General features: G+C 40.5%; 6 protein-coding genes across 6 annotated transcripts; 2 read left to right on the plus strand and 4 right to left on the minus strand.

The window, feature by feature from the left end:
- Positions 1-11559: 11559 nt before the first annotated feature.
- LOC113242681 (olfactory receptor 7D4-like) lies at positions 11560-12498 on the plus strand. Its single transcript, XM_026480809.2, has one exon. It carries the CDS (start codon positions 11560-11562, stop codon positions 12496-12498), a length of 939 nt encoding a protein of 312 aa, XP_026336594.1.
- Positions 12499-23321: 10823 nt separating this feature from the next.
- On the plus strand, positions 23322-24254 carry LOC113242952 (olfactory receptor 7D4-like). The gene has a single exon (XM_026481332.1). It carries the CDS (start codon positions 23322-23324, stop codon positions 24252-24254), a length of 933 nt encoding a protein of 310 aa, XP_026337117.1.
- Positions 24255-27537: 3283 nt separating this feature from the next.
- LOC113242953 (olfactory receptor 18-like) lies at positions 27538-28524 on the minus strand. Its single transcript, XM_026481333.2, has one exon. It carries the CDS (start codon positions 28465-28467, stop codon positions 27538-27540), a length of 930 nt encoding a protein of 309 aa, XP_026337118.1. The 5' UTR covers positions 28468-28524.
- A 12709-nt stretch (positions 28525-41233) lies between these two features.
- LOC113242956 (olfactory receptor 18-like) lies at positions 41234-42160 on the minus strand. The gene has a single exon (XM_026481334.2). It carries the CDS (start codon positions 42062-42064, stop codon positions 41234-41236), a length of 831 nt encoding a protein of 276 aa, XP_026337119.1. The 5' UTR covers positions 42065-42160.
- An 11976-nt stretch (positions 42161-54136) lies between these two features.
- On the minus strand, positions 54137-55163 carry LOC113242950 (putative gustatory receptor clone PTE01). The gene has a single exon (XM_026481330.2). The coding sequence runs from the start codon at positions 55127-55129 to the stop codon at positions 54137-54139; it is 993 nt and encodes a 330-aa protein (XP_026337115.1). The 5' UTR covers positions 55130-55163.
- Positions 55164-61946: 6783 nt separating this feature from the next.
- LOC113242949 (putative gustatory receptor clone PTE01) lies at positions 61947-63550 on the minus strand. The gene has a single exon (XM_026481329.4). The coding sequence runs from the start codon at positions 63376-63378 to the stop codon at positions 62386-62388; it is 993 nt and encodes a 330-aa protein (XP_026337114.2). The 5' UTR covers positions 63379-63550; the 3' UTR covers positions 61947-62385.
- Between the last annotated feature and the right edge of the window lie 8539 nt (positions 63551-72089).

Below are 72089 nucleotides of genomic sequence, written 5' to 3' on the forward strand. Positions count from 1 at the left end.
TGCCGTTCGTGTTCTCTCTTGCTCTCTCTCTCTCTATCAAATAAATAAATAAATAAGATACATATTAAAATACAGTCAGTGTTTTAGTAGTTGTTATATGGTAAGCCTATTCTAACTGCTCTCTACTATTCTATGTAATCTTCCTCAACGGGAATGATTACTGTCTCCATTTTAGAGGTAAGGAAACTGAGAATCTAAGAGCTTAAAAATCTTTCCCAAAGTTACAGAGGAACCAAGTGGCAAAAGCAGGATTCAAATGCAGAACTCTGACCCTGAGCCCATATTCTTAAAACAGGCTGCCCAGCTTTTCACATGGATTTCAATGGGGACATTTGAATGGTGGATTTTACTGCTTGGTTGACAACAGTTCTGGTTATCCTCTCCTTTTGGATACCCAAAAGAATGGCATTTTCTTTCTCCCTTGAAGTTAAAGGTGGTTAACAATATGTTTTGATGTGTCCAATAAAATATGAGTGGAAGTGATGGGTCCCTTCTAGACTAAAACTGTTGAAAAGCTGATACATTGTTTACGTTCAATCTTCCCTTGATACAGCTATTGTGGAATGAAGGCATCACAAGATCCAAAGAGTCTAGAAAGCTGGCCAATATGTGGACTCCCCTGGATGGTTGCCCAAGTTGGTAGATACTGTTCAAGAGAAAGAAATAAGATTTTGTTTCATTAAATCAGTAACATTTTAGTTCTATTACACACACTGTTGCTGTTTTCAACAACATAGCCTAACCTACTCTGACTGTTACATATCTCAAGGCTGGAAATCCAAATTTGAGACTTTGTCTACTCTGATGATTTTTACTGTCAGGCTAAGAGTAAATCTGAGATCTCCTTTTTCATTCCTTTGAAGGATCCTTCCACTCTCTTTTGAGAACTTTAACTCAATTTCACACTAATACTTATACACACACATATATACACATGTACATACATGTGTTAATCTATACATGGCCTACATCCTTGAAAGAGGAGAATTAATTTATTATGTACCAGAAATGCTCTCGCTATCTCTTTTTTTAAAGAGAGTAGGGGGAGGGGCAGAGTGAGAGGGAAAGAGACAACCTCAAGCATGTTTCCATGCCCAATGCATGAGCCCAATGCGGGGCTCAATCTCACAACCCCAAGATCATGACCTGACCTGAAATCAAGAGTCAGACACTTAACCAACTAAGCCACCCAGATGCCCCCAGATATGCTCTTTCAATGGCAGGTAAGTTCTTCTGAAGTAGTAATCCTTTCTACGGTAGCCTTGGAGTCCTGTATAACTTAAAATAAGACTGGCACTAACCATTTAAAGGACTGTAGGAGATATCACGTTGTCTAACTGGACCCCTGAAGAATATTAGTCTAGTTCCCAAAATGGTAACTTGAATAGGGTTTTTAACATATAAAATCCCATTCCTTTAGCGTCATAATTCACCATCTCCTTCCAGTATAACATGTGATATCTCTGATATGACATGATATGCCTTGTGATTTTGCATAATATTGTTAATATCTTTGTCTATGTATTGTAACAAACTTTTCAACAGTTTTTTCCTATAGTTCAAATTTACGTATTCATTTTTAAAATTTACTCTACCTCTGATGTATTTCTGTTCAGTGGGATGTAGAGATCTAGTCTTTCCAAATGAAAAACAAATTTGTTCTCACACTTTATACTAGTCCTTCCTTTCCCATTGACTTATAAAGGCACCTTTTAATTTTCAAATTCGCAAACCACATTTTCTACCTATTCTGAGGTCAGGCAGCTGGTCCAATTCCAGCTCTGCCATTTGCAAGTCAGTCAGCTTCTCTCTACTTCTGTTACTCATCTCTAAAGTAAAAATGATAACACATGCCAGGGGGTGCTATTCATATTATATGAACTAATAATGATAAAGACTATGGTGTTTACTATTGGTTTTGTTAGTAGTTTTTTTTGGCACTGTTATTGTTTTTATATTCATATCTGATAGGGCAAGTCTTTGACTTAGGGTACCATCAGACACTTAGCAGTTCCTTTACAATTGCTATTTAAGTATTTTGATTGGCAAAGAGCATGTAGCTCAGACTCCAATGGATATTTGTTAGAGGGAATCCTGAACTATGAGATCATACCTAAGGAGAGAAGAGCTCCCACTGTGAAGAAAAACACGATCACCATCAAATTCCCCACATTGGAATAGAATTGTCAAGCACAGTTTCCATTTTATCATGGTTCTCTCTCTCCCAACTAGCTAAACTGCTTAGAAATAAAAAACAAAAACAAAAACAAAAAACAAAAAAAACCAAAACAAAAAACCAAAACAAACAAACAACAACAACAAACAGGGGGCACCTGGCTGGCTCAGTGGGTGGAGCATGAGACTCTTGATCTCTGGGTTATAAGCTCAAGCCCCATGTTGGGTGTAGAGATTGCTTAAAAATAAAATCTTTTTTTTTATCCCCCCCCCTTAAAAATAAAATCTTATTCCGTGGGTTGCCTCTTTGTTTTGTCGACTGTCTCCTTTGCTGTGCAGAAGCTTTTTATCTTGATGAAGTCCCAAAAGTTTCCTTTCGCTTTTGTTTCCCTTGCCTTTGGAGACGTGTCTTGAAAGAAGTTGCTGTGTCAAAGAGGTTGGCCGATGTCAAAGAGGTTACTGCCTATGTTCTCCTCTATGATTTGGATGGATTCCTGTCTCACATGGAGGTCTTTCATCCATTTAGAGTTTATCTTTGTGTATGGTATAAGAGAATGGTCGAGTTTCATCCTTCTGTATACAGGTGTCCAATTTTCCCAACACGTTTTATTGAAGAGACTGTCTTTTTTCTATTGGATATTTTTTCCTGCTTTGTCAAAGATAAAGTTGAGGGTCCACAGCTGGGCTCTCTATTCTGTTCCATTGGTCTATGTGTCTGTTTTTGTACCAATACCATGCTGTCTTTGTGATCACAGCTTTGTAATATGGCTTGAAATCAGGCAATGTGATGCCCCCAGCTTTGTTTTTCTTTTTCAACATTTCCTTGATGATTTGGGTCTTTTCTGGTTCCATACAAATTTTAGGATTGTTTATTCCAGCTCTTTGAAAAATGCCATTGGTATTTTGATCAGGAAGGCATTGAAAGTATAGATTGCTCTGGGCAGCATCGGCATTTTAACAATGTTTATTCTTCTAACCCATGAGCATGGAATATTTTTCCATCTTTTTGTGTCTTCTTCAACTTCTTTCATAAATGTTCTGTAGTTTCTAGGGTATAGATCCTTTACCTCTTTGGTTAGGTTTATTCCAAGGTATCTTATGGTTTTTGGTGCTATTGTAAATTGAATCGAGACCCTAATTTCTCTTTCTACAGTTACATTGTTACTGTATAGGAAAGCAACCGATTTCTGTGCACTGAGTTTGTATCCCGCCACACTACTGAATTGCTGTATGAGTTCTAGTAATTTGGGGGTGGAGTCTTTTGGGTTTTCCACATAAAGTATCATGTCATCTGCAAAGAGAGAGAGTTTGACTTCTTAAAAAAAATGAAAGAAAGTAAGTAACAAACGAATGCTTATTTAATTAGGATCTTTGAGATTTCAATCTTGGATGTCCCTGAAAGGATAAATGCTTCTTGTCTACCCCTTTGCTCCCAGCTCACTGACCAGGACAATAAGGATAATATTGTTGTCCTGATGACCCCAGGGCTGCTTGGATCCCACACAAACACTATTTCTGGGGTGTACCATCCATCAGTACAACCACATTCTTCTTCCCCCACTATAATCTGGGTGATCCAAAGGAAGGGGGAATGTCTAACGAGTGCATGTGAGGTTTTGCTAGCAGTAACTCCAGGGACATAGTGGCTAAGAGAGTCTAGTTAAAAATCCCTAGAGATTCTAGATTTGTGACCTTGAAGGGGACTTCAGACTCTAGAGTGAATTAAACAACGATGATGATGAGATGATGATGATAGTAGACGTGCTTATCTTATTTATAAATTTGATGGTTGATGTATCCCATCAACTCCACCCCCTCAGATTATTAACCAGAATCTGAGTTTCATTTCCAAATTCTCAGGGGAGAAACTGGCTAGGTTGGACCAGACACTGCTCTCTGATCCAAGTAGCTGTTGTCAGGGTTAGGACCACAGAGCAAAGTAGGGCCTGAGCACCACCAACATGCACGGATCTACTACAATATGAAAGAAATCTGCGGAAAAAGCAGATTACCCAAGAGACAGATTTCAGCCCAAAAGAAAGAAAAATGTTCAAACCATTGATGTGCTGTACCTAAAATGGACTGCTTCTGAGCTGGACATCCAGAGGTTGATGGTCCATTGGGATAGATCTGAAAGCAATGGCTAGTTTGTGATAAAGATCAGAAGGAGGGAATAGACTATCCCCATAATGATACCTATACAAGATAATATTTTGTTGATGTTATTTTATTTTATTTTAAATATTTTATTTATTTATTTGACAGAGAGAGAGACAGCCAACGAGAGAGGGAACACAAGCAGGGGGAGTGGGAGAGGAAGAAGCAGGCTACCAGCAAAGGAGCCTGATGCGGGGCTCGATCCCAGAACACCGGGATCACGTCCTGAGCTGAAGGCAGACGCTTAATGACTGAGCCACCCAGGTGCTCCGTGTTGTTGTTATTTTAAAGTAGGTTCCATGTCCAACATGGGGCTTGAATTCATGACCCAGAGATAAGAGTTGCATGTTCTACCAACTGAGCCAGCCAGGCGCCCTTCTGGTTTGTTTATTTTAATCAATCAATTGATTGATTAATTTTAATTAATGCTAGTTTTTAATTATCATTGCTTTGCCTGTTTCCTGGCAGAATTATCATCTAAGTGGGTGCAGGAAACCAAACAGGTGTCTCAGAATTCTCTTCTTGGGACTCTCCTCTTCAGACTATTCTTGTCCATGTACCTGGTCACGACGCTTGAAAACCTACTTATTGTTCTGGCCATCAGCTCTGACTATGACCTCCACACACCCATGTACTTCATCCTCTTCCACCTGTCTTTTTCTGATATTTGTTTCAATTCCACCATGGTTCCAAAAATCCTGGTGAACATCCACACAGAGAACAAAGCCATTACCTATGCAGGCCACATCATCCAGGTGCATTTTTTCATAGTGTTTGGGTATTTGGACATTTTCCTCCAGACCATAATGGTCTATGACCAGTTTGTGGCTATCTGCCACGTCCTACACAACAGTCATTGTATGATCTGTATTTAGCCAACTTTGGTCGGACTATACACAGTGAGTCTCTACCACATGGTAGGCACTCAAATATTTGTCAAATGAATGAAACCAACTTTGAACCAACTTTTTGAAATAAATGTGGACTAAGAGGTTTTAACCATAGACTCACAGAGGTGGAAAAGAACTTTGTGTCATTCATTTCACTTCATAAGTGTTTTAAATGAGAGGATGGATTTCCTTGAGCAAGACTGAATTCCCGATAATGGATCCATTGATGCCAAGGACTATTTTGGGGAAGACAGATGAATCATTCTGCAAGTACATTATAGAACTTAAACTATACTATAATTCTTTCTGGGGACAAATGTGCCACTGATCTTTTTTTTTTTTTCATTTAAAAAATTTTTAGTTTTTTAAAAATTCCAGCATAATTAACACACAGTATTATATTAATCTCAGGTGTATAATAGAATGATTCAACAATTCTATACATTATTCAATGTCATCATGATGAGTGTACTCTTAATCCCCTCACCTATTTCACCACTCCCCCACCTATTTCAACCATCCCCTCATCTCCCCTCTGGCAGCCACCAGTTTGTTATCTATATTTAAGAGTCTTATTTTTTTAATATTTTATTTATTTATTGATTGATTGATTGATTGATTTAGTTAGTTAGTTAGTTAGTTTATTATGTTATGTTAGTCACTATACAGTACTTCATTAGTTTTTGGGGTAGTGTTCTATGAGTCATTGTTTGCTTATAACACCCAGTGCTCCATGCAATACGTGCCCTCCTTAATACCCATCACCAGGCTACCCCATCCTGCACCTCCCTCCCCTCTGAAACCCTCAGTTTGTTTCCCAGAGTCCATAGTCTCTCATGGTTCATCTCCCCCTCTGATTTGCCCCCCTTCATTTTTCCCTTCCTTCTCCTAATGTCCTCCATGCTATTCCTATGTTCCACATATAAGTAAAACCATATGATAATTGTCTTTCTCTGCTTGACTTATTTCACTTAGCATAGTCCCCTCCAGTTCCATCCATGTCAATGCAAATGGTGGGTATTCATCCTTTCTGATGGCTGAGTAATATTCCATTGTATATATGAACACGTCTTCTTTATCCAGTCATCTGTTGAAGGGCATTTCAGCTCCTTTCACAGTTTGGCTATTGTGGACAATGCTGCTATGAACATTGGAGTGCATGTGCCCCTTCTTTTCACTCCATCTGTATCTTTGGGGTAAATACCCAATAGTGCAATTGCTGGGTCATAGGGTAGCTCTATTTTTAACTTTTTGAGGAACCCCCATACTGTTTTCCAATGTGGCTGTACCAACTTGCATTCCCACCAACAGTGTAAGAGTCTGGTTTTTTGTCTCTTTTAAAATTCTTTAGGTTTAGGTTCAGGGTTCAAATTCAAAAGTTTTGAAAGTTTATTTTTAAAAAGTTTTGAAAAGACAGACCATGGGAAACATTTATTTCATCCCTATTTTTTTATTTTTTTTTTAATATTTTATTTATTTGAGAGAGAGAGAGAGCTTGAGTGGGGAGGGAGGGGGCAGAGGGAGAGAGAGAAGCAGGCTCCCCGGGATCATGACCAGAGCTGAAGACAGATGCTTAACCAACTGAGCCACCCAAGCGCCCCCTATCTCATCCCTATTAAAGAGAGGGAAGGAAAAAATTGAGTTTGCTGTTGGGAAGATTCAGTTTGATGTGCCGTGAAACACCCCACAAATAATTTCCACTTGGCTGTGGCACGGGTTGATCTCATGTTCCACCTTAATGGCCTTAGTGGGTTACAGAGGAGCAGGTCAGAAAGACAACATTATGCTTGGCTCAGCCTTACTCAAGATCCTCAGTTTCTCAGTGTGGCTCCCACTTCCTAAAGTCAGTTCTTCCTGATTCCTGATGCTCATGTGTCACAAATAAACTCTCAAGGACACTGTACACATTGTTGCAGGTCACTATCCAAATGGTGATGGGGTGGACAGTAAACCTGTGTGGGGTTGCCCACTTCTCCCTTCAGAATTATGGGCTTATCCTCCAGGTTCAGGGAGTGCAGCCATCTGACAGCCCTCAGCCGTTAGCCCTCTTAGAGAATTGCTCTCAGTTGAAGGAAGCTGACTCACTTACCTAAGGTCACACCACTCAAATCTCTTGCTGTGGAAGCATAACTACTGACAGCCATCTGTACCCACCACTCTTTTTTGCTCTGAGGATGCTGCTGGCTGCTCCCATCCACGGACTGATCACAGGTGGATACCAGTGCATGCCCACTGCCATGCTCACACAATGACATTCAGGACCAGGGTCAATTAACTCTGCCAAAATGGTGTCTCCTCTTTCTGGCATGAAGGACCTCAAGTGCCAGGCAACTGCATAGCTTGAAGTTCAATGGGACTTCTTCCATGTCTCTGAAAGTGCTACCATTTTAGGTGTCAAGACCTCTAAACTTGCTGAGGTCAGAGTTGAGGAGACCTGAAGCAAATACTGCCCAGTTGGCTCATTGGGCATGACATTAGACAGGGCTGCTTCTACTAACAAGCCTTGATTTCTGAACCCACGTGTCCTACACATTGGAGATACAACACATTATGATTGTCATTGACTTAGAGTGTACATGCATCATGTGAATTGTGTAGTCAGAATGTGCTGTGTATTTAAATGCCTGCAGTAAATATGATCATACTCTTTGATATCAAACATGTTCCCTTATTTTTCATTAAGCAAAAATTTTGTTAACTAACCATACTCTGTGATTTCTTTATGTAATATTTTACCTCTATCCTCACCTTCCCTGACAAATTTTATAGGTGATTTATATTGGCACCTCTATTTCCTCCATACTCATTCATCAACCCATTCTACCTGGATTTTTTATGCCTAACCCCTCACTTTAGAGGTAAAAAATGGAGCCTTCCCTAATATCCACAAAGGCCTCCATGTCACCAGCAAATGTCAAGGGATATATTCAGTCATCATTTGGTTAGTCCTTTCAACAGAACCAAAACTATTAACCACTCTGCTTTTCTTCAGAAAGAACCTCTTTGCCCCCATGACACTGTGGACACCAAGTAGTCTTTGAAATCTCCAAAGACCCTTCAAGGGATGAACATCACAGAATGTTCACTCCTAGTTTTCATTCTTGTAGGAGTTAAACGTTCCTTAGGGGATACCTTGTCATTTAAGTCAAACCAAAGAGAGAAGAATCTTTCCTTGAAGAAAATACCTTCCTCTTGGCCTACTGCTGTCTACACAGACACAGCATTGTCTGAAATTTTTCCATTCTTTCATCTTTCTGTCCCAAGGGAGCTGAATTGTTCAGAGAGAGGAACATCAGTAGAACAATTTATTTAATGAGAAGCTCTAAGAACTCAACCTTTGAGATGATAATAGCCGATCCCTTCTGCCCCTTTCCTATAATTCTCTGTTGCCAGGATAGGGGAAAACCCAAATGGGCTTCTCCAGGACAGACTGCAGAGAAGAGAAGGCTTCAATGATAACCCTCAAAGAGGGTAGGATCATTGCTTCCCAGGCAGGGCTGGAGGAGTACAAGGGAAAGGGGTGAGAAAGTGGGCACTGGGTTCTATCTGTAAAATAATGAAAGTCCCATATTTAGTTAGTTAACAAAGCTGAAGTCTCTGTAGTTTGAAGGTGCTTTACATGTTACTTAAGTCAGTTTTTTCCAGCTCTTGCTAAGTTTCCTTCTCTCTCTTTCAGAATCTAGAGCTTCTCTCCAGTAAGACTTATTTTCCAGTGAGTCTCCTCTTCTTCTCTATTCTTTCCCATAAATTGTAGGCTCCTGTTCAATTGCCTGTCCCATCATTTATTCATTAACTACTCACTGAAGATCTATTAAGCACAAGGTATTGACTATTTTCTTCCTCATGTGATTGGAATTTTCTATTCTATTCCCTCTTTTTGCTGGCAGATTTGACTTACTGATAGCACTTAATAGTTCTGTATTATTTTGTTTCCCTTTAGTGTCCACAATATATCTACAAATAATGTCATTATTTCTGGCATTTGGCACTCACGCTAATTTCCTTTTCTCATCAATCTCTTCAAGTGTTCATGAACATGTTGAATGATTGAAATTGGAATGGACTGCCTTGGCCTTTTCGTGAACTTAACACAAATATTTTAGTGTTTTAATGTAGAGTATCCTGTTGGCTGCAGTTTTCAACAGCTATTCTTTATTGGGTTAGGAAATTCTTAGTTTCCTCCTTAATGAGAGGCTCTATCCTGGCAACTAATCACAGGTATGGCTGCTACATTTTCTCAAATCCATTTTCTGTTGTGATTATGATCATGATTCCCCCTCATTTCCCTGTATTTATGATGAACTGTGTTTTCAAACATCCTAGCATTAAACCATCTTTCCATTCCCAGAATAGGTATGACTTGTTCATGATATTACTCTTTTAAATAGGTATGAATGCATTGCATTTAACCTGACTATTCTATTTTGTGTTCACATTCAGGTATATGATGAGCTTGAAGATTCCTTTTTTGCATTACAGTTGACACTTTTGGTCTCAATCTTTATTATACATCTAGCATTTGCATGTGTTGAACAACTACTATGTGCAGACACTATGTAAGTCCCTGGGAAGACAATGGTGAGCAAAAACAATCTCCATTTCAACCCACAAAAATGATATACATAATTACTAACATGATAGGCACATTAAGGAGTAGTACAGGATGCTTCACAAGTTCACCTCACATACTCTGTCCCTTCTGACCCTCACTGCTCTCCATCTCACTGGCCTCTCAAATCCCTTCCATCACCAAGCTCACCGAACCATGGGGGAACTGCAAATTCTGTTCTTTCTGCACAAAATGTGTGCTCTTTACTTATTTCCCTTAATTAACAATTACCCATCTTTCCTCTCACAGCTCAGATATTCATATTTCAGAGAAGTCTTTTCTACCCACCTCCCTAGGCTAAATTGGTCTTCAATGATTCTGTTTTCCTTTTAGTTAATTAGCATTCTATAGACCTTAATGATACTGAAGCTTTTTCTATCACAGAAGATGTACACATTTATTTTCGCATCTTAAATTTGCCTTTCAATTTTTAGGATGATTTGATTTATAGAAGCTTTAAATTTTTTTTAACAAATCAATAGATCTCTTTTTTTTTTGCAGTTAACTCCTCTGATTTTTAATATAACACATTCCCACTTGTCACTATGAACACACAAGCATATACTCTCACATATGCTTTGTATTTTATTTTAACGATTTGTGATTTTCCCCCTTCTTATTTATGTAGTCCATATGCTTTTTCCTCTTTCTTGGAAGAATCCACCTGGTAGGCTGTATCTGAAAGAAGGAGGCATAGGGTCTTCATTAACTAGAAGCACTACATGGTAGTCAAAAGAGGTAACAGACCTGTTGTGTTTATAATGATCAGAATTCCATCTTTGATGGCTGCCCCAGTTTAAGTAGAATATTGATAAATGATAGCCATGCAAGACAAAATTTTTGTGATGGTAAGAACAGAAACTCACATTTGTCAAGTGTCCTCTGTATGTCACAAGAACCACAGTAGAAACACTACATACATCATCTCATTTAATTCACTCACCAGGCTTGCAATGTAGGGAATATTTACTACTCCCATTGTAGAGGTGAGGTATCTGCAGCTACGAGAGATTAATTAACTTTGTCAGGGTCACACAGAGAGTAAGTTGGTAGACCAAATTTTTATTCCAGAAAGTCTGACTCAAGATCCCTGTTTCTAAATCACAGTTACATAATACTGTATTTTGGGACAGTTAAATATTAAAAAAATTGTCATAAAAGGAATACATTAATAAGAATAGTTATTATTTATTGACATCCTACTGCGTACAAAAGCATTTTGAATCATTATAAATAAGTTAATAGCAGTAACCACATTTTTAGGGGAAAAAAGACACTTTGAGAGTTAACTGTGACATCAGTAGGACACATCAGGTCACAAAGTGAAGATTGTTGAGTTGAAAACCCCATCTTAATCACTATGATAGGGTTATTAGAATAAAGGAAGTTATCAAAGAAAAGACCGTAAATGTCTTCATTATTTTGGAAGATCATACCAAAGAATAAATCGGTTTATATCCACAGATTTGAATAGAAGAATTAGAACTAGTGAGTAGCAGATAAAAAGAGAAAGATTTCTGCTAAGTTAAAGATAGTCTGAATGATTATGCACATTTAAAATGGAAATGGGCTATCACTTCAATGAGTGGATCACCCGGCATTGGAAGTCCTAATGAAGGGTAAAAGATATGCATGCAAAATGGGATCAAAAGTGAATACTGGAAGGCGCCAGCTGGCTGTTCATTGAAGGCTGCTTTTGCCTCCTTCTCCAGCAAACGCACCAGCTACATGGGAGCCCGAAACCAGACAGAAGTATCAGTATTCCTCCTTCTGGGCCTCTCAGAAGATCCAGAACTGCAACCTCTCCTCTTTGGCTTGTTCCTCTCCATGTATCTGGTCACTGTGCTGGGAAACCTGCTCATTATCCTGGCTATCCTCTCTGACTCCCACCTCCACACCCCCATGTACTTCTTCCTCTCCAACCTGTCCCTCGTTGACATCTGTTTCACCTCCACCACCGTCCCCAAGATGCTGCTGAACATCCAGGCACATAGCAAAGACATTTCCTATATAGGCTGCATCACTCAGGTGTATTTTTTTATGGTTTTTGCTGGAATGGATGATTTCCTCTTGACAGTGATGGCCTATGACAGGTATGTGGCCATCTGCCACCCCCTGCACTACACTGTCATCATGAACCCACGACTGTGTGTCCTCCTGGTTCTGATTTGTTGGCTCACCATTTTCTGGGTCTCCCTGATTCATATTCTACTGGTGGGGCAGCTGACCTTCTGTCCAGGCACGGAACTTCCACATTTCTTCTGTGAACTGGCTCAGATTCTCAAGGTGGCCTGCTCTGACACCCTCATCAATAACATCTGCTTGTATGTTGCCACTGCCCTGCTGTGCATGTTTCCTCTTACTGGGATCCTCTTCTCTTACTCTCAGATTGTCTCCTCCTTAATGAGGATGTCCTCCACTGAGGGCAAGTATAAAGCATTTTCCACTTGTGGGTCTCACCTCTCTGTGGTCTCTTTGTTCTATGGAACAAGCCTGGGGGTCTACCTCACATCTGCTGTGAACCATTCTTCCCAGAGAAGCTCAGTTGCCTCAGTGATGTACACTGTGGTCACCCCCATGCTGAACCCCTTCATCTACAGCCTGAGGAACAAGGATGTAAAGGGGGCCCTGCGAAGGCTCTTCAGTAGAGCAGCCTCGTGTTCATGATGGGCCATTGACCTCAGAACCAAGTGGATATTGTGGGCTGCAATTCAAATGTGAACTTAAGTTTGTCTTTTTCTCTTCTAATAGACATGTTTGATTTATCTGATTCCCAAAGTGCCCGTGACTTCCCTTTTATTTGTTTTTGTATTAGTCTCTCCTCAACAGCTCCCTCCATAGTCTTTTTTTACTTTTCTTCTCTATATACTGTCCATAAAGTTCCATGTTTGGCCAGCTTTCTTACAGCCATTCTCAAGATTTCTAACTTTAGGCTTAAAGTACTTATCATATCAAGTGCTTCTGTGGTTGCCCCCAAAATTATCCTCTAAAACATTGATGTGCTTCACCCTCATTTGTTGGTGTCCTTGTTTTCCCCACAAGAAATGGAATGAGATCATACATGGTCATACCAAAGTGTGTACCATATCAGAACTGTGCCTGTTCGTTCCTTCACATGTTTGACTTTGCATCATCTTGAAAAAATGTCCTGGAGACATTTCCTCTCATTCACCCCACTTCTCAAAAGAAGAGAGTGAGATTGAGTTGGCCTATAACATGTTAGCTGTCATGGAGTTTCTTTTTTTTTCATAATAATATTTTTATTATATTATGTTATTCACCATAAAGTACATCCCTGGTTTTTGATGTAAAATTCGATAATTCATTAGTTGCGTATAACACCCAGTGCACCATACAATACGTGCCCTCCTTACTACCCATCATGAGCCTATCCCATTCTCCCACCTCCCTCCCCTCTGAAGCCCTCAGTTTGTTTTTCAGAGTCCATAGTCTCTCATGGAGTTTCTATTCTACTTTTTATATGAACAGTGATGTGATTTTCAACTTCAAAATAGGAATCTAGATTTCTATGATTATATTCATAATATACTGCCTAAGAACACTAAGGTGTAGCTTCATTCTTTGTGATCCTTTCACCTTTCCTTCCTTCCTTTCATTCCTTATTTTACTTGATTTTTATTTCCTATACATGCAATTTTAAGATACACCCTCTAAGATCCTAAAACATGTAATAATGAATACATTAAAATTAAGAGTTATTCTCTCACATGGTTTAATTTTTATTTTCTGGAACTCTCTGAGGGTGCCATTAGGAATGGTAGTTACACACATGTGGAATGTGTTCAGAACTTAGCTCATTTGAGAAGAATGTTGATAGAACTGAGTGTTCAGTGAAGGTAGGATTAGTAGATGCTGTCCACATTTCTCCCACATTCCCTGGGATCCTCTCACCATGTTCACTGCATGACTGCCAATTACCAGCCCCAGTCAGCACCAACTTTTCCCAATAGGCCCAAAGTGCCAGGGAATTATGCCCGCACCAAGACAACCCTTGATGGAGAGCTATGGGGTTTACCATGTCTTTCACCCATTAGCTGGGATAATTCTGAGGTTTGTATTTTGTAGCATTTTCCGGAATTTCTCCACAGGATGAGGACTCTGCTCATTTCCTGTGTTAGCTGACTTAATATAAACTTAATTGGATGTATTTTCTTCCATGTGTCACTTCTCCTCTCTCTCACCCATGTTCCAATGCTCCTTGTTCCTTCCAATAAAGTGCTTGCACATAAATCCTTGGCTTGGCATCTGCTTCCCTAGGAACCCAAGATAAGACAAGTTGTAAAGCCTATAATGTATCAAGACAATATCCTGAAAGGAGAAATTTTTGGAGAAAAAAAAAAGGAACTAATTATCGGGAACATAGTTAGGACTGCAAAATTACACAAAAATTAAAGTTTGTTAGAGAGAAAAGACTTATTTGATGTGGCTTCAATTCACTTTGATTCCATTAAGTCTAATCCAATGTGAATTTATTTTTTGCCATGTACACATTGAGGAGGGAGCCAAATGATTACAAAACAGAGTGGCGAGCATAATAGTATTGGCGTGTCATAGATCCTGTTGAAAACAAAGGTAAAAGTTTTCAACCCACCTTGAGGATTTCAAAAAAAAAAAAGCTCTTTAAATTTTTACATTTAAACATATCTTTATTGGGGCACCTGGGTGGCTCAGTCAGTTAAGCATCTGTTTGATCCCAGAGTCCCGGGATCAAACCCCAAATCAGGCTCTCTGTTTCCCCTTGTAAGAACCCTGATGATTACATTGAGCCGCCCAGGTAATTCAGGGCATATTTCCCATCTCAAGATCCTTAACTTAATAATACTTACAAAGTGCCTTTCGTCATCTAAAGGAACACATTCACAGATTCTGGGGATTAGTGCACGGACATCGTTGGGAGGTTATTATTCACCTTACCACGGGAGACACGTGAGTTAGAATTTGCCAACAATTGGTTGATAAGGTCTTCAGCTGAGAATGTGGAGAGTCCGTCACAGCACTCTTTGCTGGTTTTCAGTGGACACGATCATCTCATGGTCCTGTCTCGCATAAAGATAAGGTTGCACTAGGCAGGTGTGCTTAGGTGACAAATGATAGAAGAGAATTTCCTGATTCATCTGAGCATAACTGAGCAGAGGCTCAGCTGGACACTGGGGCTCAAACACCATGAGGATTTCCTTTCAGGTTATCAGCTTTGTTTTATCAAACTGGCCACTTTCAAACAGAAAGAGACACAGAGACTAGCAGCTCTCACAACTCACACCTCGCAGCTGTACTATTTAAGAACTGGAATTACTTTGGTTACTCATGTGCCAAAGAAGAAGAAGAAGGAGAAAGGAGGAGGAAAAGGAGGAGGAGGAGGAGGAGGAGGAGGAGGAGGAGGAGGAGGAGGAGGAGGAGGAGAAGGTGAAGAAGAAGAAGAAGAAGGAGAAGAAGAAGGAGAAGGAGAAGGAGAAGGAGAAGGAGAAGGAGAAGAAGAAGAAGAAGAAGAAGAAGAAAGAAGAAGAAGAAGAAGAAGGAGAAGAAGAAGAAAGGATTAAGGAGATGTGGTCCATATATACAATGGAATATTAGCCATTAAAAAAAACGATTTCTCAACATTTGCTGCAACATGGACGGGACTGAAGGAGATAATGTTAAGCGAAATAAGTCGAACATAAGAAGTAGGAAGATCAATAGGAGAAGAAAGGGAAGAAGAAGAGGGGCGGTAAACAGAAGGGGGAATGAACCATGACAGACTATGGACTCTGGGAAACAAACTGAGGGCTTCAGAGGGGAGGGGGTGGGGGACTGGGATAGGCTGGTGATGGGTAGTAAGGAGGGCACGTATTGCATGGTGCACTGGGTGATATATGCAAGTAATGAATCATGGAACTTTACATCAAAAACTAGGGATGTACTGTATGGTGACTAACATAATATAATAAAAAAAAGGAAGGAAGGAAGGAAGGAAGGAAGGAAGGAAGGAAGGAAGGAAGGAAGGAAGAAGAAAGAAGGAAAAAAAGAAAAGAAAAAGGGGGGGGATAAGGAAAAAAATCTCAGGAAACGATTTTCATCTGCACAAATATGTTCTTTCCAGCTTGGGCCAGTCAACTATGGTCAGGAAACAATGTTACCAGCAGCCCCTTTAGAACAACATTTGTTTGTTTACTGGGTCAGTAATATTTTAGCTTCAACCACTGCAAGGATAAACAGGTACAGGTGTATGGGAAGAATGGTTTGTCATATTAAATTCCTGTTCTTTTTTTTATATAATAATTTTTTTATTATATTATGTTAGTCACCATACAATACATCCCTGGTTTTCGATGATTCATTAGTTGCGTATAACACCCAGTGCACCATGCAAATTCCTGTTCTTAATAAACCTCATCGAGTACGTTACATTTGTGAAGAAGGTGAATGCATGTCTAGGAGACAAGCGCCCTGGACAGATGGTAAGGTTAATACAAAGGGTGGGAGTTTGCCTGAGATGGATCTGGCTGGAGTGGAGAATGGGAGCATAATGCAAGAGGAGGACAGGAGTCCACAGCGATCGTGTGAGGCTTTCCCTGCCTTTGAAAGACTTTTGCTTTCATTTGTTCTGAGTGATGTGAGGAGTCATTGCAGGGTTTGGGATAGATACATGACACCATATGACTTAGGATCTGAAAGATTATTCTAGCTGCTGGGTTGAGAATGGATTGATTGCAGGGTGTGAGGATGTCTGCTTGGAGCCGACTGCCGAAGACCATGTGGAATATGTGTGGCTAGGGCCAGGGTGGTGCTAGTAGTGTAAGGGTTGAGAAGTGGTTCTTGGGGATATGCTGAGAAGGTAGAGCCAAGAGGATTTGTTCTCGTCAGGATATGGGTGTGAGATAAAGAGAGGAGTTATTTGTTATTTTTTATAGGGCAGGATCTTAAGGAACCCTAGAAGACTTCTTTGAAGGAAGATAAAGCTTTTTTAATCTCCAGGAGCACGATCTTGTTGACTGCACATGTTTGGATATACCGAGTAAAGAAGGAATAAATGGAAGAAAGAAATTTGCCTCTCTGCATAGCTATTTTCAGGGAAACGGAAGAGGGAGAAAGTTTCATTTCTATTATTCTCCTGATCTTAATTGTTTAAAAAGTACGGTGACAATAGAACAATTTATTTAATGAGGTGCTTTGAGAATTCAGCCTCCAAGTGCCGGGAAACTTTGAATAAGCCCTGGTGTCCCCAAAGCAGATCATGTTGGGCCTTCCAGAGATATGGGTGATGAATTCCCTGCCTGGATCATCTCCTTGAAATTTCTGAGGGAAAGTCACTGTAGGAGAAAGAGCCAGGGCAACCAGGGGTTTCCCTGATGCCATCTGAAAGAGTCAGTCCATCTTAGTAAAGGCTCAGGGTAGGGGTCAGGTGAAGGAGATGTGAACAGTGGAGAAAAACTTTTAACTAGACCAGAGCATTAGGGACACAGACGACAGCAGTGTTTCTCAAAGTGTCTCCAGATCAGCACTATCTGCATACCCTGGGAGCTTGTTAGACATGCAAATTCCTGACCTTCATCCCAGATCTACTAAATCAGAAACTCCAGGGTCAGGCCCAACCATTTGCATTTAATAAGCCACCCAGGTGAATTTTACGCTAAAAATTTGAAAACAAGGGCCTGAGGGGATTTGTTGAAATGCTTGATGAAGGACCCACCCAGGGCTGCATCTTCAGAGGTCTGAGGGCTCTCCACTTCCAAAATCTTACCTACAAATAATGACACATTTGTCTTTTTGCTTTACAAAGCTTGTGTCCCCTCTCTTTTTTCATCTCACGCATTTGTTTGAATTATCAGAATGCTATTACAAGTTCCTGGTTCATAGCTGCGACCCTTTGTGTTCATTAATTGTCATTTCTTGATGCATCCATGTTCTGCTGACCATCTCATTTAAAAATCGTGATGATTTATCATTTTAAAGATAAATCCTTATTGTTTTCTAGTTTGAGAGCCTGCATCCCCTCCCTCCTGCCCACGTATACGCCACCACTTACAGCAATGGCTATTAAAAATTACCAAATACATTTTCTTCCTATTTGCCAACTTTTTTGTCAACCTAAAATTGTCAGGAGGCAATAATTAAGCAAAAGCATGTATTCGGTATCAAAGAATTGCAATTTGGGTATACAGATTTTAGTAGTGACCCAAATAGTGTCCCACCACTAAGCAAAAGTCAGGGTTTTTTAAAGCGAAAAGAGAATGCTTGCTGTTCACAGAGATTTTTGATTGGTGTTGATGGCAGAAAGCTGATCTTGGCTAAGGCTATCACTAAGCAAAAGTCTATTACTCTAACAAGTCACAGGTGTTCAGGCAGAATCTTTGGAATTTTTGCAGTTGGGCCAGATCATGGTTCCACCTGCAAGGAGGAGCAGAAGGCCCATCCCCTTAATGGCCTCCCAGCTCCATTTGAAAACACCTTGACATAAAGACTCCACTGTATTTCAACTTTTACTTTTTGTTTTGATATTGTTAAAAACAAGACAACAGGCCCAAAATGGAGTCATTTATGCCAACCCTCATGTAACCAAACAGAGATTAAATTAATCAGCTACCCCAGAAATGGAATTTTAAAATAGCTGATCGAAGTCACCTCATCAGCACTAGTTAGGTGACCTGCCTGGTGGGCCCCTGCCACCCCCTACAGGGAAAGTAACCTTGCAATAACCAACCCGCTTTTTTGCCTAGTACAGCTGCCTTGTTCCTGCTCTCTTCTGCCTATAAAAGTCTTCCATTTTATATGGCTTCTTAGAGCTCCTTGGACGCTGCCTAATTCAGGTTAATTTGATACATTTATACATTTTAAATTTTATTTATTTATTTATTTATTTATTTATTTATTTATTTATCAGAGAGAGAGCACAAGCAGAGGGAGCACCAGGCAGAGGGAAAGGGAGAAGCAGGCTCCCCGCTGAGCAAGGAGCTTGATGCAGGACTTACTCCCAGGACCCTTGGGATCATGACCCAAGCTGAAAGCAGACCTTAACCAACTGAGCCACCCAGGTGTCCCTACTGTGAATGTTCGTAATGCTACAGAATTGTGTAAATATATATATAAATATATAAATTACATATGTAAATATATAAAAAATAAATTATGTGTATATATCCACAATAAAAATACAAATAAGAATAAAATAAAGTTGTTATAATTTTAGATCAGAGCCTCTTTCCCTAGAGATGTTGACTGGGTAAGTCTGGAATAAGGTGGGAAGCTCTACATTAACAATAGCCCCAGATGATACTTTTGATACAGCTTACATTTTGAAACATTGTCCTAGGGCAACTGTTCCCGAAACATTGTCCTAGAGACCAGCAAAATTTGGAACTTGTGAAAAATCAAAGTTATCAGACCCAAACCCAGACCTACTGAGACAGAAACTTGGAGATGAAGCTTAGAAATCTGTTTAAACAAATAACTCAAAATCATCTTGGTGCAGGCTAAAGTTTGAGAACCATTACCCTAGTGACTCCTGGGACCCTTCACTACTCAGCCATCTGCTTAATGTGACTACTACAAGTCAGTTGTCCCCAAGAGGAAATCTAAAAAAGACTGGAGAGAGTCTTCCAAGAGAAAAAGGACCCAGAAGAGAGGAGTCACATCTGGCCCCACTGTTACTCTCCCAGGGATAAGGAATTGGCAGGTCAGAGACTGTTTCTCCTGTGTGGTCCCTGCCTTTGAGGAGTCCAACTGATCAGGGAATGGAAAATCCATTGATCAATTTGTCTAACAAGCTTCAGAGGGCATTCAATCCCCAGGGCCACAAAACCTGTAACACATCGACTTATAGTCACCAAGGCCCATGTACCACTCTCAAGATACTCATGCCTTCTCCAGGAGAAATCAGCCAGGCCCTGTGTTACATGCCTGGCTCTGTATCCCTTCTCTTTTGGGAAACAAATCTTTCTTCATTACCCACCCTCTGTGAGAGAACAAGATTCAGGGCAGTTGGCCCCTGTGGTGAGTCCACATTGCCAAGCATGCACAGCCTAGTAAGTATTGTGGAAAATAGAGAAAAGAGGTGGTTGGGTAGAAAGGGCATTGACTACTGTTATGCATATGGCAGGCACACCCTATGACGTCTATGCAGAAGGAGCTCTAGGGGCCAACTGCTTGGGAGGGTAAATAGCTATACATCTTATTCAAAGTTGCTGTTGTTAGTGAGCTTTTGCTTTGGTTGCATGTTATTTGGGTGGGTGGTTGACAGAGATTATAGAGATGAGGAGGAAGAGGCTAAGCACCCAGTCCACTCTTGGATACCATAGCACTTTCCAGAACCACACTGTGTAGTGATACAGTTACCAGTCAGAGGTATACCAATGGATGGCCCCAGGTACTGATAGATTTTTAGGTTGCTCACTGTGAAGTATTGATTTGTTTTCTCCTACCTGGCCCCCAAACTCAAGAGCTGCCATCTTCACTCAGCCTAGACAAATTCTTTCTGACTCTTTCTTTGCCACCTTCATTTGCTGGGGAACATCTCCTGTTTCTTCAAAAGGACCTGTCCCTCCTCCTCCTTCTTCACCCTTATCTGTGGTTCTTATAATTTCAAGAGTGAGGAGTCTGTGTTCTCTGGTGTCTGGGGCCACAGTATATAGAAGACAAAGGGCAGGGTGGATAAGGGAGGAAAAGGGAAGTACGCAGGAAGGTCCAATGTCCAGGCCCCTCTTGACATTCTACCCTTTTGCTCTGGGAACATTCTGGGAGACATTGAAACTCACATGTCCCTTTCTTATAGTTCCCTTGATTGCGCTTGGGAATCAGGTCTCATCCTTAAGTAGGGGCATGGAATCATTAGCAAGACATTGGACTAATTTATTCACCTCTTCTGGCCTTTGTTCCTGTTCCCTAAAACAAGTGGCTTGGTCCCCTCAACATTAATGATGTGAGGATTCCCAACCCCATTCCCTTTGACCCTAGTTTTTGCCTGCCTTAAATCTATCTTTAACTCCAGGCACCAGGGAAAATTGTGATATGAATCATGTTACTCCTTTGGTCACAGTCCCTACATAGGCCCTATCCTCTATCCATTATTTTTTTCAGGGTTCCCAGAGATGCGGTCCCCGGTCATCTCTCTAATCTCATTCTTCACTGCTCCACGTCCCACTTTGTGCTTCAGCAAATTGCTAAGAGCACCCTGTCCCATGCTGCTTTTTGCTCATGTGCCTTTTCCTTTGCCACCTTCTGTGCCAGAAAAGCCCATACTCAATCACCATCCTAGACAACTCCTTGCCCAGGGGTCTCTTCCTCCAGGAATGCTCCCCTGACTCCATTATTTCAGAGTGAATTTGGGGTTCCTTTCTGTCCTTCACTTTGCAGACAGTCCTTCACTGTCCAGGCACTTTGCACTGCCTTTATCTTAGCATTTAATTCACTGTATTACAATGTCAGGCTTCTGTATCCGTCATTACCTGTGGAAGGTGGGGTTCCTCAGGACAAAACCATATCATTAATCTTTGTATCCCGAATCTTTGTATCCTCAGCTAACACTGAGCCTGTCCCAAAGAAGCCCTTCTTGCACTAGACACTAGAAACAGAAGATAAACATGTATTTGGTGCATAAATAAAGGGGAGAGTATAAATGACAAATGATTGCATCCCCCACCTCTAATTTCTAAACTCTGGTCCTAAGATAAAATGTTTCTAATGTGTGGGAAACGCTTTCTAAGACAAATGCCATTCCTCATTTCATGACCCATTTGAATCACAATCCACCCCCAATACGAAATGAAAATTTTCCCTTGATTCTAATGCAATTGATGATGTTAACACACACAGCATATTCCAGGAAATACCCAGAATTGAGGGCATTTCCTGTGCATTCTCTGATATTCTGCTCAACAAAACAGATCGGAATGCAAGAGGGTAAGCCACACTTATGAGAAGTAAAGGGAATTTTTTTACAAACTCTCATACTTTAAAGATGAGTCATGACCATTTGCTTAGAATACCTCTCACCAGAAGCCAGCAGAGATGATCGCAAACGGCTCTCCCCACCAAGGGTCAGAACAAAGATGTTTGTTCATAGTTAAACAATTTGTCTCTGGTATGATTGTTTTTATTATTCTAGAGACACTATCTGCTTTGGGGGTTTTTTGTGGGTTTTCTTTTTTTGAGATAAAATTGACATGTAACATTATATTAGTTTCAGGCGTACAACATAATGATTCAATATATTGCACATATAGGGGCGCCTGAGTGGCTCAGTTGATTAAGTGCCTGCCTTTGGCTCAGGTCATGATCCCAAGGGTCCTGGGATCGAGCCCCACATCAGGCTCCCTGCTCAGTGGGGAGCCTGCTTCTCTTTCTCCCTCTGCTGCTCCCCCTGCCTATGCTCAATCTCTGTCTTTCTCTCTGTCAAATAAATAAATAAAATCTTTATAGTGTATATATTTTATGTAAATTTTATAATTTACATGTATGTTTATATATATAAATTTAGGTATAAATTTATATATAATTTTTATATATTGCACATGTAATATTTGACATATTACCACAATAAATCTAGTTAACACCTGCTATTACACAGTTACAAAAATTTTTTTCTCGTGGAAAATTTTTTTAAAAAGATTTTATTTATTTATTTGACAGAGAACAAAAGCAGGGGGAGCTGTAGGCAGAGGGAGAGGGAGAAGCAGACTCCCCACTGAGCAAGGAGCCCAACACGGGCTCCCCATTAAATACTGGGGAAGTATTTAATGAGCACCATTGAGGATATGACTCAAAATTCTGTTTGTGACCTTTGTAGTATGGTTGAAATGTAGAAATGGTTGAAACCTTGATATCTGCGTTTTCATTAGACATTTTCACCAACCCTTAACTTCACAGATGAAGGGCATTTTGTCAAGCAACAAATGTCCGGGAAGCATCTGGCCATGGCCCTGAGGATGTGATGGCTCCTGGTACACTAAGCATTGAGAATTTGTTCATGTGGTTTATTATTTGGTAAAGACATGTTCTTTTTCTTCCTTTCTTTTTTCCTGAGGAGTAAACATACATTCTACTCATCCTGAAATCATCTATCCAGATATTTGAGATACTCTCAAAATTTCTCACCTCTGAGACATAGTTATCTGAACCTTTTTTGGGTCCCAGACAAGGCAGATAATCCAGATTAAGTTACTGGGGTTCACCAGACCTCATGTTCCACATTTGTGTTAGAGTGAGTTTGGACCATTTATGGCTAAGGCCCAAAGTGGTTCTTAACTTTTTAGATTTGATGATTCTAAATAGAGGATAAATGAGTGTCCCAGAGGCCAATGGACAGGGGTTGATGAACATTATTAAATGTTACATGTAATGAATAACAGAATGTAGGATTCCTAAATTTTGTAATGCTAAGGCTTTTATGCCCAGTGTTTCACTTCAAGAAATAAAAACAGTAGAGAGGCTCTAGAGTTTACCCATGCCTATTTCATGTTCATTCCCTGCTTCAATCATCTAGCTGATGAGTTGGAGACATGGAGCCAAGAAATCAAACAAGTGTTTCAGAGTTTTTACTCCTGGGATTTTCCCAAGACTCAGTGCATCAGCCCCTTCTCTTTGGTCTGTTCCTGTCCATGTACCTGGTCACCGTGCTCGGGAACCTGCTCATCATCCTGGCCATCAGCTGTGACCCCCACCTCCACACCCCCATGTACTTCTTCCTCTCCAACTTGTCCTTTGCTGACATCTGTTTCACCTCCACCACCGTCCCCAAGATGCTGGTGAACATCCAAACACAGAGCAAAGTCATCACCTATGCAGGCTGCATCACCCAGATGTGTTTTTTTATGGTTTTTGGAGGTATGGACACTTTTCTCCTCACTGTGATGGCCTATGACCGGTTTGTGGCCATCTGTCACCCTTTGTACTACCCAGTCATCATGAACCCCCAGCTCTGTGGCCTCCTGGTTCTCATGTCCTGGTTCATGAGCTTGTCATACTCTCTGATCCAGAGTCTGTTGATATTACGGCTATCCTTCTGCACCAACTGGGTAATTCCACACTTTTACTGTGAACTTGCTAAGGCCCTCACGCTTGCCTGCTCAGACACATTGGTCAACCATATCCTTCTATATATGGTAACTAGTCTTCTTGGCATTGTTCCCTTCTCTGGGATCCTTTTTTCCTATACCCGAATTGCCTCCTCAATCTTGAGAATCCCATCAACTAATGGGAAGTATAAGGCATTTTCTACCTGTGCATCTCACCTGTGTGTGGTTTCTTTATTCTATGGGACAGGGCTTGGTGTGTATCTCAGTTCTGATGCACCTTCCTGGAAGGGCATGATTGCCTCGGTGATGTACACTGTGGTCACCCCAATGTTGAACCCCTTCATCTACAGCCTACGGAACAGGGACATCAAGAAAGCTCTACAAAAAGTTTTGGGGAGAACACTCTATGTTCAGTGATAGGAACTCTAGTCCTGGGTTTCTGAGCTGACAGGGATAGCAGCAGTTAGCTAAAGAAATCCTGCCTCTTAATCACATTGAGTTTTGCTTCTCACCTATCCTTCATAAGTGACTTTGCTCAGAATTGCCTTGTGAATACTTTTTCTTATGTACTCTAACCTCTTATGTTGACTGCTCTGTTATCCTCAGTGCTACTCTCCACATCCCCTCCTTTAACTTTCATATTATTGCACCTCAGCTTGGATTTCCAGTCCTGCAGCCACTTTAAGTACCAATTCAGAATAGTTGCATGAGGATTATGAAATAGTGCATTTTATCAATAACCATTGCTAGTTCCTATTTACTAGGCACATTTCGTGTGCCAGGCTGCAGTAGGTGTCTGGAACACAGCAGTGATGAGGAAGACAAAAACAAACAAACAAACAAACAAAAAAACAGACAAAAATCTTTGCCCTCATAGGGCATAAATCCAGAATATCAGTTTCTCGGATCACATTATATGTCCAAACAGAATATACACTGATGGATAAATTATTTATTTTGTTATTAGCAAGGTTGAACTTTTCTCCATATGTTTGTTGAGAGCATTTCCAAACATCTTTGAGTTTGGGTTTCCAGATTCCTTAAGCTTTTCAATGGGGAGCTCCCTGCTGCCCCCAGGGAGGCCTTGAATGAATGAATGCTCCCATTCTTCTCCTTTCCTTGAATTTTCCCATTCCTGAGCTCAGCACTGGGTTTGTAATTCAAAGAATATTGTGGACCATTTCAACAACCTTGGAACTGTCTTTAAAATTTTCTCAAATAAATTTTATTAGTAACAAGGTGTCCCACATTGAGTTCCTTGTGAAGCAGACTCTTAGACATGATTAGCATGCAGGATGTTTACCAGGCAGTGTTCCTGGAATCAACACCTGGGGAAGGGCAGATGTGTAGTAAGGAATTTGGCCTCACCTAGAAAGAGATATGGCCTTTGTCCCAGCTCCCAGAGGTAACCTTTAAACACTTGAAATTCACCCTAGTGATAAGAGTGATTGATTATTCATGGAGGGCCTCACAGACCACACCTGATAGTTTTTGTTCATGAAATGACTTAGGATGGGGGTTGGCCATTTCAAAAAGACCAGCCATGTGATTAAAAGGTTGGAGCTTTGGGGAAAGTGATATCAGTCCAACCTCGGGAGGGAGGCTGGAAATTGAGTTCAACCATACAAGCCATTACTCAACTAATCATATCTATGTAACGAAGCCTCAGTAAAAATTCTGGACACTGGAGCTCAGGTGAGCTACATGGTTGCTAACAGTCTTTGAGTATTGTCACACATATTGTCCCAGGAAAAGGTAACGGGTCTGGACTCCAAGGAAAGGGGACAACAGGAAGCTTGACATATGGGATAGTCCAGATCTTGCATCATGTGTGTCTTCCTTTGGCTAAATCTAATTTGTATTTTCTTGCTATAATAAAACTGCCATCATAGTACATTGCTTCTTGAGTTCTGTGAGTCATTCTAGTGCGTTATCAGATCTGAGGCCTCTCAGTTTGAATCATTCTAGCAAATTATCGAATGTGAAAAAGTTCCCAAATTTGTATCCAACTGGTCTGATGTGAGAGTGGACCTAGGGACCCCTGAACTTGTGGCTGGGGTCAGAGGTAAGGGCAGTTTGTGTTTTGGCAAATTCTTTGCAGCAAAGAAGAACACTGGAAAAAGTCAAGCCAAGCTGAAGCCCATCAAAGACCTCCAAAAACCAGCAGGGAGCTCTGGAGTTAAGATGATCTCTTAGAGTTGGCAGGAATTAGGGGAAATGGAACAAGTGTTTACACCCCCACATCAAACAGTTATCAGATGTGGGCTACCCCAGGACGGAGGCATGACCTTGCTGAGGCAGATCCCTACAGGGGTTGATTGCAAGAGTTAAATAACACCCAACATTTGAAGAAACAAGTCCTTTACTCCTGACGTGAGATCTTTTTTTTTCTTTATTGTGGTAAGATAACATTAAATTTATCATCTTTCTTAACCATTTTTAAGTGTACAGATCAGTGGTATTAAGTACATTCACACTGTTGTGCAACCATCACCACCAACCATCTTTAGAACTTTTCCATCTTCCCAAACAGGAACTCTGTCCCATTAAACACTATCCACCCCTCTCCCTCTCCCAGACCCTGACTCCCACCATTCCACTCTTGGTCTCCATGAATTTGGCTATGTTAAGCACCTTATATAAGTGGAAGTATACAGTATTTGTCCCTTTGTGTCTGGTTATGTAATATGATTGAGCAGTAATTCAATTGAATAGGAGAGATAATCATCAGGAAAATTGGGAATCACCTCTGCTCTGGTGGTTCTTCTCCCATATACTCCTTGGGAACCGCAGATACTAGTTTTCCTAGGGAAGTCCTAGGAAACTTGACAATCGTGTATTCAAACTCAATATTAATAGTGACCCATTTTAGTTTCAAAAGGAAATTAAATAGTTATCCTATTCACTTAAAAATCTGATCAAGATGGGACGCCAGGATGGCTCAGTTGGTTGAGCATCTGACTCTTGATCTCAGCTCTGGTCTTGAGCTTAGAGTCATGGGTTCAAGCCCTGTGTTGGGCTCTGCCCTGGTTGTGGAGCCTACTTAAAAATATATACATATGTCTGACCAAGATCAGTAAGGAACAAAAATGTATTAGATGTTGTGGTGCTTAATGTAGGATTTAGATCCTCCTAACAAATCGGGGGGGTGTGTGGAAATCATAGGAAAATAACAAGAAAGAGAGAACTATGATTATTTTTTGCAATGATAGAAACAAGACTGTTCATGACCGTGAGTCCTGGGCAATGCATAAAGAAAGTGAGGATATATGCATAATCCTGCAGGGGCTATAATTTAAGTGGATAGTCCAAAATAATCTCCAAATTCCATTAGAGCTATGCTAACAGGAAAAATTGTGAAAGCAAAAAGCAGAGATCCATAGAGGACATATACTATGTGACTGCAGATTCAGAATTTCTTGTTGTTCACATTAGATTTGCTGCATTTTCCAGTTCTTTGAACCAGGAAGGATTAAGACAGATGCTGAGGGGGTGCCTGGGTAGCGCAGTCGTTAAGCGTCTGCCTTCGGCTCAGGGCGTGATCCCGGCATACCGGGATTGAGTCCCACACCGGGCTCCTCGGCTGGGAGCCTGCTTCTTCCTCTCCCTCTCCCCCTGCTGTGTTCCCTCTCTCACTGGCTATCTCTCTGTCACATAAATAAATAAAATCTTTAAAAAAAAAAAAAGACAGATGCTGAGATTAGACTGTTCTTCTGATCATCCCCCACAGTGCCCTCTTGATGTCCCTGTTCCTCAGGCTGTAGATGAAGGGGTTCAGCATGGGGGTGACCACCGTGTACATCACCGAGGCCACTGCACCCTTCCTGGGGGAGGGAGAGATGGATGAACTGAGGTACACTCCAAGGCCCGTTCCGTAAAACAAGCAAACAACTGACAGGTGAGAGCCACAGGTAGAAAAGGCTTTGTACTTCCCATCTGTGGATGGGACTCTCAGAATGGAGGAAACAATTCGAGTATAAGAGCAAAGGATCCCTGAGAGTGGAATGCCACCAAAAACGGCACCAATAAAATACATCAGTATGGTGTCAATGGAGGTATCAGAGCAGGCAAGGTGGAAAAGCTGAGGTGCATCACAAAAGAAATGATGGATTTCCACATTTGTGCAGAAGGTAAGTTGTGACACCATCAAACAGTGAATCTGAGATTCCAAAAGGCTGGTGAAAAACGACACAAGGACCAACAAGCCACAGAAGCATGGATTCATCATGACTGGGTAGTTCAGGGGGTGACAAATGGCCACAAACCGGTCATAGGCCATCACAGCCAGGAGTAGATTGTCCAAACACCCAAATAGAAAAAAAAAGGACACCTGAGTTATGCAGCCTGCATAGGAGATAGATTTGCTGTGTGTTTGAATGTTCACCAGCATCTTGGGGATTGTAGTGGTGCTGAAACCAATGTCAGCCAAGGACAGGTTGGCCAGGAAGAAGTACATGGGGGTGCGGAGGTGGGGGTCAGAGCTGACAGCCAGGATGATGAGCAGGTTCCCGAGCACGGTGACCAGGTACATGGACAGGAACAGCCCAAAGAGAATGGGCTGCAGTTCTGGGTCATCTGAGAGCCCCATGAGGAAGAATTCTGAGACAGCTGTTAGATTCTGTGGTTCCATGCAGGTGGGACACCTCTCAAAAAAGAAGAGACTATTGAATAAACAAAACAAGTATAGAGACACCCAGCTAAGTGTGCATATTTTGATTCAAGCAACTCACACTTGGGGAGCATACATCCCGTTACCTTCAGCAACGTTTCTCAATTGCAAACTCTTCTTAGAACACTTTCCTAATTGCTGTCTGGGCTATTCACCTGTTTCTATATATACCCACCATGAAGACATTGAGCCAAAGAATGTTAGAGAAACATACAAATGTATAAACATAGAAATACTTAGTTATACTTGCTTAAGAACCCACATTTGTTGCCAGTAAAAAATTGAGTTTTCTTGCTTTCCCTGCATGATCCCATTCCCCTGCACTTCAGTTGCCCAAAGGCAAACACTGTCATGAATGTGGTAGATATATTTTCCTTTCAATGTTTCCATATTAGTCTTGATTTATGTATCCATAAATATGTTTCTTAAAAAATTTAATAATACACATATTGCTTCCTGAGTTCTCACTTACCACAATAATGTGTTTTAAGTGTCTGTGAAGTATACACATCTATTTCAAGGACTTCAGATGAGGCATAGTAATACCTGAAAGATGAAATATATTTTATTTTTAATTTCTTATTACAATATTCCATTTTGTTTTTCTAAAGATTTTGTTTATTTTGAGAGATACACAGAGAAAGAGAGTGCGAGTAGGAGGAGGGGCAGAGGTAGAAGGAGAGAATCTTAAGTAGGTTTCACACTGAGTGCAGAGCCCAATGTGGGGCTCCATCTCAGGACCCTGAGATCGTGACCTGAGCCAAAATCAAGATTTGGACACTTAACCAACTGAGCCACCCAGGCGCCCCTTATTAAAATATTCCTAATAAAATTTGTGTGTCCACCTCCATATTACACAAATGAGAATTTCTATAATATATAGGCATAAAAGATGATAGAATTGTAAAAATCAGCAGTGCGTGGGTGGCTCGGTTGTTAAGCATCTTCCTTCGGCTCAGGGCGTGATCCCAGGGTCCTGCGATCCAGCCCGGCATCGGGCTCCCTGCTCTGCTGGGAGCCTGCTTCTTCCTCTCCCACTCCCCCTGCTTGTGTTCCCTTTCTTGCTGGCTGTCTCTCTCTCTGTCAAATAAGTAAATACAATCTTTTTTAAAAAAGGGAGGGGGAGGAATTGTAAAAATCAATATATGCACAATTTTACTATTAATTATCTACATTTATTTTCCTAATAAATAGTGTAGACCCAGGGGCGCCTGGGTGGCACAACGGTTAAGCATCTGCCTTCGGCTCAGGGTGTGATCCCAGCGTTATGGGATCGAGCCCCACATCAGGCTCCTCCGCTATGAGCCTGCTTCTTCCTTTCCCACTCCCCCTGCTTGTGTTCCCTCTCTCGCTGGCTGTCTCTATCTCTGTCAAATAAATAAATAAAATCTTTAAAAAAAAAAAGTGTAGACCCAAAATCAACTTCATGCTTTTATTGTCAAGGTATAGAATCAGAAAGATCCCTGAAGTCTGGTTGCCATGGTCTTTCCATGGTAGATTCACATGACAATTCCTATCTTGTATAGGGAATAATATTTTCATATCATAGATTTCCAAAATAGGCTGCAAAATGCATTACTATTCACAGAAAATCCTATGATCTATAATATTCATGTAGTAAAGGCCCCTGTAAACTACTTATCCCATTTCCCTAATTCACAGGTGAACTCACAAAATCCCAAGAGAAGGAATTGGTGGTCCTCTTTCTGTTTGCTCATTTGGAACTAAGGCACGTTTGAAAAGAAAGCCATCATTTCACACTGATGGAGTGCACAGAGCCCTGGGATGGGAATCAAACTAAATATGGAGTACAGATCAACATCTCAACCTCTCTGTGCTGGTATCCCCCATCTAGAAATGGGGAGAACAGCATCCATTTCAAGATACGTGTGGCACCTAAAAGGTTTGCACCCATTAAATATTCAGTCATGGTTTGTAAATCAGAATTTGCATTGTTATTGGAATGGTGGGTTTACTGATGAAACCCAATCCTAAGAAAGGTTTTACTTAATTATATATCAGAGAGGTAGAAGCCTATCATGTTCCAGGAAGTTCATTCAAGAATGGGTGGAAATTGGGGTGCCTGGGTGACTCCGTTGGTTAAGCGTCCAACTCTTTTTTTTTTTTTTCTTGTTGTGTATGTTTTTGGTCAGAGCTGTTTCTTCTTTTTTTTAAAAAAATTTTTTTTATTATATTATGTTAGTCACCATACAGTACATCCCTGGTTTTTGATGTAAAGTTCAATGATTCATTACTTCCGTGTAACACCCAGTGCACCATGCAATACGTGCCCTCCTTACTACCCATCACCAGCCTATCCCATTCCCCCACCCACCTCCCCTCTGAAGCCCTCAGTTTGTTTCTCAGAGTCCATAGTCTCTCATGCTTCATTCCCCCTTCTGATTATCTCCCCTTTCTTTATCCCTCTCTTCCCCTACCGATCTTCCTAGTTCTTATGTTCCATAGATGAGAGAAATCATATGATAATTGTCTTTCTCTGCTTGACTTATTTCACTTAGCATTATCTCCTCCAGTGCCGTCCGTGTTGCAGCAAATGTTGAGAATTCGTTCTTTCTGATAGCTGAGTAATATTCCATTGTATATATGGACCACAACTTCTTAATCCAGTCATCTGTTGAAGGACATCTCGGTTCATTCCACGATTTGGCTATTGTGGGCAATGCTGCTATGAACATTGGGGTGCATATGGCTCTTCTCTTCACTATGTCTGTATCTTTGGGGTAAATACCCAGTAGTGCAATGGCTGGGTCATAGGGTAGCTCAATTTTTAACTTTTTAAGAGACCTCCACACTGTTTTCCAGAGTGGCTGTACCAACTTGCATTCCCACCAACAATGTAGGAGGGATCCCCTTTCTCCACATCCTCTCCAGCAATTGTTGTTTCTTGCCTTGTCAATTTTTGCCATTCTAACTGGTGTAAGGTGGTATCTTAGTGTGGTTTTAATTTTAATTTCCCTGATGGCTAATGATTTTGAACATTTTTTCATGTGTCTGTTAGCCATTTGTATGTCGTCATTGGAAAAGTATCTGTTCATATCTTCTGCCCATTTTATGATTTATTTGTTTCTCGCGAATTGAGTTTGAGAAGTTCTTTGTAGACCTTGGATACCAGTCTTTTATCTGTAGTATCATTTGCAAATATATTCTTCCATTCTGTGGGCTGCCTCTTAGTTTTTTTGACTGTTTCCTTGGCTGTGCAGAAGGTTTTTATCTTGATGAAGTCCCACAAGTTCATTTTATCTTTCGTTTCTCTTGCCTTTGGAGATGTGTCATGAAAAAGGGTGCTTTGGCCGATGTCGTAGAGGTTGTAGCCTATGTTCTCCTCTATGATTTTGATGGATTCCTGTCTCACATTGAGGTCTTTCATCCATTTGGAGTTTATCTTTGTGTATGGTGTGAGAGAGTGGTCAAGTTTCATTCTTTTGCATGTAGCTGTCCAATTTACCTAGCACCATTTGTTGAAGAGACTGTCTTTTTTCCACCTGATGTTTTTTCCTGCTTTATCAAAGATTAGTTGCCCAAAGAGCCGGGGGTCCATTTCTGGGTTCTCTATTCTGTCCATTGGTCTATGTGTCTGTTTTTGTGCCAGTACCATGCTGTCTTTGTGATCACAGCTTTGTAGTACAGCTCGAAATCCGGCATTGTGATGCCCCCAGTTTTGTTTTTCCTTTTCAACAGTTCCTTGGTGATTCGGGGCCTTTTCTGGTTCCATACAAATTTAAGGACTATTTGATCCAGTTCTTTGAAAAATGTCATTGGTATTTTGATTGGGATAGCATTGAAAGTGTAGATTGCTCTGGGTAGCATGGACATTTTAACTATGTTAATTCATCCGATCCGTGAGCATGGAATATTTTTCCATCTTTTTGTGTCTTCTTCAATGTCTTTCAAGAGTGATTTATGGTTTCCAGAATATAGATCCTTTATGTCTCTGGTTAAGTTAATTCCAAGGTAACGTATGGTTTTTGGTGCTATTGTAAATGGGATGGATTCCCTAATTTCTCTTTCTTCAGTCTCATTATTTGTGTATAGAAATGCAACTGATTTCTGAGCATTGATTTTGTATCCTGCCACATTACTGAATTGCTCTATAACTTCCAATAGCTTGGGAGTGGATTCTTTTGGGTTTTCCATATAGAGTATCATGTCATCTGCGAAGAGAGACAGTTTGACTTATTCTTTGCCAATTTGGATACCTTTTATCCCTTTTTGTTGTCTGATTGCTGTTGCAAGGACTTCTAGTACTATGTTGAATAATAGTGGCGAGAGTGGGCATCCTTGTCGTGCTCCTGATCTTAAGGGAAAGGCTTCCAGCTTTTCCCCATTGAGAATGATATTTGCTGTAAGCTTTTCATAGATGGTTTTTATGAGATTGAGGAATGTACCCTCTATCCCTACACTCTGAAGTGTTTTAATCAGGAAAGGATGCTATATTTTGTCAAATGCTTTTTCTGCATCTATTGAGAGAATCATATGATTTTTGGCTTTTTCCTTCTGGATAAAATCTAAGACACAGATCGATTTGCGAACATTGAACCACCCTTGCATCCCAGGGATGAATCCCACTTGGTCATGATGGATAATCCTTTTAATGTACTATTGGATTCTATTAGCCAGGATCTTGTTGAGAATTTTGGCGTCCATATTCATTAGGGAAATTGGTCTGTAATTCTCCTTTTTGGTGGGGTCTTTGCCTGGTTTGGGGATCAAGGTAATATTGGCCTCATAGAATGAGTTTGGCAGCTTTCCTTCTGTTTCTATTTTTTGAAATAGCTTTAGGAGAATAGGTATTATTTCTTCTTTGAATGTTTGGTAGAATTCCCCAGGAAAACCGTCCAGGCCTGAAGTTTTGTTTTTTGGAAGGTTGTTTATCACTGTTTCAATCTCTTCATAATTAATTGGCCTGTTTAAAGAATCAATTTCTTCCTGTTTCAGTCTTGGTAGTTTATAGGTTTCCAGGAAGTCCTCCATCTCTTCCAGATTGCTTAATTTATTGGCATAAAGCTGTTGATAAAAGTTTCTAATAATCCTTCCAATTTCATTGGTGTTGGTTGTGACCTCTCCTTTTTCATTCATAATTTTATTAATTTGGGTCCTTTCTCTATTCTTTTGGATAAGTCTTGCCAGTGGTCTGTCAATTTTATTAATTCTCTCAAAGAACCAGCTTCTAGTTCTATTGATCTGCTCTACTGTACTCCTGATTTCTAATTCATTGATTTCTGCTCTAATCTTGGTCAATTGCTTCCTCGTGCATGGATTAGGCCTGTCCCTCTGTTGCTGTTCCAGCTTCTTGAGGTGAGAATATAAAAACTGCATTTTAGATTTTTCTATTCTTTTGAGTGAGGCTTGGATGGCTATGTATTTTCCCCTTAGGACTTCCTTTGCAGTATCCCATAGGTTTTGGACCATTGTGCTTTCTTTCTCGTTGGTCTCCATAAATTGTTTTAATTGATTTTTGATTTCCTGGTTTATCAAATCATTCCTGAGCAGGATGGTTCTTAGTCTCCAAGTGTTTGAGTTTCTTCCAAATTTTTCCTTGTGGTTGAGTTCCAATTTCAAAGCGTTGTGGTCTGAGAATATGCAGGGAATAATTTCAGTCTTTTGGTATCGGTTGAGACCTGTTTTGTGACCCAGAACATGGTCTATTCTTGAGAATGTTCCATGGGCATTAGAATAGAATGAGTATTCTTTGGTTCTGGGGTGTAGTGTTCTATATATATCTATGAGGTCCAACTTGTCGAGTATGGCCTTCAAAGCTTTTGTTTCTTTGTTGATTTCTTGCTTAGGTGATCTGTCTATTGCTGATAGTGGAGTGTTGAGGTCCCCTACTATTAACGTATCTTTATCTATATGTCTCTTTATTGTGGTTAAGAGTTGGCTTGTGTATCTTACTGCTCCCCTGTTGGGGGCATATATATTTATAATTGTCATATCCACTTGTTGGATACATCCTTTAAGAATAATATAGTGCCCTTCTGTGTCTCTAACTATAGTCTTTAGTTTAAAATCCAATCTGTCTGTTATGAGAATTGCTACCCCAGCTTTCTTTTGAGGTCCATTGGCGTGAAAGATGGTATTCCATCCCTTTATTTCAGTCTGAATGTATCTTTAGGTTCAAAATGAGTCTCTTGTAGACAGCAAATGGATGGGTCATGTCTTTTTATCCAATCTGCAACCCTGTGGCGGTATGGGAGCATTTAGGCCATTTACATTGAGACCGATTATTGAGACATATGATTTTAATGATGCCATGTTGCCAGTAAAGTCTTTGTTTCTATAGATTGTGACTTTCTGTTCTGTATCACTCTTGGGGCCTTTTTACTTTTATAGAACCCCCCGTAATATCTCCTGTAGGGCTGGTTTCGTGGTTACGAAATTGGTTATTGACTGTCGATTCTGAAATGTCTTTATTTCTCCATCAATTCTGAATGACAGCCTTGCTGGATAAAGGTACCTTGGCTGCATGTTTTTCTCTGAAAGAGCTTTAAAAATGCCCCCCCCCAACCCTTTCTCTCATTCCAGGTCTGTGTAGACAGGTCTTACGTAATTCTGATACCTTTGCCTTGGTACGTGAGAAATTTCTTTGCCCTGGCCGCTTTCAATACTGTATCCTTGGAACTAATATTTGCAAAATGCACTATGACGTGACGTGGTGTAGGTTTGTCGTGGTTGAGCTTGGGAGGGGTCCTCTCTGCCTCTTGGACACGAATGTTTGTTTCCTTTGCTAGATTAGGGACATTTTCAGCTACTATTCGTTCAAATATCTCTTCTAGACCTCTGTTTTTCTCCACCCCCTCGGGGATGCCGATGATTCTGACATTGGAACATTTCATTGAGTCAGTAATCTCCCATAACCTACATTCTTGAGAATGGATTTTTTTGAGTCCAGATTCTATTTTAGTTTTCTCTTCTACTAACGCATCCTCCAATTCGCTGATACGTTCTGCCTCATTCACCCTGGCTGTCAGAGCCTCTAGTTTTGACTGCATTTGGCTCATAGAATTTTTAATTTCTGCCAGATTCGCTCTCATTTCTGCCCTTAGAGATTCTATATTCTCATTAACATTTTCGTTAATACTTTTTTCAAGTCTACACATCATCTTGACCATTGTTACTTTGAATTCCATTTCTGATAATTTGGTTATATCCGTATCCATTAGTTCTGTGGCAGAGGCCACAGACTCATTGTCTTTTCTTTGCTGGGGGGGATTTCTCCTTCTCGTCATTCTGATGAGGAGAGGGTGCGGGGTTGTCCAGAGCCCAAATTATTGACCGGGACCCAGGCCGTGCGCCCTTGTTTTATAGGGATCTTAGGGATGTGGGCTTCTTGATTTTTCAGCCTGCATTCTGGGGGAGGGGCCTGCCACCTCGATACTCAGGCAACCCTGTTTGGGTAGAGTCTCCGTGTCCCCTGCGAGGGGGGATGGGGATGGGCACACTGAGAGCCGGTATTTCCAGGCTTTTGTTCTCTGGCGGCTTTCCCTGGCGGTTTGCTGTGCCTCTTCTGAGAGTCAGAGCAGCAGCAGCTGAATCTCAGCCTCTGTCTCAGAACAGGGGGGTCGCGGACCATTCTCCACTGATGTTCTGGCCACTTTAACTCTGTTTCTGTTGGTGCTGCTCAACCCTGCAGTGTCCCGGGATGTGCGCCCCACACCTGCCGTCCCAGCCCTCACTTCCAGGGCCGGCCGGTCTCTGTCCTTTGTGTTTCTAACACCGCCAGCCGCCAGCCACCCCGCACCCGCTCCCGGAGCTCCTGGTCTCAGTCTGCTCTCTCGCGGGTGCCGGTCCATGAGTCCGCCCGCTCCCCCGTGCAGGTGGCTCCCGCTTCCGGGCACCCCAACGCGGCGGCTCCCTCCCCCTTCCATTTATCTTACAATATCTGTGCGCGGTTTCACGGCTCCCCACTTCGTACCTCAATACTCAGCGCTGGAGATGTTCATTTGTAGAGATCCAGATGCATCTTCCTGCATCTCAGGCTGATTCCGTGGATGTTCAGGCTGGTCTGGTACCTACCTAACTCGGCTCAGGGGACCGGCTGAAAAAGGGGACCCCTACTCCTCCGCCATCTTAACTCCTCCCCTAAGCGTCCAACTCTTGATTTTGGCTCAGGTCATGATCTCAGGGTTGTGGGATCAAAACTGCCCCTCCCCCACCTCTCCCTCTCCAAAAAAAAAAAAAAAAGAAAAGAAAGAAAGAAAAAGAATGGGTGGAAATCCTAAAATGTATCTGAGTTCATGCAACAAGATTACCTCCCTTTCTCTTTTTCTCTCTTTTAATTTTCATCTTTATGAAGATCTCCAGTAATTTTTAAATGTAGATTCTATTAAGTGGAAAATGATCGCTCTCTTAGAAAATCTGTGGCAGAGATACACACAAGCACTGTTTTATTTTTCATCTAGATCGATGAAATGTCATTGGAAGGAAGAGAAGCACCCAGTGCATGGAAGCCACGTTTTCTATGTTTCAAGAACCAAAGAAGGGTCTGTTCAATATTTAACAGAGATCGCTGTTTTTCTTGTAGCCTACTCTGTGCCAAGCAAAGTATAAGCTCTGGGAAATCAGAAATGAATGTGATTCAGTTGTTTCCCTCCAAACACTCAGTATTTACCTGCATACAGACAAAAAAAAAAAATGTTCTTTCAGGATCTAGGGAAAACTGAACCTTCTGATCACAGGATATTTTAGTTGGATAGATGGTGCTTAGCCTTGAAAATGACAATAACAACAACAACAAAAACAACAACAATAATACCTAAAATTTACCTTGTCCTTAATATATGCATCGATCACATATTTAGTCACGTGTTCAATGCTCATCTTAATTCTTACTCAGTGCAGTGGTATAAACTGGCTCAAAGACATTAAGAACTTGTCCAGCTGTCTTTCAGGATTGGTAATGCAGATAAAAGTTCATGAACTACATTGAAAATTTATCTCAGCGTCTGACACTTAGCGTTCCAAGGTAAAAGTTTGTAACATTGTGATTACTGATATCATTTCCATCATCACCATCATCATCACCTTCATGATCATTTGGAGAACTTAGGGGGCAGTTAAAAAGGACCTATTTCCTGTTCTGATGGGGAAGATGCCCAAGGGAAATAGAACTAGTGTGAGACAAAAATAGAAATCTAAATAAGACTTCTAGGATCCCCACCAGAACCAACAACACTAGGTCTTTACAGGGCAGTGAGCTGAATCTTTGCTTTTTGGTCCCCTCCTGTCTGGCTATCCCAACTGTCCCGGTGGTCTTGATGAGGAGGAAACAATGCTCTGCCCGTCCCTCCAGCATTCAGTCACTCCCACTGTACTTGCTACTCACCAGTCTGTACTATGTCTCTGCTAGAGCAGGTCTGAGAAATGCAGATCTGGCTCCCCCTCCCCTACCTGGAGCTGGATGAGGACAGAAGCTTTGTTTCCAGGAGTGGAAGGAAGACAGATGCAGGCATGGGTGTCCTGGAGCAGAGACCTCTGGGAGGAGGAGACACATGGATGGGGCTCACTGAACTGGGACTGGCAACTAAAAGGCTGGAAAGCACAGGCTGATTGTTTACAGTTGTTCGACCTTGAGGGATCAAAGCACATGGCACATAATTAGCCAATTTGGTCCATGTTCTCCCAATCTCTAAGGACTTGCTATTATTAATTGAAGAAGAAAAGGAGAAAAGTGAATGTAATGGGTGGGGGGCGGTATCTAGACCCCTCCTCTTCTCAGGAAGAAGCTGACTTCTACTCCTCATGTCTGACTTCCAAGTTACTTATCTCATCGTAAAATTCAGACACATTTTTTTTCAACTACAGAAAGAAACATATGACTTTTATATCTGTAAAGCCACTGACTTAATCAGGTAATTTAGAGAGAATTAGGTCTTCATACCAAGAATCTTATAGAATTTCTATCTTCTCAGTTAAAATTTATGTCTCTAAGGAGAACTATTTTTCTTTCTATTATTTTTTTATTTGACAGAGAGAGAGAGAGTACAAGCAGGGGGAGTGGCAGGCAGAGGGAGAGGGAGAAGCAGGCTCCCCGCTGAGCAGGGAGCCCAACATGGGGCTCCATCCCAGAACCCTGGGATCATGACCTGAGCCGAAGGCAGGCACTTAACCTACTGAGCCACCCAGGCACCCCTCTATTTTTCTTTCTATAGTCATAGTTTGGGGTTGGGAATTTTATGCATCAGAGATGTATGTTTTTTGCTGTTTTGAAAGACAGCCCAGGTTTTATTTTTCTGTCCAGTAATGTATGTTATTATATGAGACAACTGTTCATTTTTATATTTTTATTTGGTGACTTGATCGTTTGCTTAAATACTTCAGGGGTTCTCAGAGATCCCTATGTTCAAAATGGGGACAAGGAATGTAGTCATCTCAAGGCCTGACTGGAAGACAAACTCGGAGCTTGATTTCTCATTAACTGATATGAAGAAAACGTCAGTATTTACCCAATTAAACTGGGTATGAAAGAAATTGTGCTAATTATGTGTATGTGCACAAATGGCAGAGGAAAATTTTAGAGAGCCCAAATGACCAAAGAGAGAAGGATTGGAGAAGAAGGTGTGAGTGTTTGTATGTTTTAGAATGCTCGAACAGGAGGAAAATCTAGTATTAAACTGAAGTCACTTTGTAGCAGGAAGAGCCGATCCAATACCAGGTTCATTGTTAGTGAAGTTGGCGGGCCATTTGGCTTAGTGTGAAGGCAGAGCAAATTAAACCAGTTATTAGACAATTTTTCTTTCTTCTTTAATTAATTTTATTTATTTATTTGACAGAGACAGCACAAGCACACTGCCTGCCACTTGATCCCAGCACCCTGAGACCATGACCTGAGCTGAACGCAGATGCTTAAGTGACTGAGCCACCCAGGTGCCCCTAGACAGCTTTTCGAAAAGCCCAGATTGTTACCTCAGAAACTACGTGTAGCATCTGTAAAGGAGAGGTTGATGTGTACGTGGTTCCTGGGCATGTAGCAGAAGACAGAAGGACCCACAGACATATTGATCATGATAGAAGACAAGGAAGCATGCTGACAAAGTCGGATCCTAAGGAGGTGGTTCCTAGTGAAAGAAAAGATCACCCCTTTGCTGAGGACATGGTCCTTTGCTATCCTTGAGTAACGAAAATGAAGATAGAGTTAAATTTATCCATAATGACTTAGGTGACTTAACAATCTATTGGCACAATTAGAACCACACAGCCACTGGAAATATCACCACTACTTGAAACCTCAGGTGTATACCCTCGGCCAAGATATATCATTACAACCACCTTTTTATCCTGAGCTCACAATGCAATCTCCCCATTGCATCTCACAATGTAGTTTTATTCCCAATACTGATTGATCAGTCAGAGTTCAATCAAGAAAAGAGAAACCACTCTAGTTATTTTAATGAAGGTAGTTTTAGTATAGGTATGATTAAATACTTTTGTGAAAGGCACAAAAGGAAAAATATGGTAACAGACCCATAGCTGCAGGATATAGTGGTAACACCATGGCTAAGAGGTATAGGGAATTGATTGGGCATTAGTGCATGTGATTGTTATTACCATTATTAGAAGAACTTAAAGAGAAGCCAGATGAAAAATCAGAGCAGTGGTTTAAAGATTCCCAGCCCCTACCACAGCATCACAACTTAAAGTATAGAAGGGTAAGTTTGGAGCAGAAAACAATAACTTAATATCCAGCACAGTGAACCAGCTGTAGAGTGTGGCGGGAGAAGATATGTAAAAAATATTATCAAGAATATGAGGGGGATTGGGGCGCCTGGGTGGCACAGCAGTTAAGCGTCTGCCTTCAGCTCAGGGCGTGATCCCGGCGTTGTGGGATCGAGCCCCACATCAGGCTCCTCCGCTATGAGCCTGCTTCTTCCTCTCCCACTCCCCCTGCTTGTGTTCCCTCTCTCGCTGGCTGTCTCTATCTCTGTCGAATCAATAAATAAAATCTTTAAAAAAAAAAAAAAAGAATATGAGGGGGAAAATCACATTGGCTATTGCTATGGAAAACTCTTTCATATCTCCTCCTTTCTGATCTCTGATCACTTTGAGATGTTCAGGGCCTGATCATGAACAATAAAGGACCCAACATATGCAAGTCATCTTTGAATGAAGTGTCTGACAAAATTCAACAGTCCTCCACCTTATCTGCACATTAGACCAACCTGGGGTGCTGTTAAAAAACTGTTCATGGTCTTTTTATTCTCCAGTCCAATTGAATCTTAATCTGTGGTGGTGGGACTAAGGCATGAGGATTTTTAAAGCGTATCAGATGCTTCAAACATGAAGCCAAGATTGAGGACCAGTGACATACATTCTTTCATACAACCTGCTTCAATAGATTTGATCAAAGCCATAGTTTTATGGGAAATAGACATGACAGTGAAAATGGATGAGAACTGTGTATATATTTTAAAAGAGAGTGGTGAATTTCTACAGGATGCCTGGGTCATGGGTGATAAATACCGAAGATTACACAGGTTTAATAAGATTCAATTTGTGCAGTGATTTTGACATACACAGGGTCCCAGAATACTCCCTTAATTCTATCAAAGATGTGCCAAGATAAGCAATATTGAGATATGACAAATCAGGAGGAATGGAAACCATGAGCTACAAAAAATATGTGACCAAAGAGGCATGCTTGCCAATCCCATATGTTTGGTTTTACAACCATTTCTAATCAACAGACCAAAAAAAAGTCCAAGTATTAAGACTAGGTTGTTCTGTTGAGGAGCCTCTGCAAAGCCCTCTTGATGTCCGTGTTCCTCAGGCTGTAGATGAAGGGATTCAGCATGGGAACAACCACAGCATACATCACTGAGGCCACGGCACCCTTCCCAGGAGAACGTGAGACAGTCGAACTGAGGTACACCCCAAGGCCTGTCCCATAAAATAAGCAAACAACTGACAGGTGGGAGCCACAGGTGGAGAAGGCTTTGTACTTCCCACCTGCGGATGGGACTCTCAGAATGGAGGAAACAATTCGTGTATAAGAGAAAAGGATCCCTGAGACTGGAATACCACCAAAGATGGCACCAAGAAAATACATGAATATTTTATCGGTGGAAGTATCATTACAGGAAAGCTTGAGAAACTGGGGAGGGTCACAGAAGAAATGAGGAATTTCCACATTTCTGCAAAAGGTAAGTTGTGACATCATGAGGCAGTGCAGCTGAGAGTCCAGAAGGCTGATCAAAAAAGATACCAGAATCAACAGGCTACAGAGGCGGGGGTTCATGATGACTGGGTAGTGCAGAGGATAACAAATAGCTACAAACCGATCATAGGCCATCACGGTTAAGAGTACACTGTCCAAACAACCAAAAAGATTTAAAAAAGACAACTGAATCAGGCAGCCCATGTGGGAGATGACTCTGTTATGAGTTTCAATGTTCACAATCATCTTCGGGACTGTGGTAGAAGTGAAACCGATGTCAGCCAGGGACAGGATGGAAAGGAACAAGTACATGGGGGTGTGAAGGCGGGAGTCAGAGCTGACAGCCAGGATGATCAGTAGATTCCCCAGCATGGTGACCAGATACATGGACAGGAACAGGCTGAAGATTACAGGCTGCAGTTCTGGATCATCTGAGAATCCCAGGAGGAGAAATTCCAAGACACCTGTTAGATTCTGGAGCTCCACATAGCACAGACAGCTTTTAGGAAATAAATGAGAGTTTATTTATTTTTAAAGATAGTATTTATTTATTCGAGGGAGACAGAAAGCATGAGAGGGGGGAGAGTCAGAGGGAGAAGCAGACTCCCTGCTGAGCAGGGAGCCTCACGTGGGACTCGATCTCGGGACTCCAGAATCATGACCTGAGCCAAAGGCAGTCGCTTAACCAACTGAGCCACTCAGGCACCCAAAATGAGAGTTTAAATAAAGGAAACAAGTATACAGGTATCCATCAGTGTGTCTGTATTTTGGGTTCAAGCAATTCATAAATAAAGTATTCACACTTGAGGAAAATCTAGTAAAATTTCTCAGTCGTTGCAACACATTCTTCCTAGAACTCTTTTCTCATTGTCTTTTGCTCCATACACCATTTCTATGTGCATTCACTTTGAAAACACTGGGCTAAAGAAATTAGAAGGGCAAGAATACTTAGAGATTTAAAAATCCATAAACACACTAACAAGTCAGTCCCCTTCTTTAAAGGAAATAAAAGGAATAAGAAATATCTTTCTCCCTTAAAAATTGTTCTAATATAAGGACACTAATAAGCAGTCAAAAGTATTTTATTTTATCTAAATGCAGAGAAATTAATTATCTTGATTTGAACTATTTATAAACACCCTATAAGATCTATGTAATAAAGTGTCTGACCCATTTTTTCGTGTGATATTTGATTGCTGAGTTTAAGGCATATTGCTCTCTTTAGCCCATCTGCACAACATCTGGGCTAGGTGATAAGAAAGCCTAGGTCCTCCAGTTATAAGACAAATAAGTTCTGGGGATGTGATGTACAGCATGGTAACCATAGTTAATAATACCGTGTTTCATATTTGAAAGCTGCTAAGAGTAGATCTTAAAAGTTCTCATTGCAAGAAAAAAGTTTTGCAACTAGGTATGGTGATGGATGTTAACTAGATTTGTGGTGATCATTTTGCAATATGTTTAAATTTTGAATCATTATGTTGTACACCTAATATTATATGTCAATTATATCTCAATTCAAAAAAAAAAAAAAAGCAAGGAAGCAAGCAAGCCTGGATTCTCTGTCCTTTGGTGACATACCTCATAAGTACATAGGGAGGAACTCCCACTCTGAACTCACATTGTAACCACAATAAAAAAATTTTTTTAAAAACCCAAGTCATCCACTTTTCTTGTGCCATTTCAGACCAGTGTAGAAGGTCTGCTATGCTCTCTCTAGGCAGAGAGGTCTTCATATGAATAAAACTTTTTATACCCTCTTGGATGTGTGGCATTATCAGCCTCCACATGCAAGCCAAATTTTGAATAGGAGTCCATCCTATTTCTGCAGAGTGTTCTATTTGATGCAGCGAGTGGGGCACGAAACAATAACCACCACCATACAAGGTCCTTCTTCTCTTGCTCTGGCTTGCTCACTGGCTCTGCTGTCTGCTGTGAGCATGAAGCATGCACTCCAGACTGGACTGCACCGTGATGCATTTCATAAGCCCTTCCAATCCTTTCTTACAGATCTAAATGACCTAATTTGGAAGTTTCAATAATTACTTGGCTGTTAGAGACAAGACAATGAGATTGGGTCTTTTCTTAATGTGGCCCTGGGCCTTGTGTCTTGGCCCAGACCTATCCATATGTCTCTGAATGAAGCTGTGACTGACACTGGAGTCAGGGAAAGTCTCTTACCCTGATTGGTGGTGTGTTTCAACCAGGCATTGGCCTGGCCTCTAAAGGTGTTCAGAGTATACCCTGTGCAAGATCTAGGTCCATTGGGTGGTTGCTCATGGAAGAATGTCATTGGAGAGGAGAGAGAGGGAGAAGGGAAGTGAGAAGGAAAGGGAGGGAAGGAGAAGGAGAAGAAAAGCTGTCGTGTGTGTCATGCTGAGGTCAGCATTCCTAAAAATAGGTTGGGACCTTTCAGTACCTCTGCTGCTCCTGTCGCCTACACCTTTGTTGCAACAAAGATCCAGATCCTCAGGGTTATAGGGAGAAACATCCATAGCACCCCTGTATTACAGTAAAGGGGTTAATTCAAACCTGATTTAAGCACAGGGTATATAAACCCTATGAAACAATTATCATCATGGAGGAGGTCCCTCACCCTGAAGATACTAGCTTGAGGCTCTCTGGAGAAAGAGATTTACAAATATGAGGAGGATAGAGAGGACCTTCCTTGAAATATACCCAGTGATAAAAAATAAAGAAAGAAAAAAAGGAAAAGAAATTAAGAGAAAGAAAGACACTTGCATATGGGGGAGGAAACAAAAAACTGAAACAGGTATATAATTTGACCCAGTTAGAAGTCTGAAATGTATTAGAAGAATTTATGGAACAAAAAATAGAAAAGTGTTTTACATCTCTTCAACGTTGATTCTGAATTAACTTTAATATCTGCTGAAATGCACCAATTGGCAGACCTCCATGTTCTCAATCACTACTGCGGCTCAAATTACAGTGATAGCTGGGGATCCCATTAAATTTAAACAAGGTGCCCTCTAGAATCTTTGGGAGGTTCTTGAACATAAGAACAGAGAACAAACATGTTCTCACCTTCACCACTGAAACTATTACCTTGCCTTCAAAGATCCCATAGTGGGCATGGACACTCCCTACCTAATAAGGGATAAATTAAAATTGAATTAAGTCTTTGGCACTGTATAGGAAAAACCTACCCAGTTTTTCACCTCCTGTGTTTCTCCTTGACTTTTACACAGAATACTTCACTTCTGAAACTTCTGATCAGCAAATGTGTGGGGTTTTCCTCCCATACTAAGCAGTTGTCTACATCAGCTGAATGTCCTACAATTTAACTCAATTCTGACACTATCTGCCTGGAGCATCAAATCCCACAGGATATCTCACAAGGCTGCTCCCACCCCACTTCACATGCCAATCGCAAGTAGTAGGTCCCTCCTGTTCCATCCAACTTCTGTCCAATTTGGCTACAAAACTGAGGGTTCCCATGGCCCCTTCTTCAGGGTTTGATTAATTTTATTTGTCACTCTGGAAGAGTGCTTGGAGGGAAACCACTGAATCTCATTCATCATTCATACAGGACATCCTTGGAAGAAATGAAAGCTCAGGCAAGAAAGTCCCCAGTATATGAAAGCCATATTGACTACATTGGGTTCGTGTGAACTAACAAAGGGTAATCAATACGTCATATATAATATATAATTAATGTATATAAACAGATATGTATTAGTTGCTTACACTGTGCCAACCACAGTGTAGGTACTGAGGAATCAGAAATGAATGAGGCTCAGTTGTTTCCCTGCTGGCATTCTGCCTGGAGTGACCTAGAAAGAGAAAGGAAAGGTAGGTTGAGTCATTGGTTGCTTTGGGGGGGATTGTTTTAATATTTTATTTATAATAAAATAAAAAATTTTACTACACCAAATTTTACTATACTACCCCCAAAATATTTTAATTTCACTAATACACAAAATTGAGATTATTTTACATTCTCTTCTGTACATCTTCAAAATCTGGTATTTTATACTGACAGAACATCTCAATTTGGACCTCCCACATTTCAAGGGCTCATTAGCCACATGAAACTAAATGGTATGGAAAGACATTGCCCGCACCCTGTGCCTTGTGAATAGAGTCTTGCTACTCAGATCCAAACCTGACTTCACCCCTTTTTACCCCAGGACCTGGTAAAAATTAAATAAGAATGCTGTGCTCTTTTCCTCAACTGTGCACCTCTATCTTGGGGGTGATTGTGCAAATGAAAATTAAAAGCTACGTAGCATCAGAGCCTGGCACAAGGAAACCCTCAATAAAATCTTATAGTATGGTTTACTCTCCTCATCACCATCATGATCACCATCATCACATTCATGATTATTTTGGAGTGCTTAGGGAACAGTTTGGAGAAATCTGTCTCCTGCTCTCATGTGAGTGATGCCTGTGGAAGCTAGAAATGGTGTTGGAGGAGAGCAGAATTCTGAATGAGAGTTCTGAAATCCCCAACAGGAAAAAGAATGTAAACTTCATGGATCTCTGAGCTGGAACTTTGCATATCGCTGCCCTCCCATCTGGCCAGCCCCAGCTCATCTAGTTGTTGAGGAAACAGTTCCCGGCAGTCCCTCTTCCATCCACCATCTCCCTGGGCACTCACTGGTCTGTGCTGTACCTCTGTTGAGTCATGACTAGGAGTTCAGATTCACTCCCCCTTCCTTCCTGGTGAATGATGCTGGCTGAAGCTTTGTCTTCAGGACTGGCAGGAAGACAGACTCAGGCATGAATCCTGTTATGCGGATGATGACTATGGGAGGAGAAGACAGTATGCAGTCTAATGGTCCTGGTACCCATGAAGGCTGGAGACATTGGTTAATTATTTATTCCTGTATGACCTTGAGAGCTCAATGCCCAGAGCTCATAATTAGCAAAATTGGTCCATGTCATCCCAATCTCTGAGGACTTCCTAGTAACAGAAGAAGAAAAGAAGAAAAGTGAGTTTATTTAGAAGGGTCTGGGCCCTTCCTCTTCTCAGGAGAAAGTTCACCTGCACACTTTGCTTCTGACTTCCAATTTCAAGAATCTTAGCATAAAGTACAGACTCCTTTTTTTCAATTTAATTTATGACTTTTTGACTTTGACATCTGCAAATCCATTATGTCGACCATGTAAATCAGGGAGAATTCAGTCTTCTATACCAGGAATCAGAAACTATTTTCATCTTCTCAGTTAGGATTTATGTCTCTAAGAGGAACTTCCGATTTCCCTTTTTTACGTTTTTTTTCCCTTACTTAAATGACAGCCCAAGTCCTAGTTTTTCTTTCGTTGATGTATGTATGTATTTAGAATATTATTAATTTTTATATGCTTATTTATAACTTGCTACTTTTCTTAAATAAACAAGAGTATCTAACAAGATTGCAGTCAATGTGTCAGCCAGAGCTACGCTCCTCTCAAAGTTTGACCGAGAGGAGACCTCTGTTCAAGCCCACTCACATAGATGTTGGAAGGATGGAATCCCTTGTGGGTGTTGGCCAGAGGTATTCTTTAGTTCTCAGCCACATGGGTCTTTCATGGGGAAGCTCACACATGGCAGTTGGCTTCCATCAGAATAGGCAGACAGGTGATAGAGAAACAACAGACTGGAAGATAAAAGTTAGAGTCTTTTTGTACCCTAATCTCAGAAGTGACATCCCATCAGTTTTGCCATGTTGTGTTGGTTGGAAGCAAGTCACTAGCCCAGGACACACTTAAGGGGATGAGTCTCCACAATGCCATAAATATAGGAGGTGGAGGTCATTGGGAGCATTAAAATCTGCCCACCATACGAGCCTCACCCTTTACCAGGACGTTGGTCTCTAAACAACACAAGACTCTGGAGATGTCTCTCCTTCCCAACACGGTCCACAACCCATCATGCTAAAAGGCTCTCAACAAATTTCCCCTGCAGAAGATCTGACATGTGGGCAGAAATTGCCTCTGATTTGGTATTTCTGCAGATCCCACCATGTTGCTTTAGCACATGTAGTCAGAAGAAGCTGATGCAATTTCTCTTCTATCACCAGGGTCCCTCCATTGACATCCCACCAAGATGTAGCCATTCTGTGCTGAAATTCAACAAATGTCCCCAGTGGTTTCTGATTTCTGTACAACGAGAATTCATTTTCCCCAGAATGTATTTTCTTTAGATTACTTTGTGTTCACAGATCCTAATGTTTAAATAAATGTGATTTGGGCCTGTGGGGTTTTTTTTTCTGGTTGACAAAATAAATTGTATGTAAATGATGGTCTCTTGCAACCTGCCACATCTTACCCACGTGGTTCTCCTGGCTCAGAGGATTCTTGATGAGTAACTCAGAGATTGAGCTGTCATTATCTGATGCAAAGAAAGATCAATTAAACCAAGATGGTGAAGAAGGCAACCTCGGCCTCTGTCCCTCCCACCCCCAGAGATCAATGATTAGCTATCCATGCACAAAAATAGCTCTGGAAGATCTCAGAAGTCGACTTAAGAAACTTCTGCAAACAGCAGAACAAAATACCTGGGAATAACCACACAAAAGGGAAGGAAGAACAGCTTTATTTTGCCTGCATCATTCCATCTCCCCAGTTAGGACTGCTTAGCACCAAGAGGGAACTCCCCAGCTAGAAGAGTTCCCCTCAACAGGAAGGGGAGAGTGGGGCAAGTAACCAGCTTGCCCAGCCTTTCAGTGCACTGCACAAAGGGCTTGCTTCGGTTTTTTTTTTTTTAATAATTTTTTATTATGTTATGTTAGCCACCATACAGTATATCCTTAGTTTTTGATGTAAAGTTCCATGATTCATTATTTGTGTATAACACCCAGTGCACCATGCAATATGTGCCCTCCTTAATACCCATCACCAGCCTATCCCAATCCCCCACCCATCTCCCCTCTGAAGCCCTCAGTTTGTTTCCCAGAGTCCAGAGTCTCTCATGGTTCATTCCCCCTTCTGTTTACCCCCCCTTCATTCTTCCCTTCCTTCTCCTACTGATATTCCTGCTATTTCTTATGTTCCATAAATGAGTGAAACCATAGGATAATTGTCTTTCTCTGCTTGACTTATTTCACTTAGCATAATCTCCTCCAGTCCCATCCATGTTGCTGGGTAATCGTTCTTTCTGATGCTTCAGTTTTAATGCATGCACAGAATGGCAAAGCTTGCACATATAGATACAGTTAGAAACAAGGAAGAAGTGTAAGGACTACCAATATCAGCCACAAGTGGGTATAGTACTGACATAAATATAGATAACCAATGGTACAGAGTCAAGGACCCAGAAATAAACCCCTGCATATACAGTCAACTAATATCTGACAAGGGAGCCAAGAACACTCAATGGGGAAAGGATATTCTTTTCAAAAAATAGTGTTGGGAAAACTAGATTACCACATTCAGAGGAATAAAATTAGACCCTTATTTTACACCACTCACAAAAATGAACTTAAATGGATTAAAGACCTAAACATAGCGGGGCGCCTGGGTGGCACAGCGGTTAAGCGTCTGCCTTCAGCTCAGGGCGTGATCCCGGCGTTACGGGATCAAGCCCCACATCAGGCTCTTCCACTATGAGCCTGCTTCTTCCTCTCCGACTCCCCCTGCTTGTGTTCCCTCTCTCGCTGGCTGTCTCTATCTCTGTCGAATAAATAAATAAAATCTTTAAAAAAAAAGACCTAAACATAAGACCTGAAAACATAAAACTCCTAGAAGAAAACATAGGGGAAAAACTCCTTCACATTGGTCTGGCAGTAATTTCCTGGACAGGACACTAAAAGCACAAGCAACAAAAGCAAAAATAAAGAAGTGGGACCACATCAAACTAAAAAGCTTCTGCATAGCAAAAGAAACAAAAAAAAAAAAATGAAGAAGCAACCACAGAATGAGAGAATGGGAGGACATATTTGGAAATCTTACATCTGATAAAAAGTTAATATCCAAAATATATAAAGAACACATAACTCAATGACAAAAATAAAATAAAAAAATTAAAATGGGCAGAGGAGCTAAGTAGGCAGTTTTCCAAAGTAGGCTAACAGATGACCAACAGTTACATGAAAGGTGTTTGACATCACTCATCATCAGGGAAATGCAAAGCAAAACCACACTGAGATATCAACTCATATCTGTTAGAATGACTATCTTCAAAGACACATAAAACAAATGTTGGCAAGAATGTGGAGAAAAGGGAACCCTTGTGTACTGTTGTGGGAATGTACATCAGTATGAACATTATGGAAAACAGCATGTAGTTGTCTCAAAATATTAAAAATAGAACTACCATATGACCCAACAATCTCACTTCTTGGCATATATCTAAAGGAAGTGAAAACAGGGTGTCAAAGAGTTATCTGTGCTCCCATGTTCACTCCAGCATTATTCACATTATCCAAAATATAAAAACAATCCAAGTGTCTGTCAACAGACGAATGGATAAAGAAGATGGGACATATATATATATATATATATACACACACAATGGAATATTATTTAGCTATAAGAAAGAAGCAAATTCTGCCATTTGCAACAGAGATAGACGTTGAGGGCATTATGCTAAGTGAAATAAGTCTGAGAAAGACAAATACTGCATGATATCTCTTATATGTGGCATCAAAAACAGCCAAAATCATAGAAACAAAAAGTAAAAAAGTAGTTATCAGGGGTCGGGGTGAAGTAAGGATATGTTGGTTAAAGGGTACAAACTTCCAGTTATAAGAGAAACAAGTTCTGGGAATCCAACGTACAGCATGGTGATTGTAGTTAACGATACCGTAGTATATATTTAAAAGTTGCTAAGAAAGTAGATCTTAAATGTTCTCACCACAAAAAAAGAAATGGTAATTATGCGACATAATGGAAGTGTTAGCTAACTCTATGGTGGCAATCGCTTTGCAATATATCAGTGTACCAAATCAACACATTGTACATCTTAAACGTACACAATGTTGCATATCAATTATAGCTCAATAGGGGCGCCTGGGTGGCACAGCGGTTAAGCGTCTGCCTTCGGCTCAGGGCGTGATCCCGGCGTTCTGGGATCGAGCCCCACATCAGGCTCCTCTGCTGGAAGCCTGCTTCTTCCTCTCCCACTCCCCCTGCTTGTGTTCCCTCTCTCGCTGGCTGTCTCTCTGTCAAATAAATAAATAAAATCTTTAAAAAAAAATTATAGCTCCATAAAGTTGAAATAAGAAATATATCAACCACAGAGTAGATGATGATGATAAGGATATCCATATTTACTTAGTTCTTACCATGTGCATATTGTCTGTTTAATCCTAGAGTGCTTTCAGATAAGTATCACTTAAAATGAAGGATTAGAGGCCACAAAAGTTATAAAGAAATATATCCCAGTGCACTCAGCTAATGCATTAGAAGAGCTGATGTTGCAAATCGAATTTTGGCCTACAGAGCCCATATGTTCAGACTATACACTGGCCTGTTACTATATTGATTATGACAGTTTGCCTTCATTGATCTCCTACTACACACTAAATCATTTTATATTCAGCACATTCGGTGATATCTTCTCAACCAGACTTTCATTTAAGTGCTCTTGTTGTCATAACTCTATAGATGAGAAATTTAAATAGAAATAGGTTATAATATTTGGGCAGTGGAGTATTTTCTTATCCCACATTTTTTCTACTATCTCTGTTTCCTACTCTAATCGAAAATTGTCACACCACATTCGATGGCTGTGTGAGTCTTCCAGTCTTTTCCTATGCACTCTTCCAAATCTAAATCTAAAAACAAACAAACAAAAACCAAAGCGCTACCTCTGAGTAAAGTCTACCATTTGACATCAAATGGCAACATAACTTTCCCACTTAACAAGGTTCTTTGGCTATCACTTAGGTTTGCATAAATGGATATGCAAATATAGAAATGTAGTGATTTTTATTGGATGGTAACCTCCTGCTAACTGTTTTGGCTTCATCATCTGTCAATTTCATGCCCTTCTTCAATATCAAAGTTCCTTATCAATGTAGTTGGTAGGTGATTTACCTCAGAGGTAAAAGGCCGAGTAAATTAAACTAGTTGTTGGACAGGTTTTCAGAAAGCCAAGATTATTACCAAAAAACTATGTATGACATTTCTAAAGAAAGATGGATACTCATGTTGAAGAACCAAATGGAGCCCAAAGACTGATTTATCAATGACAGAAGACAAGGAAGCATGGTAGCAAAGTGGAGTCCTAAACAGGCCATTACTAGAGAAAGAAAAGAGCTCACCTTTGCTGACAACATAAACCTTTGCTGCTGAGGATTTTTTTAAAAAATGAAGACAAAGTACAATTTATTTATGATGAAATTTGTGACTTAGTAATCCTCAGATACCATTAGAGCCACCCATCTACTGGAAATATGATACCAGTACTTAGATCTCAGTTGTACACTCCTAACAAAGATATATTTTAAAACCACCTTAATTTTATGAGCTCATTTTGCAATATTCCAACTGCACACAACTCCCATAACACACATTTCTCCTCATGTTATAATTTAACATTCAGGGTTCAGTCAAGAAAAAAGATATCAGGGGCACGTGGGTGGCTTAGGTGGTTAAACATCTGACTCTTGTTTTCAGTTCAGGTCATGATCTCAGGGTCATGGGATCAAGCACCCAGTTGGGCTCCATTCTCAGTATGGAGTCTGCTTAACATTCTCTCCCTCTCCCCCTGCCCCTCCCCCCACTCACATTCTCTCTCTCTCTCTCAAATAAATAAATAAATAGAAAAAAGAAATCAAGCTAATTATTTTAATAAAAAGAATTGAGTGTGGTAGTTGGTTAAACAGCTACTGCAGGACAAAGCAAAAAATGGAACAATGTGGTGAGAGACAAGCCAATAAACACCGAGGGCTTAGGGGTTTAGAGGGAGTGGTGAACTTTACTTAATTTTAGGCTATAAAGACACTTGCTGACCATTATTAAAAATATGTAACAGGGGGGCGCCTGGGTGGCACAGCGGTTAGGCGTCTGCCTTCAGCTCAGGGCATGATCCCGGCGTTATGGGATCGAGCCCCACATCAGTCTCCTCCACTATGAGCCTGCTTCTTCCTCTCCCACTCCCCCTGCTTGTGTTCCCTCTCTCGCTGGCTGTTCCTATCTCTGTCAAATGAATAAAATCTTAAAAAAAAATATGTAACAGGAGCACCTGGGTGGCGCAGTCGTTAAGCGTCTGCCTTCGGCTCAGGGCGTGATCCCAGCGTTGTGGGATCGAGCCCCACATCAGGCTCCTCCACTATGAGCCTGCTTCTTCCTCTCCCACTCCCCCTGCTTGTGTTCCCTCTCTCGCTGGCTGTCTCTGTCAAATAAATAAATAAAATCTTAAAAAAATAAAATAAAATAAAAATAAAAATATGTAACAACTCTTAACTATAGAGAACAAACAGGGTTACTGGAGAGGAGGTGAACAGGAGGATGGGTTAAATGGGTAATACGTATTAAGGAGGGCACTTGGGATGAGCATGGGGTGTTGTATGTAAGTGATGAATCACTAAATTTCACAACTAAAAATAATATTATACTGTATGTTAACTAACTGGAATTTAAGTAAAAATTTGAAGAAAGTATAGAAGGGTGAGTTTGGAGCAGAGAGACTTAACCAGCACAATGAAAAGCTTATAAGAACAATGTTGAAGAGCAATTTGAAGAAAACATTTGAAGAACAATGTATTTGAAGAAAACATTTTAAAAAAAACATCGCTTGGAGCTACAACACGTTTTTTCATAACTTGATCTCTTTAGGGACTCACAACTAAACCATCTTGGGTGTTTTTTAAAAATCCTCATACCTAGACACACACCTGTTCAACTAAATCAGAATCTCTGGTGATGAGACTCAGTCATCATTATTTACAAGACTCCTCAGGAGATTCTAACAAAATCCATGGTTAAGGACCAGTAAACGGCATCCTTAGACATTACCTGAATAAACAGCTTTGACAGATGCAAAATTTGTATGGAAAATACACAGAAACCATGGAAAAGGAAATAACTGTTAGGTATGTGAAAAGAAAGTTGTAAGGGCACCTAGGTGGCTCAGTTGGTTAGCCACCCAACTCTTGGTCTCAGGTCAGGTCATGGTCTCAGGATCGTGGGATTGAGCCTCGTGACAGGCTCCAAGCTCAGTGGGGAGTCTGCTTGATATTCTCTCCCTGTGCCCCTCCTTCCCCTCTCAAATAAGTAAATAAATCATTCAAAAAGAGAGTGAGTTCTACATTTCACCTGGATACCAGGGTCCAGGTGAGGAGAACTTCATGCATTCGTTATGATGTATAAAGCATCCCAGAATACTCTCCCAATCCAATTAAAAACAAATTTAAAAAGTAGTATTCATATATGAAACAGGAAGAGGAATGAAAACCATGAGACTGAAAAAATAATGTGACCAAGAAAGCAGTATCTCCTGGTCTATATGTTTGGTTTTGCCAATTTTTTTCAACCCACACTTCAAAAAGGATTGCACACATACTGAGATTAGCCTGTTCTTCTAAGGAACCTCCATAGGGCACTCTTGATGTCCCTGTTCCTTAGGCTGTAAATGAAGGGGTTCAGCATGGGGGTGACCACAGTATACACCACTGAGGCCACCATATCCTTCCTGGGGGAAGGCAATAATGCTGATCCAAGGTACACTCCAATAGCAGTTCCATAAAACAAGCAAACAACTGACAGGTGGGAGCCACAGGTGGAGAAGGCTTTGTACTTCCCACCTGCGGATGAGACTCTCAGAATGGAGGAAACAATTTTATAGTAAGAGAAAAAGATCCCTGAGATAGGAAGAAAGCCAGAGATGGCACCCACAAAATACATGACTATGTTATTGGTGAAAGTGCCAGAACAGGCAAGGCTGAGGAGTTGAGAAGGGTCGCAGAAAAAATTAGAAATTTCCATATCCTTGAAGCAGGTAAGTTGTAACACAGTCAAATTGTGCACCTGGGAGTCCAAAAGGCTAACAAAAACAGACAACAAAACCAACAAGCCACAGAGGCGGGGGTTCATTATGACTGAGTAGTGTAGAGGGTGACAGATGGCCACAAACCGGTCATATGCCATTGCAGTCAGAAGCATACTGTCCATACATCCAAAAAGGATCAAAAAAGACATCTGAGTCAGGCAACCCACATAGGAGATGGCTCTGCTCTGAGTTTGGATGCCCACGATCATCTTGGGGATGGTGGTGGAGGTGAAACCAATGTCAGCCAAGGACAGGTTGGAGAGGAAGAAGTACATGGGGGTGTGGAGGTGGGAGTCACAGCTGACGGCCAGGATGATGAGCAGGTTCCCCAGCACGGTGACCAGGTACATGGACAGGAACAGCCCAAAGAGAAGGGGCTGCAGTTCTGGATCGTCTGAGAGTCCCGTGAGGAAGAATTCTGAGACACTCGTTAGATTTTGTTGTTCTATGTGGCTTGGACACCTTTTGAAAAAGAAAAGGGGGTTGGAAAAGTGAATCAAGTAAATGGGCATCCAGCACTGTGTCCCTGTTGTGTATTCAAGCAGTTCACAAATAAAATATTCATACTTGCGGTCATACACCCTAGTGCCTTCAGCAATATTTCTCAGTGTGACACATCCTATTTCTTAGAACTTATTTCCTCATTGGTTTCTGCTTTATTCATCTCTTTCTATACACATTACCTTAGAGAAACTCTTCCTGACGGTTATCAGAGAATCAAGAATGTAAGAGATAACAAATCCATGATCATAGTAAATACAACCTTCTTCTTTAAGAGAAACCATAAAATTAGAAATACCCTTCCTCCTTTAAGAAAAAAAAAACATTCTAATTTAAAGAAATTTTGAAGCAGTTAAAAATATCTTATTTTATTCAAATGCAATGCTAGATATTCTCTTCATTTAGAGTATTTATAAATACTCCATGAAAGGCAGAACTGTGCAACCTGGATTCTAAATTAGAGTTGAATGTTCAAAATTTAAAAATATTTTTTGTATTAGCTATCTTCATGGGTTTTATCAACCTTTGATTTTCTTTCTTCTCTCCTTCATGGAAATAAGTTATGACCCAATGCTGGCTGTCTTTTAAAAGTTATTTAGTACATAATTCCTACCATTGGCTTTGGCAGACTTCAAGTTTTGATAAATATGGTTTAGTTAAGTGCACATTATCATACAACATTGATGACTATGAAGATAGTTTCTTCTTTGTTTCTGTGAACAATGGAAAGTTCTATCCAGTATTTAACAGATCTAAAAAATTCTGATGCCTTCTCTGTGCCAAAAGGTATAGGCTCTGGGGATTCAGAAATAAATGAGACTCAGTTGTTTCCCTCCATATGCTAAAGACGTACTTGTATAAACAAAAGTGAAATGTCCTGTTAGAGTTGTAGGGAAATCAAAACTTCAGGTCACCAGATATTTAAGTCCAGTGACATGAAAATTAGCTTTATCATTATTAGTAATAAAATATCTAAAATTTAATTTGTGCTTGGGGTTCCTGAGTGGCTCAGTCGGTTAAGCATCTGCCTTTGGCTCAGGTCATGATCTCAGGATCGATCCCCGCATGGGTCTCCCTGTTCAGCGAAGAGTCTGCTTCTCCCTCTCCCTCTGCCCCTCCCCCTGCTTGTCCTCTCTCTCTCTGTCTCAAATAAATAAATAAAATCTTAAAAAATTTTAATTTGCCCTTACTTTATGCATTCATCACATATTTATTGCATAGAAGGCATCTGTTATTTGTTTAATCCTTATTCAGTTGAGCTGTATCAACTAGGAATCAACTTAGATGACAACCCTAATTCTCAGAGATACCAAGAATTCGCCCCATAGCACACTAATAATAAATGGAGCAGACAGGATTTAAAATTAAATTGTCATTCTCTGAGTCCCATTAACTTCCTTGTTTCCAGAATTTCTGAAAGTTTTAAGCAGAGACACAGAAGTTTTAACTACAGGCACATCTGAGATACATTTTTAACTGTTTTCAGTTTCCTGAGTAGAAACGGACCCCAAGACTGACTTTATGTCTCCCTTTGTGATTGAGTAGGCTGATTATAAGAATAGGGGAGGTGGGCATGTGGGTGCCTCAGTTGGTTAAGCATCTGCTTAAGAGATAACAAATCCTTCCAAAGGATCCAAATCCTTCCAAAGAGATAACAAAGAGATATCTCTTCGGCTCAGGATGATCTTGGGTCCAGAGATGGAGCCCCACATTGGGCTCCCTATTCAGCAGGGAGCCTGTTTCTCCCTCTCTCTCTGCTCCCCTATTCCTCCTCTCTCTCTTGCTAGCTCTCTATCTTAAATAAATAAATAAATAAATTTTTTAAAAGGATGGAGTTCTATCCAGAAACAGGGGAGAGAGAGAGAGAGAGAGAGGGAGAAAGCATGCGATATCTCCCCTAAATAATCATTTGCCAACTCTCTATGATCATTACCTGTGATCTCAGCCATTCTTCCTGCAGTTGATGCAGGAAGTGCTATCTACTGCTCTCCAACAGTGGTCTACCAGAAACCCCTAGAGGAAGTGACATGACCATTTTGGTTTGGCAGGGTAGAAGACTAGTTTGATGCCCCGATTCAAACATGGCATCAATCCTTTCAAACTCATGACCTCATACAAGTTACATAAAATGCTGCACTCCTTTCATCTTATGTAAAATAATAGTAACTTGTGCACTTACAATTTGGGACAGATTATGTGGACGAAATCAAACAAGAGATGTAAAATACATATCTCAGAGCCTGGCATTTAGGAAGCCCTCAATAAAAGTACATGATGTTGTGGTTAATGGTCAATGTCATCCTCCTCCTTCCAATCATCATAATCTCCTTCATGATCATTTTGGAGTAGCGTAGGGAAAAGGTTAAAGAGATCCATTTATGGCTATGGTGGGGGAGATGCCAACCAGACCAGAACCAGTGAGAGTGGAAGCAGAGCTCTTAATGAGTGTTCTCACACCCCCACCAGAACCAAGAAAATAAATTTCACAGGGCTCTCATCTGAAAATTTATATACTGATGCCCTCCCATCTGTCTATCCTGTATCATCATGTTTGTGTTGTTGAGGAGGAAAAAATACTCCTGATAGTCCCTCCTCCAATCACTGTCTCCTTCAGCACTTACTGGACTGGGATGCATCTCTGCTGGAGCATGACTAATGAGCCTGTCTGGTGTATGATGAAGGCTCAGAGTCCCTCCTCAGGTCTGGCAGGAAAACAGACTTGGCTGAGAACTTCTGATGCAGATGCCCACAAAGGGAGGAGACACAGGTATGGAGCCACTATATTAGAATTGTCAAACTAAAAAGCTGGAGGCACACACCAATTATTTACAATTGTATGACTTGGGAGGCTCAATGCACAAAGCACATAATTAACCAATTGGTCCATGTTGTCCCAACCTCTGAGGACTTGGTAATTTTTTTGTCTGTTTTATTTAAGGATTTTATCTATCTATTTATTTATTTAGAAAGAGAGCAGTGGGAGGGGCTGAGAGAGGGAGAGAGAGAATCTCAAGCAGACTCCATACTGGGCATGGAGCCTGACATGGAACACCACCCCATGACCCCGAGATCACAACTTGAGCCAAAACCAGGAGTCAGATACCCAATAGACTGAGCTATCCAGATGCCTCAGGACTTGCTAATGTTAATAGAAGAGAGAAGGGAAACAAGTGAATGTTTTTGGGAGGGTCTGGGTCCTTCCTCTCCTCGGGAAGAAATTCAGCTGTACTCCTTGCTTCTTACTTCCAAGTTGTAGGATCTTAACATAAAATTCAGATTTTTTTCAATTGAATCATTTGATTTTGGTACTTGTAAAACCATCGTATGAATCATGAAATTGGGACAGAATTAGGTCTTCTTTTTTTTTTTAAAGATTTTATTTATTTATTTGACAGAGAGAGAGACAGCCAGCGAGACAGGGAACACAAGCAGAGGGAGTGGGAGAGAAAGAAGCAGGCTCCCAGCGGAGAAGCCTGATGTGGGGCTCGATCCCAGAACACCGGGATCACGCCCTGAGCTGAGGGCAGACGCTTAACGACTGAGCCATCCAGGTGCCCCAGAATTAGGTCTTCTATACAAAGAATATGATACTATTTCCATTTTTCTCAGTTGATATTTGCTCTAAGGATAACTTCCTATTTTCATTTCCTTAGCTCTTCCTTGGGTCGGCATTTTATATGTTGGAGATCCACAGGTTATTTTTATTTTTTTTATTTTTTATTTTTTTTTATTTTTTTCAAGATTTTATTTATTTTATTTAAATTCAAGATAATTAATTTATAGCATAGTATTAGTTTCATAGAGTTTAGTGATTCATCAACTGCATACAACACCCAGTATTCATTACAAGTGTCCTCCTTAACACCCATCACCAATTACCCCATCCCCCCACCACCCCTCCAGCAACCCTCAGTTTGTTCCCTATAGTTAAGAGTCTCTTATGGCTTGCCTCTCTCTCTGTTTTTATCTTATTTTATTTTTCCTTCCCTTCTCCTATGTTCATCTCTTTTGTTTATTTTTTGGCTAATTTGAATCAGACTTCAGTTCTGTTTTTTTTCTAATTGAATTACATTGGTATTAGAAAACTATTGATTTTTACTTTTTTTTTTTTTTTTGGTAACTGATACTTTACTTAAATACTTCAGAGAGCCTCTCATAACATTACAATCAAGGTGTTGGCCAGAGCTGTAATCATCTCAAGACTTGACTGGCAGAAGTCCACTTAAAATGTCACTCATGGGGCTGTTGGCAGGATTCACGTATTTCCAGGCTATTGGCCAGAGAATTCCCTCAGTTCCTTGATACATGGACCTCTTGATGGGGTAGCTCATAACATGGCAATTGAGTTCTATCAACATGAGCAACCAAGAGACCAAGAGAGAGGCAGCAGGAAGAAAGTGAGATTTTTTTTCCATTCTATTCCTGGAAGTGACTTCGCAACATTTCTTCCACATTCTCATTGTTGGAAGCAAGTCACTCTGTCTATTTCACACTCAATAGGAGGGACATATGCAAGAGCAAGAAAACAAGGAGTTGGGGATCACTGGGAGCATCTCAGGTACTGCCCACCATACAAGTCTCATCCTCTGTAAGAACTTTGTGCTCCAAGCACTTCAAGACTCATGTGATATGTGTCTGCTTTCCAGTATAGTCCCAAATTTGCCACACAATGAAAATTCCTAGGAGACAAACTGCCAAATGGGTAGAACTTCCTCTCCATTGGGTATTCTGCAGACTTCACTTTACTGCTTCCGGTAACGCAGTCTTAAGTAGACTCCCTGGTTTCTGTTATACCAGGAGAGCCCCTCCCACCAACAGTAAGCCAATTTGCAGCCATTCCATGGCCAAATTTAACAAATGTCCCTAGTGGTTCTGATTTCTGCTAACTAGAAAGGAACCAACTTGCTCCAGAGTATATTTTCTTTAGATTTCTCTGGGTTCTCAGCCCTTGAAAATATAAATAAACTGTGGTTTTAGTTTATCTGTTTTTTTCTAGTGGATAAACTGAGATGTGGATAGTGGCACATTGTAACCTTCTAAGTCCTATCTATGCATCTTTCCTGACTCAGAGATCTCTTTGCTGAGGAATATGGAGATTGGTTTGTCATTAAGTGATATGAAGAAAATTTTAGTGTATACCCAATTAAATTGGATATGGAGGGATGGACGCTATTTACCTGTGTGTGGATATATGACAGAGGGTATTTCTAGGGGAGAGCACGTGGCAGATATATAGAGGTAGATAAGAGAGGGCGATATGTGGTGTTAAGGCATTTAGAATACTTAGCCCATAGTAAAAATGTGTTATTAGACTGAAGTTAGTAAATAGTACAGTGTATAAAGACATTAGTAGGGGGGATAGGATACTAGGGTCATGATAAAGATGAATTTACAGGACATGGAATAGGAAAAACTGAAGGTATTTATGTTTGTGCAGTAAAATGTGATGTATGCTTTATTCTTTTCCAATTTCCAGTTCCCTCTCCCATGATGAGTGTCCATGACCAAATGGCGGTGGGTAGAAGTACATTGGAGAGGGGGGAGGTGAGTATTGGGGTTTTTAAAGATATTTGGACAGTAGCAAAAATATTAAACTTAAGTCAGCATAGTGGGTAGAGTGGAAGAGATATTAGAATCACTGCCAAAGATGAGTGTAGAGGAAATGATACATCCAATAAGGAGTAAATATCCAAAATATGTAAAGAACTGATACAACTTAACACCAAAAAAACCCAAATAATTCAACTAAATTGGGCATTTTCCCAAAGAAGACATACAAATGGCCAACAAACACTTGAAAAGATGCTCAGCATCACTAATCATCAGGGAAATACAAATTCCTTTATGCCTGTCCAGTGGCTAAAATAAAAAACATAAGAAATAACAAGTATTGTTGAGGATGTAGAGAAAATGGAAACCTCCTACATTTTTGGTGGGAAGGCAAATTGGTGCAGTCACCGTGGAAAACAGTATGGAGGTTCTTCAAAAAATTAAAAATAGAATTACCATATGATCCAGTAACTCTACTAGTGGGTATTTACCCAAAGAAAGTGAAAACACTAATTCAAAAAGATATTTGCACTCCTATGTTTATTGCAGTATTATTTACAATAGCCAAGATATGGAAGCAGCCCAAGTGTCCATTGACAGATAAATGGATAAAGAAGAAAAGAAGATGTGGCATGCATGTGTGTGTTTATATATAAAATGGATTATTATTCAGTCATAAAAAAACAATGAAATCTTGCTATTTGCAACAACATGGATGGACCTATGGGGTATAATGTTAAATAAGTCAGAGAAAAACAAATACCGTATGATTTTACCCATATGTGGAATTTAAGAAACAAAACAAATGAACAAAGGAAAAAAGAGACAAACGAAAAAAAACAGACTTTTAAATACAGAGAACAAACTGGTGATTGCCAGAGGAAAGATGGATGGAGGGATAGGTGAAATATATAAAGGGGATTAAGAGTACACTTATCTTGGGGTGCCTGGGTGGCTCAGTCGGTTAAGTGTTGGCCTTTGGCTCAGGTCACGATCCCAGGGTCCTAGGATCGAGCCTGAGCCTCAAGTTGGGCTCCCTGCTCCCTGGGAAGTCTGCTTCTCTGGTTCCCTCTGCCCCTCCCCAACCCCGCTCATGTGCTTTCTTTGTTTTAAATAAATAAATAAATAAATAAATAAATAAATAAATAAATAAATAAATAAAATCTTTTAAAAAAGAGCACACTTATCTTGATGAGCACTGAGAAATGTATAGAATTGTTGAATCATTATATCATCATAATAATATAACACTGAATGCTAATTATATTTGAAAATAAACAAATAAATAAATACCTATTTTGAGAACCAGTGATATGCATCCTCCCACATAACCTGCATATACCAATTGGATAAATAAGTGACTTATATGGAAAATACACAAGAACTGTGCAAAATATGTGAATTTTAAACATATAAAAAGAGAATTGCTCGTCTTTCTGGGACGCTTGATTCACCAATGATAGCGCAAAGTGTCTCCATAGATATAATAGGATTCAGTCATGCAGTGATTATGATATACAAAGGACCCCAGAACACTCCCCCAGTTCTATTTAAGACATATGAAAAAAAGCAATTTTCAGATGTTAAGCAAGGAGAGAGATGAAAGCCATGACAACTACAAAGATGATGTGGTGAGAGGCAGGATTTGCAGGTCTAGGTGCTTAGTTTTGCTGCATTTTCCAGCCTACACTCCAGATGGATGGCACGGGTACTGCAATTAAATTGTGTTGCTGAAGAGCCTCCGCATGGCCCTTTTGATGTCCCTGTTCCTCAGGCTGTAGATGAAGGGGTTCAGCATGGGGGTGACCACAGTATACACCACTGAGGCCACTGCACCCTTCCTGGGAGAACGTGAGACAGCTGAACTGAGGTACACCCCAAGGCCTGTTCCATAAAACAAGCAAACAACTGACAGGTGGGAGCCACAGGTGGAGAAGGCTTTGTACTTCCCACCTGCGGATGGGACTCTCAGAATGGAGGAAACAATTTTATAGTAAGAGAAAAAAATCCCTGAGATAGGGAGAAAGCCAGAGATGGCACCCACAAAATACATGACTATGTTATTGGTGGAGGTGTCAGAACAGGCAAGGTTGAGGAGTTGAGAAGGGTCGCAGAAGAAATGAGAAATTTCCACATCCTTGAAGTAGGTAAGCTGCAGCACAATTGAATTGTGCATCTGGGAGACCAACAGGCTGATGAAAACAGATGCCAAAACCAACAAGCCACAGAAGCGGGGGTTCATGATGACCATGTAGTGCAGGGGGTGACAGATGGCCACAAACCGGTCATACGCCATCACAGCCAGAAGGAGACTATCCAAACACCCAAAAAGCATAAAAAAAGACATCTGAGTCAGGCAACCCACATAGGAGATGGCTCTGCTCTGAGTTTGGATGCCCACGATCATCTTGGGGATGGTGGTAGAGGTGAAACCAATGTCAGCCAAGGACAGGTTGGAGAGGAAGAAGTACATGGGGGTGTGGAGGTGGGAGTCACAGCTGACGGCCAGGATGATGAGCAGGTTCCCCAGCACGGTGACCAGGTACATGGACAGGAACAGCCCAAAGAGAAGGGGCTGCAGTTCTGGATCGTCTGAGAGTCCCGTGAGGAAGAATTCTGAGACACTCGTTAGATTTTGTTGTTCTATGTGGCTTGGACACCTTTTGAAAAAGAAAAGGGGGTTGGAAAAGTGAATCAAGTAAATGGGCATCCAGCACTGTGTCCCTGTTGTGTATTCAAGCAGTTCACAAGTAAAATATTCACAGCTGGGGCCATAGCCTCCAGTGCCTTCAGCAATATTTCTGTGTCTAGAATCCAATTTTCTTAGAACTGTTTCCTCATTGGTTTCTGTGTTATTCACATCTCTCTATACACACTTTAAAGACACTCAACTGAAGAATGTTAGAGAAGCAAGAACATTTAGAGATAAATGATAAATCCATGATCACCATAAAATACTCCTTTAAATAAACATACCAAATAAGAAACATTCTTCTCTCTTTAAGGAAAAAAAAATCATTCTAATTAAAGCACACTTAGAAGCAGCCTTATTTTATTCAAATAAGTGCAAGAAAGTCCCTTTAGAATACTGATAAACTGTATAATTGCTAGAAATACATTACTGACATTCTAAATTAAAATCAAATGTTTACAATCAGAAAGATTTTTTAATGTGTTAATTATCTTCAGGGGTTTTTTCATCACTCTCTGGTTTTCTGACATTTCTCCTCCATGGAAATACATGCTCACTCAAATATGTGCGTTGTCTTTTTAAAGTCTTTTCAAATATAACTCTTAACTGCGGCCAGACAGACTTCAAATTTTGATAAGTATGTGTTGGTTAAATGCACAAAATCATGCAGTGTCAGTGACCCCATAGCTGACATTCCTGTGCAATGCAGCTGTGGGTCATTAAACAATAACTTTTTAAAAATACTTTTCTTCCTATCTCTCAGTTTACGCAGGATTAAATATCAACCCTACACAATCTCAGGGAAATTGACACTGCTCCTTGGGGTTTGGGTTTTTTTTTTTTTTGAAGTAATAGAAGTACATTTATTTATTTTTTACAATGATTTTTTTTAAGATTTTATTTATTTATTCGACAGAGATAGAGACAGCCAGCGAGAGAGGGAACACAAGCAGGGGGAGTGGGAGAGGAAGAAGCAGGCTCACAGCAGAGGAGCCTGATGTGGGGCTCGATCCCAGATCGCCGGGATCACGCCCTGAGCCGAAGGCAGACGCTTAACCGCTGTGCCACCCAGGCGCCCCTTTTACAATGATATTTTATTATGTTATGTCTTTGGGGTTTTTTTGTTTATTTGTTTAGTTGGTTTTTTGGTCTCTTTTTTGTAGTGGTTTGGAATTGGTAAAAGGGCTTATATGTATTTCTAACCCTAAACATTTGGAACTGCTGCATCCTCATGAAATCCAACTCTCTTATTTATAACCAAGGAATTTAGGACCATACAAGGCCCCCCAAACCAGGTCTGAAATCCAGCCTTCTTATGCTTCCTTAACTTCAATCTTGACTGAAACAAGGAGAATTCTCCTTAACTCATTCTTATAAAAATTAATTCCCCCTTGGGATAGGCTGGTGATGGGTAATAAGGAGGGCACGTATTGCATGGTGCACTGGGTGTTATACGCAAGTAATGAATCATGGAACTTTACATCAAAAGCTAGGGATGTACTGTATGGTGACTAACATAATATAATAAAAAATATTATTATAAATAAATAAATAAAATAAAAATAAAAATTAATTCCCCTTAAGAATCCGGGAGGGGTTTGTTCGTTTGTCTTTTTTTGTTTGTTCATTTCTTTTGTTTATTAAGTTCCACATATGAGTGAAATCATATGGTATTTGTCTTTCTCTGACTTATTTCATTTAGCATAATACCCTCTAGGTCCATCCATGTTGTTGAAAATAAATAAATACATAAATAGATAATAAAATCAATTCTCCTTAAATATATATATATATATTTCTTAAGATTTTATTTTGAAGCAATCTCCACATCCGACTGAAGGAAAAAGCAACAACCCCGAGATCAAGAGTTGCACGCTCCACCAACTAAACCAGCCAGGCGCCCCTAAATACAATTATTTTTAAATCAATTCCCTGAAGGCAACTCTGATATTCATTTCTCTTGACAAGTCACACTACGATTTAATTTAGAGAAAAATGCCAAATAGAAAAGTACATAACAAACACCTGGGGAGTTCCCACATCGGTAAAATGGTGATAACAACGGAACTTACCTTATTGGGTTGTTTGAGGAAATTAAATAAAACATAAAGTGCTCAGACCCCTGGTTCTCAATCCTAGTTGATTATGACACTTACCCGTTAATATTGTAAAAATGTACTGATGCCCTGTCAACTGCCTAGAGCCAATTAAATAATAATCTCTACATGCACAATTCTTGGTGGTACTAATATACAGCCAGGGTCAAGAACAATGCCTTAAAATATTTCCAGGCACTTAGAATATGTTCGATGAATATTATGTATTATTACTATAATAAATACCCAGTAGCTATATTAAAAATAAAAGCATTTACTAAGATTTGCTTCCAAACTCATATTTTATAGAGATTTCAAATATTACTGATAAAATGTTAGCTTTCTTTAAACCCCTGCATGATCTCATTGCCCTGCACACCTGTCCCCCAGAGCAACCACTGTCATAAATTAGGTGAGTATATTTTCTTTTGGTGTTTCCATAATGTTATTATTTGTGTGTTTTCAAGGGGTTTTCTTGAAAATTTACCTAAATAGTATATTACTAGGTTTACGACAACAATTCAAGTGATACATAGTATTAACTGAGGAATTAACTTCATTTTGTTTATCAATTCCTTATTTCAACATCCCTTTGAAAATCCTTTTGTCTTTCTGCATATCATCCAAGTGAGAATTTCTATATGACATCTGCATGGAGGATATCATTTGTGTTATAAAAATCAATGCAAATTCAATTTCACTACTTACTGCCTACATTTGTTTTCCCAGAAAAATTAGTTGCTATCAACTACATCGTATTATTAAAGTATAGAATCAGAATCAAAAATATTTCTCAAGTATCTAATAATAGTCATTCTGTGATAGCTCTGTATAAAAATTCACATAGGGAATAATATTTCCATATCTCAGATTTTCAAACTGGGCTGAAAAGTGCGTTACTATTCATAGGAAATCCTATAATCCACCATATTACTGCCCTAAGTGCTCCTGAAAATCACTGGTCCAGTACCCTAATTCACAGGAATACGTAGTAAATCCCTCAACCTGTCTGTGCTGGCCTCACTTCTCTGGAAATCCAAAGGTTAACAGTCATCGTCAGAGATGTGTGGCATCCAAGGGAAGTAGAACTTAATAAATATTTTGTCATTGTTTTGTAACCAGAATTTGGTTTTTGCTTGCTTTTTTTTTTTTTTACGATTTTATTTATTTATTTATTTATTTGAGGGAGAGAGAGCACAAGCACACAAGCAGGGGGAGGGGCAGAGGAAGTGGGAGAAGCAGACCCCCCACTGAGCAGGGAGCCCTGATCCAAGGCTCCTTCCCTGGATGCTGGGATCAGGACCTGAGCCCAAGGCAGATGCTTCACCGACAGAGCACCCACACCCCCCTATAACCAGAATTTGAATCATTATTGTAACTGTGGGTTTACTGATGAAATACAATCCTAAGAAAGTTTTAATAACCTTTTATTGGATTAGATGGCAGAGAATCTGGACTCTCTCTTGTCTCCGGGCACTAGAAATCCTAAGCCTACACAGTAAAATTTATCTTCCCCTTCTCATCCTGTCTCTTCTTTTACATACTTACAAAAATCACCGTGATGATTTTTGAATAACTGAATGTTGTAGATGCTGTTAAATAGAAAATAATAGAGGGCTGCCTGGTGGCTCAGTTGGTTAAGCATCCCAACTCTTGATCTCAGACTCAGGTCTTGATCTCAGGGTCGTGAGTTCAAGCCTCCTATTGGGCAACACACTGGGCATGAAGCCTACTTTTAAAAAAAATAATAGATCTTATTGAATGTTTATGACATACATACAAACAAGTGCTGTTTTTTCTTATCTCTTGTCCAATGGGCCGTCCCTAACAAGGATGAAGGTACAGGCAGGAAAGCACCAGTGCATGCAAAGCCATACTGACTATGCTTTGTTCCTGTAACTCAGAGAAGGGTCTATTCAACAATTAACATATTTGGGGGTTTTGTTGTTGTTGCCTACTCTGTGCCAAAGATGATATAAGCTCTGGGGAATCATAAATGAATATGATTCAGTCATTTCCTTCCAAGCACTCAGTACTTAACTTGTATAGGGATAAAAATTAAATTTTTTTCAGGTAGCCACTGAAAACCAAATGATCAGATCACAGGATATTTTGGTCGAAGGGTATAAAAGTTGGTGTTAACAATATTAATATTATCAATAATAATATCTAAATTGCCCTTACTGTATGTATCCATCACATATTTAACCACATTGGAAGTATTCGTATCTACTTAGTCTTTACTTAGTGGAGTGGTATCAACTAGGAATCAATTCAGATGACAATTTTGAGGCTCAGAGATACTAAGAACTTGCTCCAGCTCACTAGATAATAAGTAGAGACGATAGGACTTGAAATTATATTGTGGATCTGAGGCACATGCAATTAACTTCTTTACTCTGTTAAAAAATTTTAAAGCAGAGATCCATACGTCTTATCCAATAGCACATCTATTGTACATCTTTTAATAGTTTCTCGTTTACTGAGTATGGGTAGAACCTGAGACATTGTCTCCCTTTGAAATGGAGAAGGACTAACTTATAAGAATGGGGGAGGAAGTGAACAGCTGAGGTAAAATCCAGGAGCAGGGGCACGCACGAGAAATCTATCCTAAACTGTCATGAGCCAGCTCTTTCTATGATCCCTGCCAGCGATCTTCAGCTGTCCTTCCTATAGTTGACCACTGTGGTTTACCAGTAACCTCCAAAGAGAAGAGCACAGTGAGCAAAGAGTGCATGGATGAAATGACCAGAGAAGTGAAATGGTTGGTTGCATTGGCAGAGGGAGAATACTGGCCAGGTGCACTGCGTCTGGAGTCAGACTGTTTGAGTCAAACCTGGCTTCATCCCATTCTATCCCACGACCTGGGACAAGTTACATTAAAGGCTATAATCCTCTCCTCTCTGTAAAAAAAACAATAATGTGTTAGGGCTGCCTAGGCAGGTGAAAAGAAACAGTCTGCATAAAGCACTTATTTCAGAGCCTAGGACTGGAATCCTTAATAAAGTTTCACGATAACATGTGTATGGTCTTCTGGCATCATTCACTTGCTCATCTTCATCATCACTTTCATGATCATTCTGGAATGCTTAAGGGACAGTTTAGAGGGACTTATTTCCTGCTCTGGTGAGGGAGGTTCCTACAGGAGCTAGAACCAGTGTGGAAGGAAAGCTGAACTCTGAATAACAATTCTCAGATTCCCACCAGAACCAAGAATATAAACTTCACAGGCCTCTGAGCTGAACTTGCATGTTGGTGCCCTTCCATCCAGCTACTCCAACTGTCCTGCTTGTCCTGATGATGAAGGAACAATGCTCCCCAGGTTGTTCCTGTATCCAGTATCTCCAACATCACTCACTGGACTGTGGGGCCTCTATGCTGGGCCATGACAAAGGAATGACGATCCATCACCCTTCTTATGCCTGCGAGTGATGAAGGCTCAGGCTCTGTTCTCAGGACTGGCAGGAAGACAGAGTCACGTATGGACCCCTTGATGCATACAGCAGCTCTGGGAAGAGAAGACACACATACAGGTCCAACTGTGCTGGGTGGGACTGGCCAACTGAAAGTTCGCAGGGCACAAGCCGATTATTTACGGTTGTGTGGGCTTGAAAGCTCAATGCACAGAGCTCATAATTAACCAAATTGGTCTGAGTTCTCCCAGTCTCTGAAGGCTTGTTAATATTAATGGACCAGGATCATAAGAAAAGTAAATATCCTTTGTAGGGTCTGAGGCCTTCCACTTCTCAGGAGGAATAGCGCCTGTACTCCTTCTGACTGTCAAGTTTCATACACCTTAATAAAAAACTCAGACTTAATTTTTAAGTTAACATACATAAACATGTGAGTTTATCAGTCATCAAATGCATTCAAATGACTGAGCAATTTAGGGAGAATTAGGACTTCTATATCAAGAATCTGGTAGTATTTTCAAGTATTTTTTGGCCGAGATTAACATTTAGATCAGTGGACTTTGAGTAAAGCAGATTACCCTCTATAATGTAGGTGGGCCTTAACCAATCAGTTAAAGGCCTTACTAGAACAAAGACTGACCTCCCAGAGGAAACAGGAATCCTGCCAGCAGTCTGTCTTTGGACTTGAATTGCAATTCTTCCTGTAATTCCTGCCTGCTTAGCCTATCCTGCAAAACGTGGACTTAGCAAGCCTCCATAATCATGTGAACCAATTTCCTAAATCTCTCTCTATGTAAATATATACACATCCTGTTAGGTCCGTTTCTCTAGAGAACCCTAATACATTACTAATATTGCTGTTGATATCTCATTTAACATTCTCTCACCAGGTGACACTCTCTTTTTCCTCATCAAACTTCAACATTTAGAACATGTGCTACTAATCAATTAACACTATTCGTGGAGGGGAAAGCCTGTATGGAAATGTGCCAGGAAGGTCCACAGTAGCTACCTAGGAGTGGTGCTAATATCCTTGATATAGGAATGGCATCACAGATAATAGAACGGGTATGGGATTTAAAGACACATTTCCACCTGATCTCAGCAACAATTTAAGATCTGTGGCAAATCAGTGCACTTCAGTTCCTCATCAGCGAAAAGGCAACCTATGGAATGGGAGAAAACATTTGCAAACCATATGTCCAATAATTGGCTATCCTCCAGGGCCGTCTGGGTGGTGCAGTCGTTAAGCGTCTGCCTTCGACTCAGGGCGTGATCCTGGCATTCTGGGATCGAGTCCCACATCAGGCTCCTCTGCTAGGAGCCTTCTTCGTCCTCTCACACTCCCCCTGCTTGTGTTCCCTCTCTCGCTGGCTGTCTCTATCTCTGTCAAATAAATAAATAAAATCTTTAAAAAAAATTGGTTAATCTCCAAAATATATAAGGAACTCCTACAACCCAATAGTAAACAAACAAACAACTAACAACCTGATTTTAAAAATGGGTTAAGGGGGCATCTGGGTGGCACAGCGGTTAAGTATCTCCCTTCGGCTCAGGGCGTGATCCCGGCGTTATGGGATCGAGCCCCACATCAGGCTCCTCCGCTAGGAGCCTGCTTCTTCCTCTCCCACTCCCCCTGCTTGTGTTCCCTCTCTCGCTGGCTGTCTCTATCTCTGTCGAATAAATAAATAAAACCTTTAAAAATAAAAAATAAAAATGGGTTAAGGACTTAAATAGACATTTTTCCAAAGGAGATATACAAACAGCTTACAAGTATATGAAAAGGTGCTCAATATCACTATTCATCAAAAAACTGCAAATCATATATATACAAAAGTGTATGTGTATATATATATTATCTTGTATATATACTACTATACTTGTATAGTATATACTATTATATATCTATTCAGCCTGAAAAAGAAGGAAATTCTGTCATTTGAAACAACACGGGTGAGGCTTAAGGATATTATGCTAAGTGAAATAAGCCCATCACAGAATGATGAATAATCCATGATTCCATTTATGTATCTACAATAGTCAAATTCATAGAGTTAGAGTAGAATGGCAGCAGGAGGGGGAAATGGAGAGTTCCTAATCAAAGGGCATAAAGTTTCAGTCAGGCAAGATGAATAAGCTCTAGAGATCTACAACATTGTCCCTAAAGTCAACGATAACATATGAACACTTCAAAATTTGTTTAAAAGGTAGGGCTCATGTTAAGTGTTCTTAGAGCTCCCAAATATTAACTGAGAAAATGGAAATACTACCAGTTTCTTGATACAGAAGTCCTAATTCTCCCTAAATTGCTCAGTCATTTGAATGCATTTGATGACCGATAAACTCATGTTTATGTATGTCAACTTAAAAATTAAGGGGTTATTTAATGTTTAACAGAGATGTATTTCTTTTTGTTTTTGTAGCCTACTCTGTGCCAAAGATAGGATAGGCTCTGAGAAATCAGACATGAGTGAGACTCCGTATTTCCCTCCACTCAGTATCTACGTGTATGAGGACAAAATAAAATGTCCTGTCAAAGATCTAGGGAAATCCGTACCTTCAGATCACAGGATATTTTAATCAAGTAGTATAAAACTAGTCTATTAATAATATCTGAAATCTATTTTGCACTTTCTATACACATTCATCATATATATTTCCACTATACTGTTTAAACCTTGCAACTAGAATGAAGGAGAAAGAGGACAGTGTAAGGAAAATGTAGGAGCAGGGACAAGAGAAAGACCTGCCCTAAACTATAATTGGCTGACCCTTCTATGATCCCTATCTTGATCTCAGCTGTTCTCTTATAGTCTATTACTATAGTCTAGCAGGTGCAAGGGGTACCCATTACTCCCCTCTGAGGTCTACTGGAAACCTCCAAAGGGAAAATCACAGTGCACAGAGGGTCTCTGCCTGAAGTGACCTGGCAGGAGAAATGACAGACTGGGTTGGTAGGAGGGAATAATGGCTAGATGACCTGTGTCTGGAGCCTGGATGTGAGGATTCAAATCTGAATTCATACCCATTTTACCCCATGACTTAATACAAGTTATATTTAAATGCTGTGCTCCCTAATTCATCTGTAAAATGACGATGATGTGCAGTCCTCTTCCTTGGGGGGAGGGGGTTATGCAGATGAAACAAGCTACACAGAACACTTAGCTCAGAGCCTCCTCGTAGGAAGCCAATGAAAGTTAACGATATCATGCTTACGGTC

This window comes from Ursus arctos, unplaced genomic scaffold (genome assembly GCF_023065955.2).
Source record: "Ursus arctos isolate Adak ecotype North America unplaced genomic scaffold, UrsArc2.0 scaffold_14, whole genome shotgun sequence".
In the NCBI taxonomy this organism is placed as follows: Eukaryota; Metazoa; Chordata; class Mammalia; order Carnivora; family Ursidae; genus Ursus; species Ursus arctos.

Coding starts and splice junctions, on each gene's coding strand:
- LOC113242681 (XM_026480809.2), top strand. CDS start 11,560: ATGGGAGCCCGAAACCAGACAGAAGTATCAGTATTCCTCCTTCTGGGC.
- LOC113242952 (XM_026481332.1), top strand. CDS start 23,322: ATGGAGCCAAGAAATCAAACAAGTGTTTCAGAGTTTTTACTCCTGGGA.
- LOC113242953 (XM_026481333.2), bottom strand. CDS start 28,467: ATGGAACCACAGAATCTAACAGCTGTCTCAGAATTCTTCCTCATGGGG.
- LOC113242956 (XM_026481334.2), bottom strand. CDS start 42,064: ATGTATCTGGTCACCATGCTGGGGAATCTACTGATCATCCTGGCTGTC.
- LOC113242950 (XM_026481330.2), bottom strand. CDS start 55,129: ATGCCCATTTACTTGATTCACTTTTCCAACCCCCTTTTCTTTTTCAAA.
- LOC113242949 (XM_026481329.4), bottom strand. CDS start 63,378: ATGCCCATTTACTTGATTCACTTTTCCAACCCCCTTTTCTTTTTCAAA.